Source organism: Gambusia affinis, linkage group LG08, assembly GCF_019740435.1.
Source record: "Gambusia affinis linkage group LG08, SWU_Gaff_1.0, whole genome shotgun sequence".
Taxonomy (NCBI): domain Eukaryota; kingdom Metazoa; phylum Chordata; class Actinopteri; order Cyprinodontiformes; family Poeciliidae; genus Gambusia; species Gambusia affinis.
Genome location: NC_057875.1, coordinates 9,827,606 through 9,899,694, shown reverse-complemented (window position 1 = coordinate 9,899,694; position 72,089 = coordinate 9,827,606). Strand labels below are relative to the sequence as shown.

General features: G+C 37.4%; 2 protein-coding genes across 2 annotated transcripts; one reads left to right on the top strand and one right to left on the bottom strand.

Moving 5' to 3' along the window:
* Positions 1–24,069: 24,069 nt before the first annotated feature.
* On the top strand, positions 24,070–40,322 carry rgma (repulsive guidance molecule BMP co-receptor a). The gene is made up of 4 exons (XM_044125235.1): positions 24,070–24,615; positions 32,008–32,123; positions 33,895–34,418; positions 37,648–40,322. Exons 1-4 carry the CDS (start codon positions 24,602–24,604, stop codon positions 38,341–38,343), a joined length of 1,350 nt encoding a protein of 449 aa, XP_043981170.1. The 5' UTR covers positions 24,070–24,601; the 3' UTR covers positions 38,344–40,322.
* Positions 40,323–42,047: 1,725 nt separating this feature from the next.
* On the bottom strand, positions 42,048–71,403 carry chd2 (chromodomain helicase DNA binding protein 2). Its single transcript, XM_044125234.1, has 42 exons — positions 71,179–71,403; positions 69,756–69,817; positions 69,560–69,613; positions 66,242–66,299; positions 63,192–64,992; positions 59,707–59,941; positions 58,649–58,735; positions 58,431–58,492; positions 57,887–58,009; positions 57,007–57,180; positions 56,683–56,822; positions 56,361–56,586; positions 56,155–56,255; positions 54,720–54,761; positions 54,459–54,637; positions 54,250–54,374; positions 53,955–54,171; positions 53,788–53,877; positions 53,513–53,703; positions 53,246–53,434; positions 52,996–53,158; positions 51,813–51,965; positions 51,287–51,358; positions 50,959–51,108; positions 49,947–50,095; positions 49,694–49,790; positions 49,517–49,609; positions 48,713–48,886; positions 48,340–48,509; positions 48,209–48,250; positions 47,995–48,134; positions 47,768–47,906; positions 47,517–47,667; positions 46,606–46,728; positions 46,392–46,514; positions 45,920–46,060; positions 45,665–45,781; positions 45,405–45,583; positions 45,214–45,313; positions 44,950–45,139; positions 44,598–44,844; positions 42,048–43,710 (listed from the first exon to the last, which is right to left on the bottom strand). The coding sequence occupies exons 5-42, from the start codon at positions 63,251–63,253 to the stop codon at positions 43,425–43,427; spliced, it is 5,442 nt and encodes a 1,813-aa protein (XP_043981169.1). The 5' UTR covers positions 63,254–64,992; positions 66,242–66,299; positions 69,560–69,613; positions 69,756–69,817; positions 71,179–71,403; the 3' UTR covers positions 42,048–43,424.
* Between the last annotated feature and the right edge of the window lie 686 nt (positions 71,404–72,089).

Genomic DNA, 72,089 nt, shown 5'->3' with positions numbered 1-72,089 from the left:
AATTTCTGATAAATTACTAAAAGAGAACGATGAACCAGAACACTGTTACACCTGCAATACATACAATTGGGAACAGCGACACAACATGCATGCTTCAAGCAAATGACATGACTTGATGGTCCAGAAAATACCCCGAATTTCCTCTTGTCTAGACCAAAGGAATATCTTTTTCTAATGCATCAGCCTATAAGGTAAGAAAGAAAAATGCTGTGACAAAAACTTGAGCCTCAGTCAATAATACTCAAACCATAAATCACCAGTGCCAGGAGTAGAACAGAGCTTTCTGTCTCCGTACTGTTTACATTTTGGAATAAAGTTCAAGTCTGCAAATCTAATCAGCAAGCAGTAAAACAGTTAAGTGTAAAATGGGGAAAGTCATAGTGGAGAGGAAGACAGCAAAGCTGGTTGTGTTAATCATAATGGTGATCAAATATCCAAGCAGCCTATCGTGTTCTGTGGGCAAAAGTAAAACTTTCAGGCTAAACCACATTCATCAAACTCAAGGCCCGGGCAAATCAAGTCCGCTATAACTTTTTATGTAGCCATCTAGACTCCAGTGGGACACATAAGTAGGACCTTCAAGATAATAGTTGTGTGATTAAATAGGATTTTATCAATCAAATCAAAGCATTTTTTCACAGTATAGTGAATACCTACTAAGAAGTACTTGTCGAATGCAGAAACAGACATTTATTCATATTTTAGCAGTTTATTAGTGGGTATAGGTTTAGCAAAACATTCTGCCTTTTCAGTACATTTGTGAACTTTGATGAGGTTCAAAATGAAAATTTGTTTGACGCCCCTGGTTTAAGCTGTTGAATAGCATCTAAAATATCTAAAATCACACAGAATTAATTATAAAAACATCTGACTGTGTATGACATAAACAATATGGAGACTGAAGCTGCGATGCAACGTGAAGCTTTAGCAGCAAAACATCACAATCTGTAAGAAAGGGGAGCCATAGCAAAAGCCCTGACCTTTGACTCTCCACAAAGAAGTCCCCTGACTGTGGACCCATTGAACTGAGGCTCTTCAGAGGTTTTATATAAAGAGCATTGCTAATGTGAGTGACATCCACATCCCAACACAAATGCCGATATCACCCAGGAAACTCATTCTCTGTGGAGCTGCCAATATGCTGTCATTACTCTTCAGCTGGTCCACTGCATTCGCAGGCTTATTGTCAAGCAGCGTTGTTCTCATGTAAAACATGCGCCATTATATTTCCTCACACACACACACACGCATACACGCAGACTGTCATGTGCCCATCAGAACAGTGTGTAAATCCACTTTTTGGATTCATTCCACAGAGAATTTCTGTCATTTGTTTATCATCTGTTTAACAGCAGCTGTTGGCTGGAACAGGAAATAAGCTCTATCTTTTCCAAATGTCCCAAATGTTTGCATTCAAATATGGGATTGTAAGATAATAAATGCATGTGTGTATTAACGTGGCTCCATTTGAAATGTACTGTTTTGAATTTTCCCAATACTCTAAAATATCACCAAATGAGTTCATATTTAATTGTAAAAATGTTTTTGTTGTAAGGCTCTGCAGTTTGAAATGTTGTAGAAATGTTTGTCTAAGACACGCAACACGTTTAAAAAGGTTCATCTGCTTTTTGTGTTTGCTCGGCCTGCATTCACAGCTTTGATATGGATGCTGTTTTTATGATGCTTATCAGGTGTGACAGCTCTTTGTTGTGACGATCTTCATGCTTCACATTGTCTTGAAAATAATCTACCGCAAAGTAAAAAAAAAAACAGTAATCATAAGGAAGATATCTTCAAAAAAAAAAGTACGAGGGAATGATGTTCTAGTCTCACCTCTAGTGAATGGCTCGATTATAATCTCCCAAGAACGCGTTTCCGGACTGTCAGCCCCGACTGATGTTGTTATTTCTTTGCTTGACTGGGAAGGTAGATGCAGGCTTGGTATAAACACCTTGACAGGCCTTTCTCTCTCTTTCAGCACAGGTGAGAAACAACAGTGGCCTCACTCTACAATGCACCTCTCCTCTGTGAGCCCCCGCCTCCCCACCTCCCCTAAACTGCAGCTATCTTTTCACCAGGTTCGGGGGGTCACGCTTTTCCCACCACAGAAACTCTGTTTCAGCTCATATACGTTGGATGGGTTCTGGCACTTTGAATGAGAACTACTGCTTTCAGCTTGCATTCCTCTGGGTTTCTGTTCTTGCAGATGAGCAGTGAATACAAAATCAGCATCTAAATAAAACTCTCTCTCTCTCTCTTTTTTTTTGGCATATACTTACCAACCCCTCTTTGGTCCTCTTCGCTCAAAATACCCCCAGTACCCCTCCCCCTGCTGCCAGTCTGTGAACTGAGGAATCCATAGGAGGTTTATTTGAGATGGAAGCACAAGTGTGTGAACAGTGGACTGAGGGGGGTAGAAAAAAAAAAGTCCTTTCCTTAGACATGAATGGAGGCATTTCAAAAACTGGACACTTTTTCAGGAACTCTAAGCAATAGTCTTCATCCTCTCTTGGATGAACAAAACCCTGCAGGCTCTCAAGAGAAGCCAAACTACATTAGTAGGCAGTTTGACGAAGCATCACCAGTATAAAAAGATGGCCTTCTTTAAAGCTTCCCTGCCTCCTGTTGTTTTTATTGTGACAGATCAGAATAATAACTGTAACAACCACATCATGCCATGTCTAGAGGGGAGGTCAGATGTTTCGTCCTTATACGTTCAAAGGTTAAAAACAGAAGTGGGTCACACACTGATACCTAACTCACTGAACTCTAAGTACTAAGAGTCAGAGATGAATAGCAGAGAAATATAATCAAAATAAAACAAACAGAAACACAAAAGCAAGATTTTCTTTTAAGTTTGCAACAATTTCTTTTTCATAAGGAAAGGGTAAAATGGTCAAGAATACACACTTCTTTGCATTCATTGGATTTTTTGTTTAACTGAGTGCTAAGACAGTATTTTTAATATCTAGTATATTTATCTGACAACATTTTATAGTTCTCAGCTTTTGATCAACTGAAAGTGTTTTTTCACTGCAGAAACCTTGGTGGCAGTGAGCAACAGAGCCAAATCCAGTTTCCACAGCAGGTAGATATCCCAGAAAACAGCCCTGGTAGGAAGGAAGTATTTTTTTCAAATAAACCTTAACCTGTTTATGCAGTACTTCAGGTTGTCATTGCAACCGGATCTGAGGTTTGTGCAAATGGGAATATTCATATTGTCTGTTCAAATCCTTGAGCTACAATTTTCTAACCAGAACGATGTTGCTGCTGACAGATCACCTAGCTCTGGTTCTGGGAATTGCTCTCTGCCTCTTTATGAGGTTACTGGTACAAAAATATACTTATCCATGCATATAATTCAACAATGCCTGCATCTTGCAAATAAATATGAGCAATCCATTTTGCTTCATCAAACATTTCATCGTTATCTTCTGCTGCATTCCTCTTTCAAAACATGAATATTATGCAAATTTGACTTTTTTTTAGCTTCATATCATGCTATAAACTCATTCCTTTATCAAATATATGTAAGTGTTGTTTGGAATTTTTTCAAAAATGTCTGACAAATTCTTGAATTTCACCTAGCAGCCAATTCACTAATGCAATGCGCCACCTATTTACCCAAAGCTCCACTTTGGAACCTCCAAGCTTCCACCCCACAGAGAATCCCTGCTCTGCCCGTCCCCCACTCAAAACAACCAGAGCAGCGGCAGCAGCAACTAGCAAACACCTGGTGGAACTTAACATCTGCGAAGCTCATCATACAAACTATGATGTAAACATCATCAATGGACAGCATAGAGAAACACATGCTGAAGGGGGAGTACCAGAAAGGATAGGAACCTTTTAAAGAGACAGAGGCCCAGTTTCAAGGTGTCAGACACAGCTATGATGCAAAGCCAAATTACTTTAAAAGTTGTTTTTGATATATACAGAATTTTCATAACAACTGAAGGTAGCACGTTTACTTTCATTGTGGTATAAAATGGAAGTACATGCCTGGAAAATGCATAATACTCCCTCTTTAAAATGAAAGGAAAACAAGGAGTATTCTTCTGGCCACACAGTTGTGTTTTAACTAAAGATTTAGCACAACAAAACAGATTAAAGGATGACATTTGCACAGCCATTGCTGAAGCTGCATAATGAGATGGATCCAATAATGCTTTGGTGAAACCTGTCCATAAGGTGAATTAATGCACAGACAGGAACACATGTGGGTGGTTTGATTTAACTGCATGCTCTTTTGGCTCAGCAGACTTCTTGCTGATCTTTACCTTTTCTTCTTTTTCTTTTTTTAAACTCTAAACTTATACGTTCAGGCCCTTATGGTGCAGGCATAATTTCAGTGCACCTTTTGTAAAATCTGCCAGATATTGGGTGAATTTGCAACTTTTAAATATAATCAAGTTACACATTTTAATTTGGTGCCAATTTATAAAAAAAATCTAAGTATATTGATCAGTTGTGAACCAATTAACCAATAATTACTTCAATCTTAGTTCAATTTAATTGTACACTATTTTCTAAGGCTTTTTGCATTACAGCCTAGTATAACAGATTATGGTCCTGTTTCCCTTTCTGAAAAGATAGAATGTTTATAAGTGATGTATGGTTACAATAAAAGGTCCAATGGGAGCTTGGTCTGATGCAAAATGATAATAAAGTGGTGAAGGTATTGACATAAATGTTTTCAGGTCAATTTTTTTTTAAATGCAAAACATACGCAGCATTTTGTCTTTCAACATGAATTGGGAGCACTTATTTTTGGTATAATCTAAAGATGATTTTATTTTATTTTGTTTGGACCAGCATATTATTAGATACAAATGTCTATTAGCATAAAGTTACGACTTTAATTATTTATTGGTAAAAAAAAAAAGAAGTAAAAAAATACTATCAACCTAAATGATTAGCTTAATACGCCACGCATTCCATTTTTATAATCCTTCACACTTGTCCATCTTGTTGTAATACATTACGGCTGAAAGCTGCGAGCTGATGGAACAAACAGCTTTTTGGGAGGTCTGTCACTTTAATTAACACTGAGGGTGAGCCTGACAGCTGTGATGGCAACAGACAGGCCAATCACAGGTGCTGCATGTGGCACAGAGAGCAATGTCAGCTAGTGTTTGACAGAGGAAGCCATGTGCAGAAATAAGTTGACAGGTGGCCTGATCCAACGTTCTGGTTGCCAAAATGAGTTTCCTTTTGGGATTGCTGTGGAAACAAGCCAGTGTTAATGAAAAAGGCAGCGTTTAAAAATGTTTCACCCCACAGAAACATAGCCCAAGGTTAGAGAAAGTAAAATGGATATTGGTAGCCTGAAATATTTCTGTATTCAGTAAGTATGATGTTTTAGCAAAAATGTACAACAAGCAAGTAGTTTTACTTCTGAAAATTTTACATCTTATGTTTTATCTGTTGAATAGGCTAAAGCTTGTGAAACCATCAAAAAAAAACAAACAAAAAAAAACATGTGGATCAACAATGCAGCTTTCTAACCATCACCAACAATATGAGATTCTCTTTGTGCTGTTGGGTCACAGTGAGATCTGCTCTAAATACCTCACAACCTCCAGGAAGCAGAAGCACACAGCCCCAGGTGCAACAACACAACTGTGTGACTCAGATGCCAGCGTGGAAACATGCAAGGAATTTCTTTTTTAAGGATTGGCCTTTTTTAAGCTTTCTAAGAGTCAGATGTCACACTTTGTATGCTTTTCACAACAGCATGGAAGGTAGATGCAGAGAAGTAGCTGTGCTATAAGAACTGTGTGTGCAGAAGTACAGTGTTGAAATGTAAAATCTGGGGTTTATTTTAGGGCGACAAAGACACTTGCTTTAAATTTGTGCTCAGGATTTGACCTAACGTTGACTTTTTGTTCTAAGCACTTTAAAATGATAAACAGGTGGCCAACAAAGCCTTAAGAGGAAATCCCTTTTTGAATTGCAGCAGTTATTAAGACCTATTTATTATCTGTTTATTAAAAAAAAAAATCAGGGATTCAATTATAGAGGGAGTTAGGTTAACAATATTTATTCCATTGGCAAATTTAGATTTAAAGTTTTTATTTTTTTATTTATTTTTATTTTTTCCAGTCTATTTGCAGACATCATTGAGCAAGAGGTAGAGTACATCCTGAACATATTGCCAGTCAAATCTCAGGGCAACAAAGTGACACACAACTGTACATCCACAAATTTATATCTATGAGCAACTTAGAGAGACCAATTAACCTAGCAGTCAAGTTTTTGGATTGAGGCAGGAAGCCAGAGTATCAGCAAAAAAAAACAAATCCTGAAACAAAACTTAAAATGAAAAGTTCTAAAAAAAAAAAAAAAAGAGAAAGAAAGAAAAAAAAATGTGCTGAATGCCTTTCAGATTTTAAATAACTGTTGCAGGTTTTATTGATTGACCCAAACAATGCCTTCATGATTTCATGTTGAATTAAAAGTATTACCTGTCTGTAGCATCTATGAATCAACTTTTACCTTTTTTTTCAAACTGTGGTGTCCACAGACAGGTCAAATAGAGGTTGGAAAATTTCTAAAACATGCCTCAATATACAAGCAAAACAAAAAAAAACCTATTCATACAGCCATAGAAATAAAACACACAATCCGTGTTTGCCTTGTGGGTGTGTTCTCATCCTCTCCAACATTATTCGTCCATTTCAGCACACATCTTCTAAGTGTCAGCTAAGTTTTCTACAGTTTTGCAGCTCGGTGAGCAGCACAGCATGTCAGGGCCTGCTTCCTAAGCCCGCTGTTCTGACACACATAAAGGTGCTGCACATCCAGGCTTTGTGTCAAGGATTAGAGGAGCAGATACTCTGCAGCCACAAAGAGACACACATCGAAACTTGCAGCTTCCGTTTTTCCCACATACCCTCACTGTTAAAGTGAACAGTGGATTCTTGACAGCGTGACACAGATATGCAGCGAAAGTATCAGCAGCACCCAACAGGCTTGAAGACTCCAGCAACAGAGAGCGACATAAAAAATAGAGAGTGCTTTAAAAGATAATCTGCAGTTTCAGGAAATAATTTAACTAGCTTGACATGTTAGAGTGTTTTAGCACAGTGCAGTGCAGCACAAAAGGCCTTCACTCGTTTCTAGCTGGTTTTCTGACCAAAGAACAGCACGACCCATCAGGTCCAATTAGTTTTGCACACTTATGCTGCGGCCCAGCAGTTCAGAATGCCAAACTGAGAGCAGCAGGGAAGGATTAAGGGCCTCTGAAGGAAGGCAGTATGAAGAAAAAGAAATACTCTAGTGAGTTAAAAAGTTCTTTATTCAGAATCCGACAATCTTTTGGAACTGATTAGTGCTTTAGTCCCACTCATTGTTTTCTCTGTGCTTTCATTTACTCGTTAAATAAACAGTTTTATGGAGGATACTTTATCCTCTGCTTGATCATATATCAATCTCTGATGTGTGTTTACAAGAAAAGCTTCAGAAAGACGAACTTTGAAAGGACTTAAAACGTGACATGAAAGTACTGATTAGGCAAGAGTTAAGACTATTGTCACTGCCTGCGTGACTGTCAATATAATGGATGATTTTTAATGTCTACACTAAATAAACCTTCCTCTCTGAAATGTTTGCTTTGCTTTCTTTTGTTCTATTAAAAGCAAGACTCCGAGTGCATGGATGTCATCAGGCCTGTTGGGCCTGTCTGTGCCTATCTCTGGATCCTTCAGCTCCCCTCTTTTCTCCCTTTATGCTTTCCATTTCTGTCTGTCTTCTGAGTCTGGTTTTATTTGAACCATTTGCCTCTGCAGATTCAGTTGGACGCCTGATTCTTTTTTTTTTTTTTTTTTTTTTTAATTCAGGTCATTGTGTGGGGGAAAAATGTCTGACAGCTGCTTGTGAGAAACCAAGCAGCTTCAGTTCTTTGTCAGGCTGTTCCAATGTGACAGAAGACTCTTGGGTGTAAAAAGTCGAATTAAGTTAATGAATAGAAAATACTTTGTGGAAAGTTTTTAGAGAGCAAGGAGGAAGAAAAATAATCAATTATTAAAATAAAATGAACAACTCCGCGACAGTGTGTTGTAAGAAACATACCCATCCCCTTTAACTTTGGCACACTAAAATCTTTCACTATGCTAATACTTCACTGTACTACCACAAAATATAATTTTCAAAATCTGAAATGTGTAGCAGGCATGTACATTCAGCCCTGAATAAATACTTTTTAGCATGAAGAAACCTTTCACTATGATTACTGCTGCAAGTCTTTGCACACCCAGATGAATTTTTTTTTACACATTTGGAAAGTAACTCAAGCCCATCTGGACAGAATGGAGAGACAATCTAATATATAAATACATACTTAATCTAAATATTTTAAATGTTTTTATTGTAGTTATGGCTGCATGTTTAGGATCCATGTCCTGCAAGAAGGTAATCCTATGTCCCAAGTCCCAAGTCCTTTACATAATCTGATTGGTTTTATTTCACAGTTGCTTTGTGTTTAGCTCCCATCTCTCATAAGGAAGCATCCTCTCAGCATGATGCTGCCACCACCATATTTCACAGTGTGCGTGGTGCATTCATGGCAATTGTATTTTTCCACATGGTGTTACATACAGTTCTAAGCATTAAAGTTCTGTCTCATCTGACCAGAGCACTTTCTTCCACATTTTTTTGAACGCCCTCAATGAAACTGCAAAAGGCACTTGTGCTTTCCAAAACTAAATTCTCACAGCATTGTTCTGCAACCACAGTGTTTCAGCATTGAAGTGGTTTGTTCCAGGTGTTACTGTTCTACAACACAAAACATTTGGCACTTGACCAAGACACTTGAGTTTCTTTTCCCTCATGGTCTTGGGGAATTCCTAAAAAGGGATTTGTAGGATTTGGCCAGAAGCTGGAAGGAGAGCTCAAGACTTCAGCTGGTGGCTTAATTTTTCTTTCCCCAGCAAGTGCAACATGCAGATAATGATTGTAGGGAAAATATTTACAAAAAACCTCTGTAGAAAAAACACTCCCACAGTTTTCAAAGAAATAAAACTTAACTTATGGAAAAATGTATAAGGTGTCACTGGGCCCTAGATTGTGTGATAAATACAGTCTCTCTATTAAAGGCTTTGGAAACGATCTGCTCTGGCTTGACAGAGACACATGAAGGTAAAATGGAAACAACACTGATAACCTTGATCAAGTGACCAACAGGTGATCAAAAATCATTACTGTTACTGTAGAGTACAACACAAACCAAGCATCGCCATTTTGTTTGTTGCTACTTTTGCATAAAGGCCACATTGGTGCAATGGACAACTAAAAGTTACCTTTTTAACAGATGTTCTCCCCTAAACTGAAGATTCTTTCTATTTATACTTAGATTAAACAAAACAAGAGTAGAAGTTTTTTTTTACTTATCAGGTGATTTTTAAACTCTGTGATTGGTTATTATTTAGTGGTATTGGAGGTAAAAGGGACTGGATGCAAATTCATGTCATAGATTTCAGATATTATTTCTAAATCTAGGCTGTGTATAAGTTTTGTTGCACTTTATAAGTATGCACTCCTTTGTTCTGATCTGTGACATAAAACATAATAAATACTTTTCATTTTGTGGTTGTCAGAAAAAAACCATAAGCATATGAAGATGTTTGATTTATATTAGAGCAAAGCGATGCATGTGTTTTAATTTCAAGGTGAAATAAGTGAAAGGTTTACGTTATTCAGATAGCGCCCACATGCACATGGGCAAGTTTTGACAGAATCTCCTGGCAGATTTCTTGGCTCTGTGATCTGACAGAAAATGAGTTTCTTGTCTAAAATGGCAGAGAGATGTCAGGGTTTCTCTGCTGTGTGTTCTGTAAATGTCATGATCCGAGTTCATAAACACACCATCAGGCAAGCTAAATTAAAAGGTGTTTCAATTTGAATACTTGTCAGTGTTTTCATTTATAGTAATTTTATATTTTTTTGCTTAAGATTTTTTTATATATGCCACCCAGCCTGCACTATTCAGCTCTATGTTGCATATCTCTTTAGATAAGACACACTGTGTTTTTTGGAGCTGATACCTCAAGCTCCAAAAAACTGCGAAAATGCAGCTCAGATTACAAGTCCATTTCACCTTACCATGGAGAAAAAGAGTAACACAAACTGGGAGGTAGACAAATATAATCCAACTATCTGTAAAACTCTCTCAGACTGCTATGCATTTAAATCACTATGTCAAACAAACATCTCTGCTTAACTTTCCCTTTTTATTTCTATTATAGATTAAGCTAATTATGCGAGCCCGCTTTGAACTTAAACGTAGAACCTTCATGCTGTGAAGCAATAATGCTAAAAACTGTGGCATTATGTAGAACAGAACTAAACTTAAGAAAATAAACACATAATGAAGCGTTAGACATATCATTATTATTTTTAAAACGTTGTTTTGACAGGACAGAGGCATAAAATCATTTTAAAGTAGTCACACATATATAGATATTTATTAAGGAGTAACTGGCACAAAAGAAAAAGTCAAGAGGTAAACTGGTGAGACATAGAGGATTGCAAAACAGGAATCTGATAACTGAGAGTAAATCAGAAAAATAAATAAAACACACACAGTGGGATTAGTAGAACATTGATTACACTGATATGAAACACTGAGGGAAATGGAACAATAACTAACACAAGTAACCACAAAAAAAGAGAAAAGAAACTGAGATAAATAAGACATAAGAACAACCCAAATACTGGAACTAGAAACACAGAATGTAACACAGATCATAAAAAATATTTTAAAATCTATTAATTTTACATATGTTGTAAATAATTAGGTGAAAAGTGATATTATGGCACCTTTTAAACATAAACATTTTACCGAAGAGTCTTCATTATTGTGTATTATGATTGGTGATGAAGCAGATTCTTTTTTACTTTTTCAGAAATTGTAAACCGTTTGGGGGATTTGATCGTGGATATTTCTGTTCATATTCTTTAAGTTGCTGTGAATGTTTCACTTTGAACCTTTAACACTACTTCTCTTTGTTGCGTCTGTTTTTAAGTTCTTTGGTCTTCCCATACCTCTATGAGTGCATGCACCTATCAATATGTTAAGGCTTCTGTTTACAATGCTAACGCCTGTCTTCAGTTTGCATCTGTCTGATTCCGTTGAGGGAACTGAATTAATGCTTCTTTTATTACCTCAGGCCTTTTTACAGCCTCCATTGTCCCTCAGTTGGCTCTGGCTTGGCTTGGTTCTGAATAAATTTCTTTAGTCTCTATAGTCCATGCTTGCCCTGTCAGCTTTAAACAATTGCATCTCTTGCTCATCTCTCCAAAGCAAATATTATTCACACTGCATCCATGTCACCATCTTCTGGCATAATTTTTTCTTTACCCTGTTATTGTTTCTCTCTCAGAGGTGGGCATTTGGCCACCATGGGACACTGCCAGTGACCAATGTGAGAAATATTTAATGTGAATATGCAGTCTCTTGGTCAACAGAAAATTGTTTCTTTTTTTGCTTTTTCGTTTGCAATGTTTGAGATAAATTTACTGCTCCTCATTTTGCTTACTGGTTCTCTAGATAGAATATGTTGCCAGTGTATTTTATGTGTCCATGTGGAAGAAGTCACTTGAAAATATCTTCAAATTTAAAAAGACCTTCCCTGTAAAACTACAAATGCTGCATCAATAAGTACAGTTGCAGTTCTTGCATGATGTCCCTTCTTTCTGCCACCCTCCACACAACCAAACACAAACCTTATCAAAATCCATTTGTCAGTAAAAACAGTTTTATCTTCGCAACTTCAGATATAAAATAGCTAAGCAGCCTGATAGCCAGATTCTCAACCTTTTTTATTAGAACTAAAAATCTCATTTTGTCATACAGATAATCACAAGATTCGTTTTCAAGCATCTGTAAATAATACTTAATACATCTATAGATTTTGTCCTGTCTATATAATGTTCAATTGTGTTTGCTTTAATTTAAGGTGGTCCTAATGCCAAGAAAGCAATGAAAAAGTTCCATTACAGAAGAGATTTTTCAGATTGGGTTCTAAAGAATCTCTTTTCTAAGTAGAAGAAATGTATATCTGACCATTCTAATCATAAGAGATATGGCAGATGGTCAAATTTTGTCAAGATTCTAGTAAAAATGTAGCACAGAATCCTAAGCTAGGAATTAAACTCCACCTTCAGCTTCACCAGTCACCCACAGGGTACAACCTTTACACTGTGTGCAACATTGAAGTGGAACGCAATCATGTTGACTAGCATGCAAATAAGTAATCAAAAAGCTGTTTCTGGGGAAATCAACAGTTATTTTTACATTCTAGTTGATCCAACCACTCCCCCACACCCACCACCTTCTGAATGCTGTGCCACCCTGGGCAGAAAACACAGGTTTAAGTCTGGCTTTCCCCCCCAAGACAGCACAACCGAAGCAGAAAAATTAATGCCAAGATTGGCTGTGGGCCACCAGTACAAAATGAAATCTGAAAATACAAAGTTTATGGAATGCCAAAATATTGCAAAGAGGCTATCATTATCGCACCCACCTTTATGGCAAAAACAATGAGCTTTGTAGCACTTAGCCTTTCATTTTGCATTTGCATTTCTCCTTTTGGCGACACATTTCAGTGGTCTCATTGAAATAAATGTAGAAGCTGGTGTGCTTTGCCAGGAATAATATCACAGAAGAAAAAAAAAAACAGAAGAGGTAAAATTAAGCCACTCTTCGTCTTCCTTTCACATGCAATACAGACTGACATTCAGAGAAATCTAAAAGACACTGCTTTGTCACTAGATTAGGAACTTCAGGTCTTTTCTCTCCTGTTGGCATTGTAAATTATTGGAAGCAATATAGATAAAGATACATTTATTTAGTTATTTCTCCTGGCTTGCTGACTCATAGTGGAAAAGGTTTTTGATTCAATTCATGAATAAAAACAAGGCTTTTACACCTGGACATGCAACATTTAGTTTTGCTTCTAACAAGTGCAAAAGTTAAAAAGATCTTCAAAGTTACTTCATTTAATCAGTTGTAAATAATATATTTATATAGAAAAGGTCATTATTTGGAGAAACGATAATACCGAAACAACTTTGACTACTATGAAACAAGCAAAACAACCTTCATATACTGTGTACTAGAAAATTACTTTGCAATTACTTTGCATGCAGTGAAACTAAGCCTCTCATCCTGCACCTCTTGATCTAGAAAACTCTTCTTTTAAGTGAAAAATTCTGCAAAATAATAATTAATCTGTCGCCACAGAAACCCAAGCTGTAAATTTTGCAAAATTGAAAGCTGTGTCACCTTCAAATGTGTATGACTACTTTTCTTTTTAGATATCATCATAAACATATAATCAGATTTGTGACTGCAAAACATTTTATCAGTGTTTGTGAAAACACAGAAATAGGAATGCTGAATATATTTGGTGATAATGTTGAAATTACTGTGCCATTTACTGAGAGTATTTTTTAAGCTTTCAGCCTTCGCCATTACTGAAGTGAAATTTAGAGCATTCAACCTCTTTTATGTCATTAAGCTATCATCCTTTTCCAAAACAACATTCAAATTATATAAAATTGGAGTTTTTTACAATGTAACACAGAAAATAACATAAATGCTGGTCCAAATGTATGAGAAGCTATTTTAAGATTCACCCCTGTTCCCCACTCTCTCAGTAAAGCTGAAGTGGTGGCTCAGTGTCTTTCAGGTTGTTAAGCACAGTAGCAGTATGGATGGCTACTTTCATGCTAAATAACTTTTAGTTGTTTTTAAATATACTTTTTGTATGCAGTTGGAGGGTAACTTTCACTTTTTTAAATCCAACTATTTGATGTAGCTGTGTAAGGTTTCTGATCATTAACAGTTGATCAGAAACTATTAGTGTTAGCTACTTAGATTACCTAATAGATTATTTTGTCATATGTTTGGAATTGTATTACCCAGCAGTAGCTATGTTTCCTCCTCTCCTCAGTTTGCTCTTACTAATTCAAATAAAGGAACCAGACTATTATGTAGACAGCAATTTGTTATTGTTAGTTATTAAAATGTTAATTCTGACTCTTTTGACCACATAATGATTTTACATTCAATGACTTAATGGCAGCCCTGGGGAAATAAATTGCTTTTAGTTGTAGACACATATGGAACGTTTTTAAAAAAAAAAAAAACAAATCCTTTCAATGAAGTAGAGTATCTGTTGTGAAAATAGTCAATGTTTAACAAAATCATTGGTGCCAAATGTATCCTGCCCAGCCTTCCAAAAAAAAAAGAAAAAAAAAAGTCGACAATAAATATAACTGAATTCTGTTTCTTGATTTCTATGTAAGGTAAACAGAGTTTAAACAGATTTTTGATTAGCAATTTATGGTTTTTGTTTCTTTATAATTGCTGGTAAAATTATGAAGCAACTTGGTCAACTGCTCGTTTTTCCACGTGCCATATAAATGAATTTGACACTGAGATTGGCATGCGATGAGAGAGAGCATGCAATTCAAGCAAAGCTAGTATTTTTATTACATGTTGATTTAAAGTTGAAGTTGGGGAGAAAGGAAAAAGAGAAACTAGATTTTCTAATAACCAAATCTAAAAAAGTATAAATTTCCAAATCAAATCTAAGTAATTCACTGAACCAGATTTATTTATTTTTTGTCCACTACAAAGTTTCTGGACTTTGTTTTTGTTTGTTTGTTTGTTTTTTGAATGAATAATGACCTTTTGCTCATATATACTATCAAGCATATTGACAACAGTCTAATGTATCTCTTTAAGCCTTTAATTGTAGACAATAATAATAAGAAAAAAAGAGTGTTTTCTTCACTTTTACAACTTCTGAAAACATGTAGGTATTATAATACTATTAAGATAAGGTTAGAAATGAGGAGATGTCTGAGCTTGAGTTAAAGTTACCGGTAGGAAAACCTCCATGCAAGTTAAGACAGAATAGATAGTAAATGTGGCCCAAAGGCATAAAAGATTCAATTGCCATTTTGTCAACAGTATATTGATTTTCCTTTTTTCTATTTTTGAAGTGAGCTCCCATTTTTTCTCTAAGCTGTTTAGGAGAGTTTCACTGTGTTTAAGGTGTGGTTTTAAAAAATGTCAGTAACACATTAACAAATATTCTATCATAGTGATTTTAAGCTCTGTTGCATTATATTATCCTAAATACAAAAACTATAATCTATTAGAAATCGGAGGAAAGGCTTTCCTTTAAACAATCTGTCTTATACATTCAAAGATGAATGATTTCAGCATACTTTCCATGATTAGAATTTGTTTGGAATCAATAAAATATCAATGTCACTAAAAATAATTATTTAATCAAAATAATATATATTCTCTAAGGACTAACTGAGCACAGACAGATGAAGCCCAAACAACTAAGATGTTCTACTCTACAAGTCTACTGCTAAAGGAGGAATTTAAAGACTAGGAATTAATCCTTTATGGTACCCTAATATGAACGGATTTCTTTAATGCCCAAATTCTGATTTCTAATATCTATTTTTATACAGGAGAGGGAAATGAGAGGAAAAACCCCAGATTAGGATGCAGCCTTGATCTGCGAATTCTGGTACTGAGCTTTGAATGTCCTTAAATTCCCTTTCTGGCCGACTTGCAGAGTGTACAAGTTGGACACGAATGTTAAAGGCCTTAAAGAAAGCTACTAAGTCAAACATCTATGGAGGAAAAATTCTCTGAATTCATCTTTGCTTCTTGAGCTGCATGAGCGTCTAAGGTAGGAGCCATCACCGGGGAAAAATAAACCAATCAAAACCAATGTGAAGCAAGGGCAATGTAACAGCTGGTCACATTTCTGTGTGATTAGCTGTGTTTTTCAACCCTGGTTCTCAGTGCACACCACCATGCATATCTTAGATGTTTCCCTGCTTCAGCACAAAATGATTTCAGTTGATTAACAAGCTTTTGCTGAACTGCAGTTGTCTGAATCAGGTGTGTTAAAGAGTAGGAACATCTAAATTATGCTGGACAACATGCCTTGCGGGTCAGGGTTGGGAAATGCATGAGGTGAAAAATGGACTTCACTTTTCTCCGAAACAGCTTCTTTATATGTCAGAAAAAATTGTCTAAGCTAAAGAAATGCCAATTTATCTCTCCACTCATAACCTCAGAAACCTTATGACTGGGGTTTCCCACCTTGCTAATTTTTCTTTTAAAAAAACATGCAGTAATTTCATTGAGGAAAACAAAGGGTTCTTATTTGAATTTGGACATATTGACAACAAATATTGTAATTGAAAAACTATCTGAATTTCTAACATTACCCAAATAAGATTGTGAGGAGACTTTCAGAAAATCAGCAGTGTACACCAGTCTTTACCCAACAGTCAATCAAATCTTCATCACAGGTCAGCTTCTCTTTAGTTCCACACAAATGTTTGTGACCTCATTCCTGATCCAGCTCAGTCTCAAACATGCAACACATAAATCCCCAAAACACCCTTCTTTATGTAGATCCCTTCTAAAGGTCTGATTTAATTAACCTTCCTCAGCTATGGTTGTGATAGTCACCTACAGTATTGTATCACATAACACATCCACAGTCAATAACAGCACCATTTAGCCTGGAGGTGAAACCTACTGTCTCAGAGAGATCATATTTCTCCCTGAATCTTTTCTCCTGTAATTAAAACATCCACAAGCTCTGCAATTACTCAAAACCCAGGCCACTGACATTTCCACTTCTCATTAAGAACCACAACACACTTCACTGAGGTGAAGTGGACAAGTCAACATGCAGATATGTAGTTCGGGTCACAGAACCTTTCTATCTTCACTGACAATAGAGGTATTTTGGAGGCAAAATAGCTCTTTTTTTCAGGCTGCTGAGTGGATAACATCCATCCTAATGAGCTTCAAATTAATCCGTTCCTTTAGTTAGGGCTGAATTCCACTCTTCTGCAGTTTTAAGGAGACTATAAATGTTTCAGCTTGGAAATGATCTATTTCTCAGCTTAGAATTGCAAATTAACTTTCCTCCACCGGTTAAGGATGAAATTATGCTCTTGACTAGATAGTGGCAGGATTTTACTGACCTGTGATGATGCTTTCTCACTCAAATGGGTTTGTAAATTTATGTCAAACTCAACCTCATTTCATAGATGAAGAGACAGGAAGACTATCCATCTTAACCTAAAGTTTAGGAATGGGAACACTGTCAAGATACAAAATTTGACAATGGTCATATTTTCTTTAATAATAAAGAGGAACTGGAGTAATAAAATGTGAAATAGAATAAGATGTGGGATTAGTGGGAGCTGCTATCTTGGCAGGAGAAACGTAAAGACACTGTGTGTGGTCAGAGTGAAAACAAGAAGGAGCTGCAGAGCTGCTTGGGCCAAAGGTGAGCTATGCAAAACCGTCCTGTAATAATGAACTTTTTCTGTCTTAGATGGGTTCAAATTAAGTGCTACAACTCTTCCCACTCATATTGCTTTAATTAAAATTAATTTCTGACAACTCGCAACGAAGGCAAAGTCACTCCTGGCTGCCGACAACTGGTGTCCACCTGCACTGGCTTTACCACCACAGCTTTTGTAACAGGATGTGACAAAAAGCCAGGTCCGAATGAAGCCCCTGCAGCTGTGCACACATCACAACACTGCAGGAAACTAGTAAAGTTCAACAGTCAAGCAGAAGCAGCCAAAGCATAAAAGAGATGTAAGGAATTCAGGACTGGGCTGCTTATTTTCAGAAAAAAGAATCCTCCAACAGAGTTGGTAGCTTTTATTTACGACTCCCTGTTAGGTCCACAATAAAGTGTTCATTCTCTCTGTGCACGTGTTTTAGCATTGTCTGCCTGCTTTTACAGCACTCTCTGTTGAGTTTAGATGAGAGAACTATTGGAAGCATGCTTTTCAGTAAAACACACTCTGCTCATGATGTCTCTCTTGAACATTAATAGTGTGTTGTTAGATGCAAAAAAGCCTCATCTGGATTCTTTTAAACATATTTGTCATTTTGGACACAAACGGCTCAATGTTTTACTCATCTGTCTATAAAATGTTTCCCCAGAAGGTAACAAATTTCAGTCAAGCTCAAAGGTGACAGGTTTGGAACAGTCTACTTCCAAGGCTTGCTTTCGTTGTTCATATTGATGTGAAATTTACTTCAATGTGAACCATGATGTTGGTGTTCCAACAGCTTCCAGTTCAAAGCAGGGTGGCACCTTGATGGTCCTGGATTGTTCTTAAACATCCTAAACAGTGCTTCCTTTTGATTGAGGATGCCCGCTTTGGTTAGATAGTAGAAACATGGATGTACATTGGGAGTACCTAAAGATGAATACTAAAAAACTCCATAAAAATACGAATGGGCTACTGGAAATTTTCCTGTCGCAACACACATGCCCAGTATGAGGAATTGCTACAAAGTCAATGGCACAAAGCAAACGATTGTCCACTGTTGCTAAATGTTCATCAACAGGGGTAAATTCTGCAAGTCAATGACTTGATGCAATCAGCTGGGTTTCTGTAGAAAACTATCTTAACCAATTTGGGTAATAAACTGAACTTGCCTGCATTGCTTAGTAACTCGGATCAGTTGGAATCTATGTATAATTGGATTGATATTAACCTTTTTTTTTGTCTTGAGATGATGTGTTGTAAATTGGTGCAACACAAGTAAACAGTGTTAAATTATATTGATTCTGTGAACTGTGCTTAAAGGAAACCAACCGTTTTATTTGTTTGGTTTTTTTACTTGTATCGTTAAAATTGAATCTTGTGCTATCAGCCTACTTTATAAACAGAAAGGTTAAAATATATAAAGTCAAAACTGACACAAAAACATAGTTGTGACCAACGTAAACTTTTTACTATTTGTCTTTTTTTTTTTTATATCAGTGCAGAAAAGACACAACAACAGACAAGAAGCATAAACCCAATGCTGTAAAAACAGTAGTGACAGCCAAAAGGGTAATTAAAAAGTTGACACAGCTACTTCATTTTGTCTGAATAGTCATTATGTGCCATATATTTTATAATTTTAATTTCAGCTAATCAATTGTTGATGAATTTTGCACCTATTTTCTGTGTAAAACGTAACACAAGGTAAGACAATGACTGCAATGACTAGAGAGACAAATAAAGCCAACATTTTCATTGTTTTCATAGTGAGGAGTAAAAGTTGATCTAATCTTACATTCATAGAATGAATATATAGATTATCCTTCACTTTTTCCACATAATCTTGGATGCAGGAAATTAAAAAGAGAGCTGTCTTGCTGAGATAAGCCTGTATTTTTTTTTTCTCCCAAATGCAAATCAAGTTGTGGAAGCTCTACTATATGCTTCCCCTCACCCCCTTAAATCCTGTCAGGTGGTAAATTGTGAGAATCAATCCCAAATCTGAGTCAGTCATATCTTTTCTACGACTATCTTTTCTAAAATTAAGCTTGATCAAGTGTGTATTCAATTAAGACCTAGACAGCACATGCTAATTATCTGTCAGGAGGTCTGAGCAGACTGCAATGTTTGGTTCACATATCCAGTAATTCTCCACTGGATTTCGGTCTGGTTTTAGAAAGGGGGAAAAATTGGGGCGAAGGGGAATGCATGCTTCCCCTGCTCAAAATGAAAAATAAGATTTTTTAATGAGTGTTTACACATTCAAGTCTATTCCTCAGCCTGCCTGAGCAGACAATTTACAAGCCGTCCAGCATTGTTTCTGTTGCAGACCGTGGCTGTAATTCTCAACAATATCTGGGTTAATAGAATTTTGTGGATTCATACTCACACCTTATTACCAAAGAGGGTGATGCTGGTGAACAGACATAGCTTTTCAAATGCCAGTCATGTACAAAGAAGCATAAATCTTACCATATTTCAGAGTATCAAATGGACTCTCATTTGCAATAATACCTAAATATTTTAGAAAAATTTATAAATTCTGAGATATTAATTTAATATAAACATATTCCTTGGTCATTTCTAATGCATACAAGCAGCCTAAAAGTATTTTTCATGAGCAAATACAAAACCGCTAATGCTATGTAGCTCAGCAGACATAATTTTTATGTTTCCAACATAGACTGATTTTATCCATTGTTGAAGTCCACCAGAGAGCAATGGGAGGTTTGTATCATTTTACAAAACAAATTGTAATTGGCAATATTGTTGGAGTCATTTGCGACAATAATTCAAGTTACCAAAGGAGAGCCACAAGCTTTTAAAAGCCCTGAATCATTCATTTTAAGATAATAACTGCATTTGGGTATCAGTCATATTTCTAATCAGTTCCTTCTAGTCTGCGGTTCTGTTCAATTTCTGTATAATTACTGGAGGTTTGGAGCTGCAATTAATTGTTGTTCCTCCAATGGAAACATTTTTTTTTTACTGTCTAAGCTGCTTATAAAGGGCAAGATGGAATATGTGCCCAAGTTTTTTTCAACTTTTTTTACTTTCAAGTCTGACTGGTCATGCGATGGTTATACTCATTCTTTTTATAAAATCAAAAGTGGGGTGAAAATGAAGGAAAAAAATGGAAAAAAGGCAGTGCAGCCTAATTTATAAGATATAAACATTACACTCAGGAATCAATGCATGAAACAAACACTAATGACAACAAAAGGAAAGACAGCAAATTTCCTAGTTAGAATGTGAGTTTGATTTTTATATGGGGATTTGCTCAGTATGAACTTGAAGATAAGAAGAAATATTGTTTAATAAGCACTAATGTGGAGAAGTAACAAACCAGCACCTTACCTCTGGCCTTAAAAGCCTTTTTTGGGAACCTCTTACCAGCAACCCTTTTGTTTGAGAGTGACTAGTGACAAAATCTATAATTACAAAAATAAAATTCTGACAGCAATCAGGTGAACAGGAATTCTGGTTATGACCAGCATTCTATATATGTCCATTTGAAAGATGTATTCTGAGAAGAAAATAATAATTTATTACTATAGGCAGCCCCAAGCAAGATTTCACTGACATGACTGTCAGAAAAGTACATTAAAATCACTTCTTTGATTTGACAAAGTAAATGCTGCTTTTGATCTGTTTACGGTTAAATGCTATTTTAAGTTTTCTGACTTCAACATGCAAACATGGCTATGTAGGGTTAGCAGATAATTGAGCTGCTAATCCTACAAATGTTTTAAAGGATTATTTAACAAATCATTCAGCTCTTGATCATGAGCTCTTACTCAGCTCCACATAGGAAGAGCAATTAGAGGGAATTTCTTTAAGGCGATGTGATGATCCCAGGTGGGTCAGAACACAATGCAGTGTGACACTTCTGACAAGAAAAGCACAGCACACTGTGATGGGCTAATTGTTATGCACCTGGAGCTCAAAAAGGCACAGAAAGGTCAGTCTGAGTAGATGATGTTACTGAAGCAGGAATGGATCAGAAGCACTGCAACAAAATACAACTGAGCAACATCTTCACTCGAAGCTCAACATGCAGACATTAGATCCAAGAATTTTTTAAAGAGGAATAAATCTGATAAACCTGTTTAAATACAACCAGTGATGTTTTTGATGTTTTAATGTCATCGTTCTTAACTTTTCTGAAAGGCAGCTTTAAGGTTTGTTCACGTAATCTGTCTTTCTTCAATTTACTGAACTGGGTTATGACTAATGAAGCTGCTGGAATATAGCTGAAAAATGTCAAAACTCTATGCCACCCTTGACAAAGGCAACAAGTTAGTCTTTGCGTTGGAATACAATATATGTATCTTCATATAAACAGTTGACATAATAAACTTTTCTGTAGATTCTAATCTCTGCCACACATTGTCTCCTGGATATGCTCAGATATGCAGATTTTAATCTGTTTCTAAGACAATACTGAGGCAAGTCACAGCTATATAATCAAGAACTCAGGAGCGCCCAAGGGTGTAGGCATAATTGCAAGCCTATGTTGCTATAATTGTTACAGCACATGGAAGATTGTCATTGATTCTCTATAAAACTATTCATTAACCAGAATCTGACGTATGCATACAGAAGGATCTGAACATTTTATCAGTCAAAAGGCACGTTAAGCACATCTGGTATGTTAACTTGGCTGTAATGCCTTTAGAAAGGCAGCATGTGCACCAGCTGTGTTTGAGATGGGAGCCAGCATCCTGCACCTTTAAAGCCATTCTTTTCACTCCGGGGTGTTGCTCTTTCATGTTCTGCTCTTACATCAGTGTACAATTCAGAGCCTGTCAGTGGCCATATGGGAGAGAGAAGGACATTTAGTGAAGAAGTACCGGTAGATCATTGTGGTGATTTTCTGGCTTTAAGCTCTAAGGAATGCTTTGTATTCTTGTCTAATGAAAGCTTTGTCACACTACAATCACAAACTTCAATCTATTTGATTTTTTAAAACAGGCCAGGGCAAATTAACTGTCGTTGCTCAGTAATACTCCTAAAGGAAGACCAGTGGAAACAGTTGCCCGTAGAAGTCAACTAATTATTAATATATTGTCATTTAATATCAGTATAAATAGAGATGTTCTGTGAGGAACTCAGAGGAAATAAAACCTAAAAATAAGGGTAGCTCTGGAGGATGTACAGTGATATGTGGCTCAGACAGGAGAAAAGGTTGACAACTTTGTACGTGAACTACAACATGAAAGACATTTTTCTAAGAAAGTCATATAAGATCCAATTTGAAATTTTCCACAAATAATGAAAGAGACAGAAAACACCAGGTTGAAGAAAGAGATATTGATAGAGAAGACCTAAATTAAACATTTGGGCTACATGCAATGTCTTGAGAAAACCCGTCATTGTCGACACATCACACCCACAGTCAAACATGATGGTGGCAGCATTATGCTGAGGGAGCACTTCTTTTCTGCCAGAGCTTTTGTTAGTTCACAGAAAGATGAATGGAGCTAAATACAGGGCAAATCCTTCAGGACAACCTGTTAGAGGCTAAAAACGACTTGTATCGAGTGTATGACCCCCACCGTACGATCAAAGTTTAACAAGTCCGACCCTAAATCTAATTCAGAATCTGTGGCAATAGTTGAAGATAACTGTTCACAAATCCTCTCCATCCAGCTGGACAGGAGTTAAGCTACTTAGCAAGGAAGAATAGCTGAACTCGACCGTTTTAGTCTCTTGACAAGCGAAGCTAATACACTCGCAGCTGTGAATTCAGATGGGCAGCACATAAGACTTCTATTTGTAAAAATTTCTTAAATAGTAGGAATTCTTTTTCCTTCACAAACAATGCACTACTTTGGGTGCTCCATCATAAAAAAAAAAAAAAAACCCAATGATATATATTTTCACAAAAAGCACAGGGTGTGAATACTTTTGCAACATGCATTGTAGTTTCAGGCAGATACAGCAGCAACATCACCTCTAATGGGAGCTGAAGGCATGGGCTCATTTGACAAAGTCAGGGTTTGAACAGCTCCAAGTTTGTGTTGCATCAGAGTCAGACAACCTCTGGGCGGGCTGCAAGAATCCTGACTGTTTCTGCTGCTTTATTCAGCTACAGAGGGTTAGAGGGAAACTAGAGAGAATAGGGAGAATCTGTTGAGTTGTTGAAGCTGGGAAAGCTTTTAAAGCAGGGAGGGGGAGGTTGTGGTTGCAGTCTGATCCTAAAACACAGGTGCTGCCTTCCTCCTGAGCTGCAGCCCACCTCCTCTCCCCCAGCTGCAGAGTGTTTGTCCATCTGATCCTCTGTTAAATCCTGATTATTATGGATTTGTCGTTTCCCAAACCTGTGATTTGCAAAACAAGCGTGATAGAGGTCATCCCATAAATGGATCTGACAGTCGGGGCTATTTGTTGGCAATCAAACTAAGGCATCAATTTCAACTCTGTTAAAGGTGCGAAAAGTAAATAGGGTAGAAAATATGAGGCACCAATCCTCAACGCACATCAGACGACGTGTAATTGAAGTGTCATCGGTGATAGGACTGTGTGGATTTAGTTTCAGTCGGTTTAAAGAAATATATATATATATATATATTTCTGCTAGAGACATTTTCCAGCTTCTCTTCAACAGCTGCGACCTGATCTGAAGCCCACTTCTCTCCAGTGCAAAACTACAAGAGCAGGAGGGGGAGCTGGGGGCTGGGGGGGCTTCATGTGGCGTCACGCAGAGCTCATCATTGTCTCTCTCACACTTTCTAACAAGCCATTTCACAACATCCAGACAGCGGATCGGGCTGTACGCAGCAGCGGCAGCGGCAGAGACGGCAGCAGCTTTGCCCTCGGGGCTCTTTCCCCCCTCCTCTTCCTCCTTCGTCTTCGACCATAACTAACAACCTGGATGAGGCCAATTACTTGGACTTAATCTCTCATAACGTCTCCTTTCCGATCGACTGATGCGGAGTGAGTTAAGCGATGGCTGGGGAGATCCGAGTCCGCCGGGTGCGAGAGGTGTCTGCTTGAGATTAAGAGACACTTTGATTAGGCTGCAGAGCGAATTCGGGAGAAATTGATCCGACGGACACCAGCATGCAAGGAGCAGAGGATTTTACACTCAGAGAGCCACTGACTCTGTGTGATGTAGGATTAGTGTGACAGCCTGGTGTCTGAAGAAAGATTTTTCTTTTTCATTTATTTATTTGGTCAGGAATCTGCTTTCTCTCTGTTCGCTGTACTCCGGGTTCCTGCAGAACTCCTGACTCGCGGAGAGCCCATGCAGCCGCAAAGGTTGGTCGTCCGCCGTTTGTTTTACATGCTAACCACTAAACCCCCTTTTGCATATTGATTTTTTTCTTAAAATCCGGGTTCTCAACCCAAAAAGGTGAATTTCTGCAACCTTGGATTCTTCAGTTTGAGCCAAGACACAAACGGAACTTCCAGTAAAATATAAATAATTCATTTTTACTTCTAGTAAATATCACCTAAAGCTTTTTTTTTTCTTTTAGAGTGGCAACATTTATATCAGTAACAGTCACTTTAATGGGTGACTTATTAAAGGATGATTTAGCCTGTAACAGGTTAAAATAAAATGCGCCCGCTGGTTGCAGGTTTTCTCCTTTTTAATGTCTGACAGCTCCAATTAGTACAATAACTGGGCTGTCCGTGCAGCTCAGTTAATGACAGGTTTGCTTGCCCTCGTAAAAGCCATGTGCGTTTGTGTCAAGATTTCTGCTCTCAGATCAGATCTAACAAGCGCCATCTGTTGGGAGCAAGAGGCTGTCGAGGTCGATCAGGCTTCTATTAATAAAAAATGCAACAGCTCACTAATGTTTAATTTTTATTTTAAAGTGTATCATAACGCCAAAGAGTGGGTTTTACAAAAAAAAAAAAAAGATAGTATGTGACCCTATGCATAAAACCAACAGATTTATTGAAATGCTGTTTTTTTTCTGCCCATATTTTAAAAGAGAAATGCACCCATCATGCGTTAGCTGGTCAATACTGATTGTTAAGGTTTCTATAAGGTCTGACCTGCCTCCCCCCGTCTCACGTATTCTAGTGACTATGTAACTGAAGAGCAATTAAAACGTGGTACAGGTTCACTGATATGAATTCAAATGAAAGTGAAACAAGTACAAAATCCTCTCCCCTTGTGCATTAAAGCATGTCTCTAAAAATCATTATCATTTTTATTAAATGTATTTTTTAAGCATTAGAGTACATTTATGATGGGTTCTAAGACCAGAAATGGTGGCAGTTCTTAGTTTTGTTAAATGGAAGGAATTCTTGTCTGTGTTTGTGGCATGTAATACTGATCAAGGAAATAAAAATGGGTGATTTCAATGCCAGATTAATTGATTGGTGCATCTCTATTTATATATGCAATATAAATACAGTAATGCAACAAGGTGTGAAACATCACTGTTGAAATCAAATCAATTAATCAAACTAAGATGATTAGCATGTCACCTATTTTTATTTCTTAAAGTGACAAGAGGCGTGATAAGAGACGGCAGCTGGTGTGAAGGTTTCCAACCTTCAGCTGACTGGTGGCATGACAGGAATTAGGGTTGTGCATATTGATTTAGTTTGACTAAGGTTGATTTATTGATCTTCAAAATATTCCACCACAACATTTAAAACTGCCTTTTTAAAACATTTAAACAAGAATTCCTTTAGATCGATAATATTTGGCAGTAAAATGCTCCATTTACGTAGACATTCAGCTGAGATTTGAAATGCTGGAAGCAGAAAGTGTTTAAATAAAGTTGGACTTGTGTTATTCAATAGTGCTTTCTAGATGGTATAACATTAGAGGTATGATAACCCCAACTACCACGGTTTTAATCTGATTTGTTTGAATTTAATTTGTTGCTTTTCAAAAACTGCTATTATTATTCTAACTGGTAAGTGTAATATAACATTGATGTTATTTGTGACAATATTTAACTGTTATTTTGATTTTTTTTTATGCTTAGACTTACCTTATACGTATACAATTACTCATAAAATAACTACAATTTACACCATAAAGAAATTTGAAAGGTTTTGTGTATATTTTATTTGGGTAGATATTATTCAGTATTTCTGAGTGGAAATCATTTATATTTATGATCAAATACACTTGAAAATGTGTTGCATTTTAAGATTTTTTTCATGAATATTGAAGTAAATTATTTTAATGCAAAATTATGTTTCTGAAGGACTTAACAAATCAGTTAACCTCAGCAATAGTATAGTAGTATGCATTTAAGTTTACTTGAATTCTAATTTTAATTAAAAAATTATTGAACTAAAATTCATCTTTATTCAAGTACATTTAAAACCAACAGGCTCAGCTTGAGTAATAATTTTAAAATTTAAGTTATTTTTGCACACAAATAATTTCCTTGCATCTCAACAGACATTTCTGCTTGGCCCTTTGGAGCTGAGTCATTTGGGTTGCGTTCCATTGTTAAGAACAAAACAAAAATAAAAATCTCATTGTGAAAGGAGTAAAAGAATTATTAAAATAGTAAGAAACATTGAAATCTATTTTAACAAGGTGGCATTTTCCTGACACGCTATTTATTTGCTTACTCCCTTAGCATTGAGATGTTCAGTTAACTAGAAAGTCTGACTTCAGCGTTAGTGCTGTTGCTGAACTTGTAAAAGCAAGATGCAAACCTAGATTAATTTACCCAACCACAAATCTCTCTGCAGTTCTTTATTTTTTTGAGTTGTTATTTGAACAAAGTCAAAGCTTCAAATTTAAACCAGCTTGACATGAACACTCTTCAGTAAGGTGGTTGTTTATTTCTTGTAAAACATAAGCATTGAATGACATTATCACATATTGATGGAGTTTATTTCCAAACACCTAAAGTTTTATTTTTGTAAGCAAGAGAAATGTGTAGGAACCTTCATTCAGACAGATATAGGGCAGTGTGCAGCAAATGGGCAGAGGAGGGGCCACACTGGTATATTATGCTCCATATACAGTTAATAAAAACTTTAGTCACTGCAGCATATTCCCTGGCATCTCATAAATGACTCCCATCTGCAAGGATTATGATGGAAAATATCAGTGGTTTTGAAACAGAATATCTCATACTGGTGAATCTCTGAAACTGTGATTCATCTTTAGTTAAACAACACATAATGCAAAAAATGCTCAGTTTATAAAGTAAAACTACAAAATAAAAGACTGAAAGCCAAAAATAAAATAAAATAACGTGTTTATAGTATTTGGGACTAATATTATTCAAGATAATAGAAGATATATTTAACTTTAACTTCTGTGCCTTCTCCACAACGAGAATTCCCTTTGAATCTCCTTATAATCATTTACTGACATTTTTGTCATCCATAGGAGCTTTAACAACATCATTTGTTAACTAATTATGAGTCTAAGTAATCTATATGCCAGTGGACAAAAAAAAAAGGAACACACATGATCTCTTGGTTTGCTCTGGGGCTTTTCCAGCCAGCAGTCGACCAGTAACACGTCATAAAAATATTCACATCAAAGCCTTCAGGGTGTTAGACAACAATTTAACTCCCAGGTTGTGCAGCAGCCACAGCCTTTCTGCCACTAGCCCCAAAAATCATTCCATGATACATCAAAAACATTTTCAGCGTGCTGCAGCTTAGAGCTTTCAGCTGCCCTCATTCATTTCAGATGTGAGCGCTCGGCATATTAGTGTTGGATGGAAGCCTCTGCACAGGGCCACCCTTGTTGAAAAACATGTGTAGGCTCAGACCTCATTGTATGGGAACATATCCATCACCCGCAAGAGGGGACAGCAACCACACAGACATTCTCCACTCCTGTGGAAAAATACTGTACGGCCAGCCACGGCCTGAGCGTGTATGCAGTCATCCATCAGGTGGGGTTCCAGCTTAAATGGCAATGAAAGGCAGCACCAGTGCAGTCATTTCATTTGTGAAAATGAAAGCTAATCAAGAAGATGTCTTTAATAGAAGTGGAGCTGGAAATGGTTATCTGAGGAAAGTTTTCAAAGTGATTGCGCTCTCAGTAGACAAGTTAGTTTTCCCTGCATTGATTATGTGCTGCTTCAATAGCAGTTCATCCAAATGCACTTAAATACCACTTAATACACTTAAAGCTAACATTAAAATTAAGCGGTTAATCAAAAGTTAAATGCTCTCATTGTTTCTGATTTAGCAGGGTGTTTCCCTGTGTTAGCCACATGTACGGTTTAAGTTACACGAATCAGGCTTTTCCTAGCTGATACAGATTTCCTGATTCATTTAAGATCTGAGCTGCCAATTCTAATGTTTCTTCTTTCTAATTACTATTAAAAATACATCAGGTCCTTTGTTAGAATTTGTAGTTTTGAATATTCAAAAAGAAGGAATGGCCAGATGATGTATTTCTATTACATAAAAATGTATAATCGTTTCTATATTGATAAACCCGTGTCACAGTCATTTAGTGGGAAATTGCCCACATTTGACCTTTAGTCAGCTGATTGGTGATTTACTTGTTTTTTTTTTTAAATACCTATTACACATTAGTATATGTCTTGTTGAAGTTGTTTTACCGTTCACTTTTCAACCACATTTTTAACTTGTATAGACAAAAAGTAATGCGGTATACTGGTGATCAGTACTGTTTTCTTTTATTTATTATGCTTTTTGATAAACTAAAAACCAGTTCTGGGGGTGTGAGACTCATCATAACCAAAGTGACTAATTGATAATAGAACCAGGACATTGATGTAAAATTATACATTTAGTGGGATCCATTTGTATTTTGAGTAATCTTGTGCCCACACTTCATTGAAGAACGTGTGAAACACTTGGACATGAAGATGTTTATAGATGCTTTTAATTAGGTGAAAATATCAGCTTGCACACAAACACACATGGTTCACAGATCCGGTCTGCCAGTGAGTCTTTGAGGGAAAAAAAGATTTTCATTTGTGTTGTAAAATTAAGATTGATTAACTATATCTGTGGCACAGAGCCACTGTTTGTAACCTATGGCACACAAAGTGCCGATGAGACTGTATTTTTGCAAATCACAAAAACTACTTTATTACTTTAGTAGCAAAGTAACTGTAGCAGCAGGCAATAAATATGTTCATCTTTGCTTCAAATGGAAACTACTTGAAAGAGAAGAGCAATGTAGAAAACCTTGAGAACTCACAGCACAACCTGAGGCAGACAACAGTGAACCAGGAACAAGTGATGGTAGTTGATATTTCACGTGAGATCGGATCTGAAAATGACGACTAACTCATGTTAGTCAAGTACAATAAGCTGCTTTGCTAATGTTTAGGCTCAGTGACAAAACTAGAAACTATTGGCAATGTAAGTCATTAACAATGTGTATCAAGGCATTTTGTACTTTCAACTATCCTCACATGTATTATTGTATACTTCTAAAAGATCAAGTAACTTATAAATGTTCCAAAGTACAAATAAGCCATTTCATTGGCTGCTGTCACAATGTTTGCATGCAAGGAAGTCATTTTGACTGTTAAGGTTAGGGGTTGGTGAGAAACCTCCAAATATTCCCATTTAAAATTCTTACTTCAAGCAACCTTTGTGGTAACAACAAACTAAAAAAAAGTTCAAGTCTCACTGAAATACTGTTTTCAGTATGTTGGCTGGAAATTTTTTTTTTACAAGATTGGTACTTGCTCTAAAATCTTTAAAAGTCAGTCTTAGTGGATGGAAGAAGTTAAAATTATATTTTTTCCCCACACATTGGGCTTATGTTTTACTTGTGTGGATTTAACTGCTCAACAGTAATGTGGTTATCAAAATGTTCTTGTTACGGCACCATCTGTCCTGCTACTTGAACTCTGTAAGTCCATCTACCATTAGTTTTCTCACAGTTTCATGTTTGATCCTAAAAAGTCTATTCAAACTAATGACATACATGTGGTGGATAAGAGTAAAGTCATAATATTGACATACGATGCTGTTAATTCAGCTCTGACAATGTAGAGTCAAGTCACTGCTGCAGCTAATTATTATGGGTAGAACCACACAGAGGTTATTTATCGAATATAGCAGAAATCATCAGATCTATGCCAAAGTTTAAGTAAATAAATTTTTATGACGGCTCACTCTAAGTTTTATAGGCAAAGCAGCCATATGGGGATTTCAAGGTCAGGGTTGGTGAGAAATTTCCACTTTCTAGGGACATATTTTTTGGTTTTTCCAACAATAAACTTTGATCAAGTCTGTAATACCGTACATGTTATATTTTCTTCAACCATTGATATGATTTTAATTTTTTTAATATACAAAACACAACCGAGTACACCATGGAGGAGGTACTTGGAGTGTTCACTGAGGCCATATCTACCTCAGTGATATTACCTCAGTGGAGTGTTCACTGAGGTAATATCTGCTTTGAATGCCAAAGGCATAGAACCATGGTTCTCAAACATGGGGTACTTAGGGCACCTTCACTAGTTTTTGTAGAACTCCCAGTATGAACTGAAGCGGATGGCCATGAAGGAGAAATAAGTGCATAGGAATACTTATGCTGGGTTTCATTCACTTTTGTAGTTGGAACTAGTAACATCAGTCCTAAATTAAGTGTTCGTGTTCCAAAACTGAGAAGCAGTTGGGATTTGGAAACTGACGTACTCAGTAATAGGGTTGGCCCGAGGTTGTATAGGGCCTTAAGCAGAATTTGATCTGGGGCCTCAATTCCCATTAAGAACATCTCTGCCACTAAAAGCTCTACAATACAGATTTGGTGGAATCTGGGAACTAGTGAAGGGGCCAAGTTTAATTGGGTGACTTAAAAAGGTTTTCTGTTTGTTTTTGCTGAAGCTACCCTTCTTTTTTTTAATAAGACAGACACATCAGAAAATTAGACCAGAGTAGTGAGAATCTTCTGACTTTTCACTTGTAATTTCAACTTCTACTGATCATTAATTTTCCACTTCAGTGTTTAAATATTCTGCTTCTGAGCTTAGATGTAACACACCTATATCCTTCAACCACTTATAGAGTAACAGTTTATTTACATATTTTTCACAACACAGTAAAAATGAATAACTGCAGTTGTTGCACTAGTATTTGTCACAAGAGCAACTAATATGTACTAAAATAGAACGTGTTTGGAACCTCTGGCTCAGATGGTCTGTATGAAGTGACCAAAAAGAAAATAAATGTTTGTTTATGATAGTCAGTACCTGCATGCTGGATAGTGGTTTCCCTCCATTTCAGTTGATGTCAATCAGCTTTTCACACTGAAGTTTTTTTCTTTTGGTTTTTGCTTTAAAACAAAGGTGTCTTGCTCACGCCGTTGCGGGCTGCAGCTCCGTGGGTCGTTAAAAGTCGAACAAGTCTGCACATTGAGGTGTAACATGAGACCCTCATGCAGAAGGAGGGTTGAGTGCTGTGCGGACCGTCGTGATTGGCTGAGTGTGTCCGCTGGTCTCCGGAGGGAGGTTGTACCTTCTCCGCTCTTTAGAGTAAAGCCCTGCAGCCCGCCGCGCTTTAGAGACTTCTGTACCGCATACTTGTTAGTTGAAGGAGCCGCTGTGTGTTAACTGGGACACAGAAAAAAAGCAGCTTCTGCTAACTTGGCAGTGATGAGAGAAGGACTGCGCCCGGCTTCAGACCTGTTTTGTGGACTGTCTTCTCAGTGGGAACGCTGCAGCGCTGCAGCTAACTTTTCTCCCCTGTTTAATCCCATGTGACCAGGGAGAGGAGCGAAGCGCGACCCCGAGCTGGATGGATGGTTATGGGGGAAAGAGGAAGACCCTCGGCGCTTGACGTGTGCAGAGTCTTCGCTGTGTTTTTCGCTCTTTTCCCCTCCGGTAAGAAACTCAGTGTAGGATGTTAAGACTTTACGTGCACGCCTCACACCAGCATAGATATGTGTCCATAAACATTGTTGTTCATTTTCATCGGGTGATAAAAACTTTTTGCACTTTTTAAAAAAAAATCTGTTTCAGTGTATTTGCATTGCATTTTTTTACTGAGTTGAAGATAGTCTCTGATTTCAGTGTCAGTTTGCATAGATTTAGATCTGCTACTGTCTATGGATTAGATTAAGGATTCTTCTCTCTCTTTTTTTCAAATTCTCACAGCTTTCCAGGCTGAAATGTCTAGTTTTTTTTTCCCTTTTTTGTTTTGTTCTACGCTTTTGCTCCTACAAAATATCTTAGACATTTGTGTACAAAATGTTCAACAACGCTGAAACTAACTCTTTTTTTGTAGCTGGACTCACTTCAGATTAATCACCTCTATTTTCTAAATTATGTTGGATTTGTCAATGGTTTATCCTACACTGAATGTAAATTCTGTGAAGTTCACTTTGTGGTGTTTGTTACTTTTATTCACTTTGTAAAAATTACTAATAGTTACAGTGTTTGTGCTTTGTTTGTCATCTTAAGTATACCCATTTTATGATCTGCATGTCCCATTCAACCTAAACTTAAAGTTGTCGAGAGTCCACAAAAGTAGTGTAATGGCTGTTTTAACTTTCGAATGAGTATATTTAGTCACAGAATTTCACAAAACTGACTAAATATACTCAGCTTAGTATTTTTAGTCACTTTACCTTTCCTTCAGGGAAAGGCAGAATGCGTGAAGTAGAAGTAGACGTTAAAGCATGCATTTAAATATAAACTCACGTAAGAGTCAGAATCAGTATGTCAGTGCTCAATTTCTTTTTTCATATGTTATCTTGACCTGGAAATGATTTAATTCACCTAGTCTAACCTAGCTTCAGTTAGAGTCACAGCTTTTACCATCTATAATGATTCTTTAGATAATGAGAGTTACTACAACCTCCGAGTGTAGTAACTGGATGGAACTGATAAAGAGTTAATAAATTAGGATCACATTGAACTGAATGAATGAAACTGAACTACTCTGGAAATACCTCTATCAGTTTACTTTACAAGTTTCTTAGTATTATCAACTTCCCACCTAAATCACTTACGATTTAGCAACAATGGTGATAAGGAATGCAGTGAGGAAAGCGATAATGGCTGAAATCGAGATTGTTGTATAATATCAGATGGTTGTTAAGTGCTGAGTGAGGAGCTATGGCAAAGCTTTCCCACAAATGTTTAAATTGTGCCTTTGAAAATTTTGCTGTGACTTTTGCTTTGTAACATTTGGTGAAACAGCCTTATACATAAATGCTTTATTAACCCAAGGCGTTGCAAAAAGGCTTCCTGAGATATGTTTGAACAGTGAAACAGTTCAACAATCTCTGGGACAGGAGTGATTAATCATCAGTAAACCTGGAGATTAGAACCAAAAGAAGGGTTTTAACTTAAAACTTTTAAGGTAAGAAAATCCAGTCTTTTACTGTAGCAAGAGACTCGAATCTATTTTTGCAGTAGGTAGATGGTCAAAAATGTGAAAACGCTGTTTTTAATTTTCAGCATGTAAGTGTTGGCCAAAAAAACTTCTTTTCTTCTAAGTGTATAGAAAGTAATGTTTCATTTGTTGTCTGAGGATTATGGAGTAGTTTTAGTGAAAAAAAAAACTACTCACTTTTAATTTACAGCTTAGTGTGTCAGCGTCATATTTCTAGACTGCATACCTTTCTGATTCCGTTTATCTTCCTGACAGCGAGTCTGCAGTGCAAGGTAATCAAGTGCACCACTGAATATCTGGCGATCACCTCAAACTCTGGACTCGGGGAGGAGGAGTACTGCACGGCTCTGCGGGTGTACAAAAGCTGCGTGGGCCGACTGGCGCGGAGCTGCAGGGGCGACCTGGCCTATCACTCCGTCCAGCATGGTATAGAGGACCTAATGAACCAAAAGAACTGCTCCAAGGAGGGGCCGACGTTCCAGCCGCGAGCCAGAACCCCGCCTCCTCCTCCTCCACCTCCCCCAGTCGTGACTGACAGCCAGGAGCGTTCCGACGGGCCGGAGGTGTGCCACTATGAGCGCAGTCTGACACGTAACTCTGCCCCACCTAACTACACCCACTGTGGCTTCTTCGGAGACCCTCACCTCAGGACCTTCGGCGATGACTTTCAGACGTGCAAGGTGGAAGGAGCCTGGCCCCTCATCCATAACAAATTCCTGTCGGTCCAGGTGACCAACTCGCCTGTGCTTCCAGGATCTATGGCAACCGCCACAAGCAAGGTGAGGATTAAATGTATGGCTGAGTACAGACTAGTTTATGTGGGTTAATACAGCTTTTGATTAACTTTTATGCAGAAAAAATGTTTTACAAATAGACATAAACAATGTATGGAGATTTCATGTCATAGTCAGAGATTTCTTTTTGGCAATTTTTTGATATTACTTTTTGATGTCATAATTTCTTCCATCTTTTGGCACAAAAACACCTAGGTCAAACATACAGAAGTGTCATGTTCCAGATTTTAATGTTAATTTGACTGTTTTTGATCTGGCCTTTTTTCGTCTGGAATTCACGTTATTCTAATCAAATGTGCTATTTTTATTCAGATATTACAAATGGCTAAAATGGTATTATGTGTTGTGTATTTGGTGCCAGTTAATGCTTGATGAGCTGTACAGAAGGTAACTGGGTTCATGGTCTCGGAAAAAGTTTGAAATTTGATTTTAGCAATGTTAAAATTCTTGGTGGGCAACAGAAACACAACCGAGGATAAACGTTTCCAGATTTTATTGCCCATTCCATTATCAGAATTAAAAAGACAAATTTCAGAAAAAGTTTTGGGCCTCTAGACCTGTTTAGATCAGGGTTTTAAAACTGAGTCAAATTGAGATTTCAAACATATCATGATATTTTTTTACTAAAACGATCAATTGTTTTAGTAAGTATTACAAGCTGTTCTTAAAAAATATATTTAGTCTACTCTACAATAATGCATTTTAGGTTTGACAAGTCTGAGTATTAAAAATAATTAAACAAAGTTGGCCTAGATGCCAAAAAAACTGCAACACAACCAACCCTTCATGACGATGGAAATAAATACAGCTTTGTGGTTTATGCATAACAAACCCAACTAGGTAAACAATCTTAACTCCAAATGATAAAAAATAATTGTAGACATCCATTGCAGTTGTTTTTGGCAATAGATCATATGGCTGTGATTGCAGATTACTCCAGATAAAGACTGACAAAATTATATAATTTAAAAAACAGACAGCCCCTGAAAGAACAACATAACAATTATTGTACAGACTCTTTTACAACACTAAAGTAGTCTGAGTAGTGCAATTGTATCAATAAGAAGCACTGAATACCTTCATTCAATCACGGTTTTAAAGGCCGAGCTGAACCAAAGGTCTGGGAAGTTGTTGGTGTATTGATTTTTGCATGTGTCTGCTGTTTGATGCGGTCTGACTGTTAGCGCTGTGGAGCGGCTTCTCCTCTGTCAAACTGTGGCGTCTGGTTAGTATTTGGAATTAGCTCCATAGTAACACATCGAGATGTCCAAGCCTGGTTTGCAATCGCTGAAATCTTGATAAGCCCCCTAAATGACATGTTGCAGCAGAGCAGAAATCAGATGTTAACACAAGGATTTATTTTCACTTCAGCTCCGTCTGATGTTTCTGCTGCTCGGGGTGGAGTTAGCTATTGTGTGCATACTTGGTTTTTCTCATATCTTTATCTGCTGAACACCCATGATTATTAGTTTGCTTAAAGGCACAGTGGATAATTTGGATAGCTGCTGCTAAATTGTCTTCTAGCATCATGATGGAGTTGGCCCAGATTTCTTAGAGCCTTAGGAGCAATTGTAATTGAGGCCCAAAACTGAAGTACTTAGATGGAGGAATAGAAGGGCTCACATTTGTAGGAACTGTAATTTTCTGTAATCAGGGCTTCTTAATGACACTTATTAAGCATTTGTGGCTTATTTAGCTTTTAAGTGAATTACATTTTTGTCCTGCTATTCTTGGAAGTAAACGGAGACAGCTTTTTAAGAGTGCTTGATTCTGGATAAAAGGGGAAACAAAGCAGCAGCAAGTGCCACCTGTGCAAACAAGAGCCTTCTGGTGAAAGATCTGCTTTAAATAGAAGAGCACCATGTTGGTAGTAACACTGTTCACACAGCAGCAAATAAAACGGTCTTCATTCAGAGGGAGCACGGATAGAGGCTTATGTCTTTTGATTGCTTCAGAGAAACGTTTAAGAAATGAGCCATAGGATGGTGGGTGCAGGGCGGCCGCAGCACATTAATTGTTAGGCTAATAGAGTGTTGTGTAGACCCCCTGTCAGAAACAGACAACAGAGCATTTGGCTGTCCTCGTACCATTGCTCAGACAATGGCCCATTGGTGTCCCATGAAACGGAGCCTGGAGAGTTCTGACCGGCCTCGCTTAATTAGCTGCAGAGTCTATCGCCGTGTCCTGGCCCGACGCCACTCCCCGGAGCATAGTTCTGGGGGTTCACAGGCAGGTTTTTCAGCGCTATGAATAGATCGTCTTTGTGTCTGCAAACTGAGGCCTGATTTTTACATGGCCAGGAACTTGTGTTTTTGGAGGGCGTTTACCTTGGCCTCCCCCCTTGTTGAGCCAGCACTGAAATGTGACACTTTGCTGGAGTAGAAGGAAGTTGATGTAGTACAAACCTATCCTCAGTGCAAAATTATAAACCTTTCCACTTTTAATTGTGATATTCACAACCTCAGGGATAAAAGAGGAATAAAAGCATTTATTCCTCTTGAACATTTCCTCATGCACATTACAACCACAGACATTGTGATACGTTGCAAATAATTTTATTTATTAGACTGTATTTTATGTGTTGTACCAGCACAAAAAGTATGTAGATCAAAACTGAAGCTTTTGATCTACATACAAATGAAAAGGGTATATCATTTATGATGAAAAACAAATGATATACCCTTTGCTCACTGTCCACACTGTAAATCATGGATGTGACACTATCATTTTGTAGGGATGCATTTCTTCAGCATTGAAAAGTGATTGAAATTAAATGCAAGGCAATCCTGGGAAAGAAACCGTTTAGATCTCAAAAGAATTAGAACCAGGTTGTAGGTTCAACTTTGAAGCAAAACACGAACTCTAAACATAGAGGTAGTGCTACTGAGTCAGAGAGGCTAGATATAGATCCATGCCACACTTTTCAGATTTACAAATGAAAGAAAACTGGAAACCATGTATGTGTCACTTTCCACAGTTACTTTCTATTTTACTGTTAGTCAATGACTTAAAATCTCAATAAAAACCTTAAATTTTAAAATTATAATATGACATAATCTAAAAATGGGAAGGGTGTAAAAAGTTTTCAATGCGCTATACATTTATCACAGATTGTTATGACTGAGTATACAAACTGCTACTAAAAACAATTACTTTCACCAACTTCAAACAGAATATTTCTTTTTTTTACTGACAATGACTTTTTTTCTTGCAGCTGACAATCATCTTCAGAAATTACCAGGAATGCATTGAGCAGAAGATGTACCACGCAGAAACGGACGACTTGCCGGCAGCGTTCGCCGACGGCTCTAAGAATGGCGGCGACCGCTACGGGGCCAATACTCTGCGCGTGGTGGAGAAGGTTCCAGGGCAGCACGTGGAGATCCAGGCCAAGTACATCGGAACAACCATCGTGGTCCGGCAGGTGGGCCGCTACCTGACCTTTGCCGTGCGCATGCCTGAGGAGGTTGCTCACTCAGTGGAGGAAGGCGACACCCAGGACCTGTATTTGTGTCTCCACGGTTGTCCGGCCAACCAGCGCATTGACTTCCGGAATTTCAAAGCCCGGGTGGCGGAGGCGACTCAGGGTGCCAGTAGGACGAGGGGCAGCGCCGGGACACACGGCTTCACCTACAAGTCAGCAAAGATCAAGTGCAAAGAGCGGCTTCCAGTGGAAGATCTGTACTTTCAATCCTGCGTGTTTGACCTCCTCTCCTCCGGAGACATTAACTTCACCATGGCGGCATACTATGCTTTTGAGGATGTAAAAATGCTCCACTCAAACAGCAACAGATATCACATCTATGAAAAGGATGCTCTAAACAGCGCGACACGGCGGGGCAAAAATGTACTTTTGGCTTCAGTCCTCAATCTGCTGGCCGTCTTACTGTGGAGTGCAGCTCTTCTGTAGTTTGTTTGACATGCTCGTCTCATGTCGTGTCTGTCAGTGAATGTGGAAGTACAATCGCTGTCTCGTATATATCTGCGTCTCCAGCAGCTCATTTTGGAGGTTCTGACATCTGCCTGATGACAGGATGACGCTCACCACTCCCTCGCCCGCCTGTCATCTCGTGCATTTAGCTGCTTTTACTCTTTGAAGAGAGCCCAGATCTCAGGATGTCCACCTGGGATTAAAATGTATGACTAACCCCCAAGATGATCTTCTGCAGAAAGAGGGGTCTGCTGATCCTCCCTCCTCCCATCCACACATCGGTGCTAGGTCCAGCCATGGCTCATGTGGCTGAGTAGGGGATTGGAGTGGGTGGGGATTGGGACCTGACAGGGGCTTTTGTTAACCTAAGGCCAGAGGCAGCTCCACGTTTGATTAGTTTCCAGCTTTGGGAAAAGCTGAGATTTTCGAAGGAAGCTCCCAGCCAAAAGGATGTCAGAGCAACGTCTCCAGTTGTCTGCTGTGGAGATTAATGAGTCATATTGTTAGGTTTTGTACGTATGTGTGTGTGTGTGTGTGTGCATTAGTACAATGTGTGTGAAGAATTCAGCATCTGTGGTTAATTTGGTGTGTTTGTAAGAGCAAGATTTTCCAGATATATATATATATATAAATATAAAAGGAAAAAAATTTCCAGTGGGAAATCTTTCTCATGTCTTTGTGTGGCTCCCAGAATATTTTGGAGAAGTAAAAGACAAAATAGTCTCCTTCTGCCAAATCACCAACTGGAATCAATAGAAACGCGTAATTTGACAGTGACATACTGGCGTCCCCGCTGTTGTTTAAGCTGACATACTGTTCGCTTTTTGAGCCTGTTGTGTGAACGCGGCAGAAAGAAGCAACTTTACTGGCGCTTTGGAGGATGTCGATCAACCGATCGGACTGTGACAGCTCCGTTTTAACGACAATAAAGATGGCGGCTGTTCGGCACAGGAGACGTCACCTCTGTTTGGTTTAAAGCATTTACAGACCGAGACTTGACTGAGTCACACCGGCTAAACAATAAGCACATCCTGTAAGGGAAAAAAAAAAAAGGTGATCTCATGGCTGAAGTTGTTGCCAAAGAACGCCTTCCTGTGCCAACGTTTGCCTCCTAACTGAATTTTCATCTCAACCTCAAGCTCTTTAAATTACGGGAACCTTCGTTGTATATAACTCGTATTTACCATAAAGTGAGAGAATACAGTTGCTTTTTTTTTGTGTGTGTGTTCATGTCAATACATGCTTCTCGCTGGAGGACATCTTTCAGCTGCAGCATCTGCTTCATGCTCTTACTATCTTTTCGGCTTTACGGTCGTTTATCGTTAACTCCAAAAGTGTGCGGCAGGCCTTTTTCACTGCTGCTCTGAAAATGCGTTCTAAATACACTTCAACAACAAAATAGTAGTGGTGTTAAACCTTGTGTTAATGGATGTAACTGTGTGTTTTACAGTATCTGGTTCGACTTGTATTCTGTGAGAATTGTACATAGGTTTTGTGCATTGTTGTTTAGATTTGTATATCACCTGTTGTGTTTTTGAATTTATGCCTTCAGATTTATACACAATGTTTTTGGTGAATGTGAGCCTCTAATTCTTTAAAAAAAAAAAAGGAGGATTTTTTAATTATTTTTCAGCAACACGAACGCCATAGAACAGTTTTCAAGACAGTACACATGTTGACAGAATGAGAATAATGTTACCGTAGATGTTTTAAGGCAGCCCACCTTTCTGAAAAAGAGAATGTAGGAAAATGTTCTGTGGCGTTTGTGTGTTTGAGTTTGATGCACTTTATGTTTGGTTTTTCTTTTCATTCTGATGCTTAAAATGGATCGTACAAACTAGCTGACTGGGAAAGGCCAGAAAGATCAAACTGTGTTCTAATGTAAATCTTATGTGGTCCCACATGCCAGCTGTTGATAATGTAAGTTATTTATTGAATAAAAGACAAAGTCTTGTCAATGAGCTGTCTTCCTTTGTCTCAGTTCTGTTCCAGTTTGAAAAATGTTTTTAAATCACCTTCTGCTAATTATTTCTAGTGTTTGACTGCCCCCTCCTGTTCAAACGTGGAACTGCTAGATGTCTTAACACCAATCTCTTAGCACCTATTTTTTTTTTTTTTTGTAAAACCTCTGACTAGCTTTGCAAAATAAGCATGCACATTACTGCTGCAGTAGGAAATTATGTCACTCAAAAACTTTATGACTTCACCTTTTTTTTTACCTGAAAACAGAGTATTGGAGTATGGAGAAATGTTTTACAGTTTCACATTACTATTATCTAAATTTGATGTCCTTCCCATCCTTTCTTTGTCATTCTTGTCCTTTTTCCCTTCTTGCTCCACTTATCTTTCTTTTATTTAGTCACTCATAGCTACTTTTGATCATTCCTTATCTTTTTGTGTCCCACATTTTGTCCTCCTTCACTTTTTTCCTTAAATTAGGTTTACTTAATGAAATTTGATCCCGAACTGAGTCCAGGTTTAATCACAATTAGCCGTTTGTTGAACAAGGCACAGAAGAAGCTCATTTGAGATCATTTTCGTGGAAAACTGACTCAAAGAACAGTATTAATAATTCGGAATCACTTATGGCATTTGAACTAATCAACAGCTGGTTTAAGCATCTCAACAAAAACAAAGTTCAAGATATTTGGTTTGAAACATGATAGCATAGGTAGAGGATGCAAAGGAACAAACATCAGTTTCTAAACCAAAAGGGAAAAACTGAGTCCCTCTGAGAGGTTATCTCTAAAGATTCAAACTAAAGCTGCGAAATGTGAACATAAGAATCCACGGTGCCTAAAGTAGCATAACTTGAGGCAAGACAAATGTGAAAATTAATGACAAACTTAAGTACTCTTTTAACTGTTTCCCCTTGCTAATACCAGCTTACTACATAATATTTTTGCTTTTATTTTACAAAAGAAACCAAGCAAATATTTTAGTTCTACAAACCAATAAGCGTGAAACCAGCAACTTTCTTTAAAAGTAAAATATAAAAAAATGTGAAGATGAAATTTTTTCACAATGAAATATAACCTCAAATAAATGTTACATTTTGGATACAAGTTAGAAAAAGTCTTTTTCCAAACCTTTTCAAGAAGTACTAGTAAACATAGTCACAGATGCATGCATGCATTCTGATGGACACGCAAAATGGAGGTAAGTTTCAATCTTCCTAAAAATAGAAATTAAGTAGAAAACAAAGAATTTGGCTTCATGTAGACTATGAAGCCCTTTGAATTGTCTTTGGCTGAAAGGAGCTATATAAATAAAGTTGCCTTGCCTTTTGCTGGTAAATAGGACCACAAACATCAACACCTTTATTCAGCATTAGACCACTCATTAAACTTGGCTAAACACAACAATGCATCAAGTGTTTTGAAAGAAAGATTTGCCATTTTCTTGTTCATGTCAGTAAAAATGAACTAAAACATTTTCTAGACCCAGAAAATAGAAAAAGAAACAAATATTCCTTTCTTTTGTATAAGGCAACGGTGCAAAACTACTGTTTAGTTAGTGTTCAGCTGGTGAAATAAATAAATCTGAATAAAATTGTGAATTTTTAATTTTGTCCACTACTTAAGTAAAAACAAAAAAGAAACTATGAAACAATTAAGGAGCATCAAAAACATTGTTGTTCCAATTGTGATTTTAGATTGAGCCTGGTGTCAACAATAGACATATTTTGTGTAACAAAGTTTATTACATATGTCCAAACATATGTACAGCAATTTTTTTCATGAAGGGTGGTTTTGTCACAAATATAAATTATTTAAACTCTCTTACAGAACATAATACAGGAACTGTAGTTTGTTTTGAGTGGGAGAAAAACAACAGCTGGTTGTTCACTGTAAGAAATTAACTGTAAGCCCCCCCAAAAAAAAATAAAAAAATAAAAAAACTTTTCATACCATAGTTTTTACACTTTGCCCCTAAAAACATTCCATTCTACCAAAAAGCTACGCGAATTACCAGAATATGTTATCCTTTTTTGAGCTTTTAATCAATTTATAATTTAGCTAAGTGCAGCCCTTTCATATTCTGTCAGCACTATTCATCAACCGTTCTGCAGTTTGATCCTGGAAACAGAAATGGTACTTAAAGAAGCTTAAAGAGACCAGAATAAAGGTGGGATGAAAGAACATTTGGCACAGGAGGAGTAACAAAGAACAGCAGTGCACAACCATCTGTGGGTAGAAACATAACGCCTGATTAGGGAAGAAAAGGTGAATCACTTAAAGAAGCAAAGTACCATTTCTAATACTGCAAGGCATAATAAACGATTGTTTGGATTTATAGTGTTATGAACTACTGGAAAAGTCATAATAAATACTGCTTTGATAGCTTCAATATTGGCGAGGAAAGACTTTAAAGTGAACAGAGCGGAAGGGATGGCAATGACTGGAATAGATACATAGTTACATAAATGGTACATAACGGTACACATGAGAAAGGTGAATGGGATTTTTTTTTTTTTTAAATAATCAAAAGTTCTCCTGAGTGATGCCGGCTTGTTTAATCAAATTTCCGGCAACCTCAGATGAAATTCTCTCCATCTGCACAGTGAAAACTCCGTGATTTTCTTCAGCTACATGGTCAACATGTTTCCAAGGTGCAAATGATTAACACATTCAATTTCTGATGACATCTTTTTGCAATACTTAAAGCTAAGCACAGGAAAAAAACAAACAAAAAACCCCCCAAAAAAAAACAAGTGTCCATGGTTGCTCCGGGAACATTCCCGTACATTTACCCTTCAGAAGGCCAACACTTTCAGGCACTTTTAGGATTGAGATCACTCATCAGTTCATGGATCCAAATCTCCCTTCTAATAGTCCATAGGACTAAGCTTCCACAGTCATTCCACTCAGTTGCTTCATGATCAACTGAGGAGGCAGTTCATTTAAATAAAGATGCACAGTTCAGTTCTGTTCAGTTCATTTCCTTCCATCTTACAATCACAAACACTGGGAGAAAGTTTGCTGGTAAAGACAGTACATGTTGATTCCCTTTCTCAACAGTCAGCTTATAAACGGAGAGTCCTCATGGCCCTGGGGGCTCTATGTTTTCCTGCTGTTCCAGTTTGGATCCGGCATAAGGCCGGGATCCATGGGGCGTTCCAGCGGGGAGCGGGAGTCCTGCGGAGACTTCTGAGCCTGCGGGGAGCGGGGGTCCATCAGCGGGAGGGGTTTGTCTGGGTGGAAGGGCCGGTTGTAATGCTCCGGCCCCGGCGGACCCTGTGCTCTGTGATCCGGCATCCTCCTGAAGTCCTGCGGAGGGCCGTCCCTGCCCTGGTGGTAACTGGGGTGGAACTCATCGGAACGTCTCCGTTTGGGGTCCGGGTGCCTGAAAGACATTATTCAGGATTCAGTTTTTTTTTTAAAGATTTAAAGATTGCATGATTGCTGAATACCAAAAAAAAGGAATATTTTCCAAGTCCAGGTGTTTAAAATATCATAGGGAGTTACAATTAGTTATTAGAATTATTGGTGAGATATTTAAAGATGTTAATCGCCTTCATATTGATCCAAATGGCTTATAGCAAATAAAAACCAAAATTCTGTCTTCATAAAATTTGAGTATTACATAAGACCAATAAAATGTTCTAATATTTAAATGTTTTTCTACCACACTTTTACATGGAGGAAAAATATTATAGTTCTTCCACTCATCTCTAATATTGTTGGATAGAACATTCTGAACAGAAAGTTCCTTCAGCATTGACCTTTTCTGGCCTCTGACGGCCACTAGAAGCCATGTTTTAGAAAGCCAACTAAACAACTTTTCAGATGGTTCTTGAGGAAAAAAAAAAGGCTTTCCTGTCCTTGTTGACCAGTTAAATAGGGCGGAAATTTTAAATGATGATGAACGTTGATGATTTTGGAAGCACTTCCTACCAAATTTGGACATTTCCATTTTAAGTTTTTCCAAGCCTCTAAATTTAATCAAAAAAATGTTCCTTGGTTTTGTTTAGTCGAATGTTTTCCTTTATTTTCCTTATAAGTCCCTGTATGAGCCCCTCTTTTTTTGTACACATGTAGTTTTTTGTTCTTATAAACAAAATATGTTTTGACTTTCAGAAATAAAAAAGTGTTTTAAACAACCAGATCAGTATGTAATGTTTTAGTTCACATGTAAGCTACCTCTAATTTTTTTCATGCTATATTTTTATAAATATATTTCATTCATCATGTAGTATGTAGTAAAAATGAGATGAAAAGGTCTCATCTCACCTGTCATAATAGGGCCGATGTCCCCTGTGGTCCCTGTCGTTGCCATACTGCTCATACGGCCTTTTTCGAGGAGAGGTGTTGTTACGGTAACCTCCTGAGTTCCGATACGTATCTCCGTGGGGACGTCTATCTCCGTAGTGATCCTTGTAACGATGAGGGTCGTATGGATGGTGGCGGTCTCCCTGCCAAGGCTGATTGCTGTTTCCTTGGTAACCGTATTTACGGTCCCTCGGCCAGTCACCTCGATCTGTGAAAAAAAAACATTAAAGAATTGAATAGCGACGGTTTTGCTTGTTTGGAATTTAAAAAGAATTGTTTGGGGTTTGAAGTAAGGCAGCTGGTCCACACGCACCATTGTTGCCAAAGTGTCGTTTGTTAGCAGCGTTGTACGGTTCCCTGTGGTGTCCGTGTGTTCCTGATTGGCTCGGGAGAGGCCCGGATTTGGAGGACGGTGTCCCTGTGGAGTCTCGACTGGACCCCGAAGGTTCCGGTCTGAAGGATTTTGTCCTCCCTGAAGAATCGTCCTTCTTCTTGTGCTCCTTCTGGAAACGTCACGATGTATTTAGTGGCGATAGCACACGGCAGCTCGTGTTCCCACCAATATACTCCAGCTTACCTCTTCATCATGTGATCGCTTCTTTTGAGCCATTTTGTAAAGCTTGTGGAGCTTTCTGGCACTGAATTCTGTAAACTTTGACACAAAAATCCAGAGATTCCTAAACAACAAATGACAGAAAATAATTAGAAGTGCTGACCAGAGGAGTTTGATGTTTAATTCAACCAAGATATCCCTTTTTTTTTTTATACCTGCGCCATATCTTGACATGTTCGGGGTCGCTGTACGCTTTAAGGCACTCTGTGATTCGGTCTCCGATCTTCAGCAGGCATGTGCGTGTGTGCTGGAGCTGCTCCTGGTCGGACAGTCCTTCATCAGGTTTGTCCAGCTGCTTGAGGGCCTTCTTCACCGGCCGCATGCGCTCCTTACACTGCAAACGAGAACGTCATACACTAATGCCTATGCAGGGAAGCAAAACAAACTCGTCTCACTGAATCGTTGCTCAACTCACAATGCTAAAGGTTTCCTGGTCGAGCTCATCGTCCTCCTTTCCTTCGATGGGAACGGGCTCGGAACCGGCCGTGATGTGAACTGGACCTTGAGTCTTCTTCCCTTTGGCTCCCTTAGCCTGGTGAACAAAAATATACAACAGCAAGAGATTATGCTGACAAGCCACTTAGGATGTTTCTAAATGATTTATCTGGGATGTATATGTAGACTTATTACATAAAAGTCAATGAATTCTAGAGGTAAAGTTCTGAGATACCTTCTCCTTTCTGGGCTTGGCAGTTTTCTTTTCCTTGTCTCCATCTTTCTCTTTTTTAGGTGTTCCCTGTTTTTCTTTATTTTCCTTGTTATCTTTTTTCTTTTGCCTCTTCTTCACAGGAGACTTCTCTGCTCCCTCTTCCTGCTCAAAACACAAAAGCATGAGGAAAACAATGAGTGGAAGGTCAAGCAATGCAAATATTATTAAGAACTGCTGACACAGACATTAAGTGAAAAGGTTTATGTTTATAACGCATCATAAAACTATCAATGCAGTTGTAATCACTCAGCAATTTAGATATAAAGATGAGTTATTGTCATTGCACAAATAAAAGACAGTTTATTAAAATTCACATGTAGTATGACTCTTAAAAAAATCAAATTTTAACCCAAAAGAAAATTTATTTAAATATCTACTCCAGATGTGGGAAAAATTAAAATCAGTTAGTTGAGCCTCTGAGGAGTTGACTGACCTTGACCTCTCCTTCCTCTGACGGGTTATCGGACTGCCGGGGGGACGAGATCTCGTTGCCCTGCTCGTCTTTGAGAACCTTGGCTTCTTTCTTAGCTCGGGGCTTCCTCTTCTTCACCTTAACCTTGGAAGAAGAGACCAGAAAAGCAAAGTGGTGTAAACGGAAATGTAAATCACACTCAGGAGAAACTGCTATTTGACGACCAGTAGCTCACCTCCTGTCCGGATTTAGACAGAATCGCGTTGTCTTGCTCTTTCTTAAGCAGTTTGAGCAGATACTCGGCTCTCGCCTGCAACTGCTTGCCCTGAGGCTTCTTGTTTGGGTCGTCTGGAAGAATCTGTGCAGGAGCACAAGAAATGTTACATTTTGCAATTCTTGTTTGTTTTTAAAAGAGCTACTGACCAAAAAGGTCAGATGTCAATGTTTTAAATTAGAGCAGGGAGGTTATGAGTAGAGAGCAGAGTGCAGGGGTGGGAACGGAAAACAACTAATTATCAGCTAATTATATTCTCAGTGTTACTCTGCAAACAGGAGAACAGCACATTTGCTTGAAAACTAATAAAAAAATGTTTATTTCTTTAAAAAAATTTGTTTAGATCTAAAAATAAAACCATCTACCATATTCTCTGGACTACAATTCACATGTTGTCTTTCATTTCTATAGAACATTAACGCTGGAACTGGAAAGCATTTTGAATATCTAAAATAAACAAACAAAAGAACGAATAAAAAGAATTATAGAGTCTATATAACCAAAATTGTATTTAAAAAAATAATAATCATTCAGTTTTGACATGGAAAACGTAAAAACTGGCAGGTAGTGCAAACTACTTAGTACTAAGACTCAAAATGTCGACTTTTCAATGATATTAATCTCTTTAACAACAGTTAAAATTAACTACTGCCTTGGCAGTTAACGTCAACTGCTATCGCAATTTATCATTAAATTGATTTATTGCTTATTGTGATAGGCTTAATTATGACTGTAATAATTCATTTTCCATTATTTTAGTCGGAGTAGGAGACAATTTCAGTTTTTAAATATTAAGAAGCTAATTAATCACTGAATAAAACTCTTCATGAAGGTTCTGGAACTTTAAAGCGGTGGGAGATAATTAAACTTGCCTTATCAGCCAGTTGCAGATCAGGATCTGTCTTTATCAAATCCCAGTTTCCAAAGCCGTGCTCGTAGATACCCAGTAGAAGCTGAGTGTCGTCCTGCAGATCCCACTCCACATCGAAGTGGGCGACTTTAACCCTGCAAGTCAGCTTGAACCTAAAGGAAGCGGGCGCATTTACTTAAAACTGAACAACAAAGATAAACTTTTCAGAAACACTACAAAGTGGCAGAGCAGATAAAGATAGAAGTTTCTCACTTGTTCCTCTCAGCGGGGTTAAGGGGCACGACTTTGTGAAGCGGCTCAAACTCCTCCTCATGCTGGATGATTGACTTGGCATTGACCTGAACTCCTGAAATCTTAATGTTGATTCCTCTGCGTTTCCCAGGACCTTTGGCTGAAAGAAAAACATTCTTTTTGTAATTCTTTAGGCTAATAAGTGGGAAAATCTAGTTTTATTTTCAAAGTAAACACAAGTTACAAACCTTCAACTGGGTTCTCTTTGAGCTGTTCCTCGTGCTCCTGCACGGCCGTCACACAGCTGGAGTGAATCAGTTCGCCCAGCCTCTTCAGGTCTGCGATGGATTTGTCCACCAACTCAGAGTCTCGGGCGATGGCTTCCAGCCTGGAAACAGGAAGTGTGTTTGTCAAATCTAAAGCTGGTGAGGCTCCAGCTGAGTGATTTCTCATTAAATTTACCTCTCCAGTGGAGATCCAAACTTCTTATAGGCTTTAATGAATCTGTTAAAGGGATATGGAATAGATTTATATCATCCTACTAAATGCATCTGATTCTGTTTGATTTCATGTAAGACAACTAAATACTGCACCTGCGGATTTCTGCATCGGTGAAGCCCTCCACGTTGTTTTTGCGAGCTCGAGGTCTGCCTCTTTTCTTTGGCTTCTTGTCGTCGTCGCTGTCATCCGTCTCGCTGTCTGAGCCAGACGAGCGTTGCTTCAGCTTTGAGCCCACATCGCTGTCGCTGTCATTGGCTTGTGCCTGAAAAAAACAAAAAAAAACAAAGAAAAAGCAGCTTTGTTAAGAGTCAAACTGGCTTTGAGCCAAATAAGATATCTGCAGGAGATCTTTATGACTATGCACAATTTTTCTTATTTCTGAAAGGATTGAGTGAAAATAGTTTAACTTCTTGATTCCAAAAACACAAGATCCCAACTCAAGACTAAATTGTCTCTAAACCCTACCCTCTTGTTGGAGCTCCTGCTCCTGGGCAGCATGAAGATGTCTTCCATCTCCCGCTGCTTCTCCTCCTCCTCAATTTTACGCCGCTGCTCCTCAGGAATGATGTCGTCCCATTCCCGTATGGGCTTCTCCTCAAACTCCGGAGTGGTGTCTTCCATACTGGAGAAGTTGGCGACCTGGAAGGAAGGAGGAGAGTTGAACAAATATATTTTAGGACTCCAAGTAATGATTATTCTAGTCATTGATTATCTTATTATCTTATCTTATTATTCTGTTTTGTTAATTAAACAACAAAATTTCCATTTAAACACTCAAGCCTTTTTTTACACAATATTAGTTACAGATTTTGACATGTAAATATGCAAATAATTCAATTACATGTTTTCAAATCATTTGTAGCAAAAGATTAATCTGCAGCTACAAAAAATCTACTAATTCTGTTGATTAGTTTTTGACTAACCAATTAATATTTGGATAGCAAACGTTATTTAAACTAAATTTTATAACATCATTTGAACCAGGTGAAACAAAAATGCCACTTGAGGAGTTCTGGGTAGAACAGATTTACAGACAATGAATATTTTTTCATCTTAAATGGAAAATGTTCATATTTTTTGCACAGTTTTGGCCTAATTAAATCTGACTGTGCCGTTCTTCCACCAAATAGCCTTGTTTGGAGTTTGTGTACTCAAGTTAATAATTGATTTCTGAATTAGTTGAGTTGATTAAAAACTATTTATAATTTCAGCCCTAATACATTTTAGCTTTATGCAACAAAAAAAATTAAAAACAGCCAATGCAGGCACCTTAAACTGTGATAGAAGCTCATCTGTAGCGCTGGAGCCTTGATCCGTTTCTCTTGTTTCTGCCAACCTCAAGATCTCATCTATATCCATCTCCTGAAAATGAGAAAATGTGTTTAGCAGTCAAAAAAATAGAAAAACATTCCAGTCTAAATCATAGTAACCCTTTTATTGTACTACCTGTGGTTCGGACTCCTCTCCCTCTGCCTCTTTGAACAGATCCTCAGCACCAAACTTGAGAATAGCGGTCAGTTCTTCTTTATTGAAAGGGTTTGAACTATTAAAAACAACAAGAAAATTTTTTTTTAAATAAACATTATATAAAACAAGAGCTGGTTTGTTTATATAAAACAAACAAGAGCTTGTTGTATATGTAAAACAAGCTCTTGTTTTATATGTAATTAATACAAGCTGTAATTAGTGCAAGTCTCACTTTGAGTTTCCTGAGTTGTTATCCAGAACCGTTCGACCCGTCGTGTCCATTCTCTGAATGACCAGATGGTCCAAAACCATCTTCTTCTTTGCCCTCTCGATGATGTCCTCTTCCACTGTTCCTTTAGTGACGAGCCGATATATATTCACCTGCGAGGAAACACAATGTTAAAATAAAATAATCCTATTAGCTCCTCTTGGTATGACACTTTCAGAAGGTTAAATTTAATACCTTTATCATTTAGCAAGGCATGAATTTCAGACAAACCAACTTGTGCAAACTTTACCCATTTAAAACCTATATTCACTACATAAAACGTAGTAATTCATAAATATCATGTGCTAGGGAGGTACAAGGCTTAAAATGCACATACTTATTTTGCAAGAAACAATTTGGGATTAAACGATCTGGCATTTGATTTATGTGAATCTTTTGCCACAGGTTTTAAACTCTTAAAATGTGTGATTTTCAACCGGGATTTTGAAAAACAAATTCTCCTGAAGAACCCAAGATAACAAAAATTATTTTAATTTGAAAAAATATTTATTTTGAAATTTTCAGGGAAAGGTTGAATCCGTGGACTGTCTGCCGCCCTGCATCACATCCAGAGATTCACAATCAATCAAAGGATTAGAATATCAGGACGTTCCCTCCATTACCTTTTAGCTGTCTTAGATTCCGCCACCAAAACCATTTATTTTAGTCCACATTTTGTGAATTTATTAAATCAAAGAAAAGGTTGGGAGGATTTATGTTTTAATGCAAATATGGAGATAATCACCCCACAATCTTTACTCAGGAGTCTTACAGTTTTCTCACAGCGTGAAGCACGCTAACGTGCTAGCATCAACTCCAAACCACAAAACAAATGACTGCAGCTGTTGTATTGACAAAATATGAATATATACAGTCAAAAGGAATAAAACTAGCCAATACAAGAAAATTTATTATGACATAATGAAATTTAAGACCAATGAGGGAAAGGCTGGATAAATTTAGGACTTTAAATTACCTGCTTCTTCTGTCCGATCCTGTGGGCTCTGGCCTGGGCCTGCAGGTCGTTCTGAGGGTTCCAGTCTGAGTCGAATATGACCACAGTGTCTGCCGAGGCCAAGTTAATACCCAAACCTCCAGCTCTGGTGGATAACAGGAAGCAAAAGTCCTGCAAAACAAAGGCAACACAACAAAAAAACATCAGTGTTTCTGGACAAGACATTCAGGGTCAGACTCCCTTCCAGGTAATGGTGTTATTAGAGCCTAAAGTCAAGGAAAATGCAAAAAAACGGAATATTATGAGAGAAATTGCAACTTTCATCAACAACAATTCAAAGTAGGCATACCTCTGATCCCTCTGCATTAAAGTGGTCTAGTGCCTGCTTTCGGATTTCTCCCTTTATGGAACCGTCCAGGCGCTGCAAACAGTGAGGTTCACATTTTAAATAAGCTCCAGTTATTTTCTGCAGTCCAACCGCAACAGAGTAACACATCGACCGAGTCAGAGGAAACAATATAAGTCGAGTGACTTGCAGAACCTCCTGCTGGTCTGCAGCAGCAAATAACTTGCTGATATAAATATACCCAAGCCCATGTCCAACAACGCTGACATCTGAGACTAATCCTACTGAGTGCAACCTCTAAAGGACCCTTCAGTGTAAACATGAATACAAGCAAGAGTCAAAAACCGAAATCTGTTTTCAGAGAGAAGCTATTTCCTTTTGTTTAAGGACACTAAAAGAACCTTTACTTTAAACAGGACAGAGAGACAGCAACGTTTCAAATTCAGTATCTTCTGTTTTTGCATCCCACTGATTGAATAGATGTTCCGTTGTTGTGTCAAAGTATATGGACGAAACGTTCAAATCTCACCTGAAAAGGGTATCGCTTCTTTGTGAGATATTCGGCCAGTATGTCCAGCATCCTGACCATCTGGGAGAAGATCAGGACTCTGTTGCCTCGTTCGCGGAGTCGGGTCAGCAGCTTGTCCAGCAGGACCAGCTTTCCACTGCCCCTCACCAAAGCCTGGAAGAAAAGAAATGAGGAAAAAAAACACATGAAGAACATTTCTTCTATAGAGTTCTGAAAGAATTTATGTCTAAATTCAACACTTTTCTGTAACAATTAAATTTACAGATTTTAATCAATTTTTGAGGATAAATATAAAAGCTATTTAGTGATATTCTTACAAAGGTTAAGCTTTAAATCTTAGAGGATCTGCAGAAAACAAGGCTTGAAAAGGGATGAGAGACTGAAGGAAGAAGGACTAAAGAACAGGTTGGAGAAAAAGGATTGAAGGAAGACTGAAACAAGAAGGGACTGAAAGGAAGTGTAAAACCACTGGAGGAAGTAGAATGGAGGAGAGGAAGGCTTGCGGGAAAGAAAAACCAGCAACGATCAAATAACTTTCATTAACAGCAAATCAGAGTAGGCGAACCTCTGATCAGAAAGGAAGACAGAAAGGAATTAACAAAAAATGCTGAAGGGAGACAGAGAAGTTTAAAAAAACAGAGAAGGAAAGAAAAGAAAAATCTGATTCAAGAAAAGACAGATTTGATAAAGAAGGGATTGATTGAATGAAAGGAAGCTTAGGGGAAGAATTTAACGTTTTAAAGAATGGACAAATGGATTTAACAATTAGATGTTGAGGCAGGTATTAGAAAGGAAAAAATATTATTTTTCAATGTTCGCCCCAATCTGCAAAACACTTCAGACTTTTCCATGCTTTCTGACTGTGTATTATAGATCAGTGTTTCTCAATTCCAGTCCTCGGGGGCCCCCCTGCTCTGCATGTTTTAGATGTGCCTCTACACCAGAACAGCTGATTCAAATGATTGCATGACATCTTCTGCAGCCGCCAAGTACTGCAGGAGCCTGTTAATCACCCGAAGCTTCAATCCAGGTGTGTGGCAGAAGGAAACACCTAAAACATGCAGGGCAGGGGGCCCCTGAGGACTGGAATTGAGAAACACTGTTACAGATGACACCCAGCATCTGTAGCAGAGGCGTTCTGAGGAGACGCCTGGAGCTGAAGGAAGCTCAGGATGAAACAAACCTGCAGGGTTTCCAGCTGCGTTTCTCCGTCTCCCTCCTCAGGCTGCTTAATGAGAAAACTATGGTTGCAGCACTTTTTAAGCTCCATCACAATGTTTAGGAAGCCACTGGAGCTGCCGCGGGTGCCTTTGGAAAGGGCTTTGTAATTCCTTGTTAAAATCCACCTGGAGAACAAGGAGGGTGCATTAAGTAAGACGTGATTTATAAAAATTATTCATGCAATTAGGGTTAGAGGAAAAAGAAAATCCTACTTGTAGAACTGTTTCTGCTGTGCCGACATGTCAACGCGGAGGATTTGCTCCACCTTGGCAGGCAGAGATTTCTCTACGTCTTTCTTGACCCTTCGGAGCAGGAATGGCTCCAGGACTTTGTGGAGACTCTGATAACCGTTGTCCCTTCCTTTTCCGTGTACATCCTCAAAATCCTCCCAGGAGTCAAACCTGCAGTGATAACAGATATTAAACAAGTCTCCCCCCGTCTGACTCAGTTTATTTTAAGGTGCGTGAAGCAGGACGTACTTGTCGGGCATTAGGAAGTGTAACAGAGACCAGAGCTCCTTGAGGGAGTTCTGTAGCGGAGTGCCGGTAATGAGGAGTCTATGGTTGGATCTGAACTCCATTAAGGATTTGTAGAGCAGGGAGTCATCATTCTTCAGCCTGTGAGCTTCATCCACACCCAGGAAGGCCCAGTTAATATTCCCCAGGACGCCCTGTAGTCAAAGATTGTCACATTTTAAGAATCTTTAAAATGTTACAAAACCAGAGCAGAGACCCATCAAAAATAATGTCCCAACCTTATCTTTAAGCAGAATCTCATAGGTCGTTAAGAGGGCGTTGAAACGGATTCTTTTGGTTTGATGGTTCACCCACTCGTAGTCACGGATCTAAACACAAACCAACATGTGAGCCACGAGATGTTCAAGAAAAAAAAACAAACAGTTGGAGTCAAAATCAAACGAACCGTTTTCCTGCTCATGACATCGCCCAAGTAGACCACCACGTTCATGTCCGGAGCCCAGGTGTCAAACTCCCTCTGCCAAGAGGTCAACGTGGACAGAGGCACCACCACCAGAAAGGGTCCATAGAGCTGATGCTGGTGGAACAGGTAGGACAGGAAGGAGATGGTCTGGATGGTCTTCCCAAGCCCCATCTCATCGGCCAGGATGACGCTGTTGCACCTGCGAGTGGAGAGCGTATTCTTTACGGGGATCAGAACTTATGTTAAACATAAAACCATCAATCTGTTTGCAAACTACCTGCACCAGGAGTGAGCCAGCCAATTCAACCCGTCCAGCTGGTAATCTCTTAGCTGAAGGTTCTCATCACCAATATATGATGGCTGTTTCTTTAACGCGACAAACCTCGGCCTTTGCTTTAATACCTGAGATTGAAAAATAAAAATCATGACTAAAAATTGTACTTCCGAGACGAAGCCACGTTTTGTTAGCTTTGCTTAACCTCCTACCTTGCAGTCCTTAGACGGGATGGTTTTACTGGAGTTTCTGCTCATGAAGCCGTCGATGCAGTGCTGAAACTTCTTGCTGACCAAGGCGCCGTCCTCCCAGCTGCACTCGGAATATGGCAAGCCCATCCACTTGCACAGGTACTCCGGCTCGTTCGAGGATGGAGTCTTGTGACTGTGGGCTGTTTGAAAACAAACATTAACAAGTTCACAACCTTTCTAAAGTTAATTTAGTTAAAAGTCAGAATGCAAGGCGGTACGTACAGGGAAAATCAGAGGAACCTGCAGTCTTTCCTGTTTTTGTTGCTGTTGGTAAGAAAAAAAGAAGAAAAAAATTCAAAAATGTACTAGTTGAACAAGGAATAGATAGTGATGGATTGAGCAATGATGCTGAACTACTGGTTCTGAACTTGAGGCTACAGATGAAAAACATCTCCAGAATCAAGTGTTTTCATTAAACTGGGAAACTTTGAGTTAGAGAGGAACTTCAAACATAATCTCAATCAGTTCATAACATCAGGAGTGGACTAAGTAAATGTACCAAGCTTCACCTGATTGGTTAAGTTTTCTCAGATTACCCATCGTACTGTTCCTACAGTACTGAGTGGTTTCTGTTAAGTGTCAGACTTGCCAGAGTTTCCACCAGCTGGATGGAGCTAAGAGCAAATCAGTGCTGCCCCTCCCCCACATGTTGCTTGCTAGTCGAGAGAGACTTAGCCAAGAAGCGTAGTTCATTCACTTAATACCATTAGGGCCTTTGTAAACAAATATCTTAGTAAATCGAATACTCGGAAAAGTCTCTCTGAAAAATTTTCCATGAGGAATTTTATTAATCAAGATACTCAAATCACTCGAGGATTCGTTGCAGCCCTGAATGTAGTTAATTTTATATAAAAGCAATTTGAATTTTGACTTTTTTTTTTTATTTACCATGAACCATGGTACTTTAACTCAAGCCTGTGCCTAGCTTCTGTGTAACCTGACCCAAAACCTTCAATCAACTCCCAAAACTCTTAAAGACTATTTCTATAAAGGAGCTCCTGTTGCTGCTAACACCTACATAGCTGCCTCTCATCTCTGCCACTGGTGACATTTACAGCTTAAACATATAAACACCCTTGTCAAGTCATACAAGGTGCTACCTTTGCCCTAAGTATTGAACCTACAGTTGATAAATCATGAACAGAAGCAGCTTTAAACTGCAGAGTAAACCGATATGAAGCAGGAGTTCACCCAGATAACAGGATTGTAGACAACTGGTAAAAAGATTTGCAGACTTTAAAGACATTATTATGTGTTAAAATGTACTGCTGGTAGATACCTTGCTTTTGGGGCACATTTAGAGCAACCCCACTGCTAAAAAAAATGTCTGCATTCTTGCACCTCCAGCAGTCCCTGAGTTTATGCAGATAAGTCTTTAAATTACTTTGAAATTATCACTAGCATTGGCCTCATAACAGTAATAACTTATTTTAAAAAGAAAATGAGAAACAACAGATAATGTAATCGCTCTTATTTTCATTTATTAATATCTTGTCAAGTATTTCTCATGTCTGTAAGACAGGATTCCAACACATTCTACTAAGTAAATAATGGATGTTGAATTTGTCTTTTCAGATTATACGGGATCTGTGCTAATACTAAATTTAAATCAGGAAAAAGCAGTACCCATCCTTAGGAACTGTTGTTAACTTCTTACCAATGACTCGCTCCACAATTTGAAACTGTTTCGTCAAGTCAGATGTGAGCTCCTGCTGGCAGTTATGAAACTCCACATCCTCTGGAGACGCTTTACTTAACCTGAAAGCAGATTCAATTAGGTTTAAGTGGTAGGTCTAAGTGACAGGGAAGGATGATTTGCTAAGAAAAAAAAAACAACAGTAACATAAAGACAAACACTCTCACCAAGCATTCAACTCATCACTTTTCTTCTTAAAGTTGTCCAGCTTCTTCAGCCCCTTGACCTTCTGCTGCGTTAGCGAGTCAATGCTCTCCCAGGTGTTGTGGATGTAGGACCAGCCTTTCCACTTGATCAGATACTGAGTCTCTCCTTCATCTTTCTCAGGATCGAAACCTTCACAGGGGTCCCCGTTTTCCTCCACTGCGTACCCAGTGGTGGAAGCTCCAGTGGCTGAAAACGCCCAAACATGGAGCTTGAAAACTGATCCAGAGCTTTTTTTATTATTTTACTTTAACTTTGTTTAGGAAGCAAGCAAAAGGGAATCACCTCCTTTGCTGCCGGTCCTGCAATCGAGAACCCTCTCGATGGTCTCGCTGTCGTCGTCCTGCTGCTCCTCACCAGCATCTCCGGTCATTTCGATCAGGTCATCAGAGTCAGTTTCAAAGTCATGCTGATCCTCTTTATAGCTAAATAACACAGCAGGAAGGGAGATTTCAGTTCATCTTAAATTTCTCGCAACTAAAATCAATAAGTGTGAAGGAAAGAAAAATACAGATTGTTTATATTTTAAAATTAGTTTAGGTGTGCTGGTTGTGAAATGTCTAAAATCTCTGACTGAACTTTGTCTTTAGGAAAAAAAGAAAAAGTCACCTCTTAATTTTTGTGGCCCCTCTTCTTCTAGTCTGTCTTTTTGGAGTATCTTCTTCATCGTCGTCGTCATCGTCGTCGTCATCGTCATCATCGTCGTCTTCAGCTGATGATTCCTGTTTTCTCAACTTCCTTCCTTTTTGAGGCTGCTGCTTTTTTGATGATTTGGTCTGAGGCCTATGGGGAAAAAATAAGCATAGAAACAGAAGCCTTAGGAAACACACAACAAGCCAATCAAGGTGCCTTTAAAAAGTATTCAGACCCCTCTAGCTTTCCTTTTCTTTTCAGTTAAGATTAACTTTGACCCAATTTTCTGGGATTTGATGAATAATTGTGACAAGGAAGGAAAAAATACAGAGTTGACAAATGTTTTTATATATATAAATTGAAGATTTTTGGTTCATTTATCTACTAACTTTGCACAGTAAGACTTTTTACCCAAACTTTAGAAAATACATCAAAATCAGTCAGATTGGATGATGCAAATAATTTTAAACTCTTGTAGCAAATGTTGAATTGGATTTAGGTCTGAATGACTATGTTTTACCAATTATGTAACCAATTTGGTTCCAATATTGTTTTTTAAACTAAGGGGTATTAGAGTAAAAGGTGCTGAATGTGAGATTAAAAACATAAAATAAAAACCTACATTTTCCCTGCCCTTTCAAAATAACAGTGTTGATCTTTCCCTTAAAGTCTCTATACAATACACCGTCGTTTGTGGTTGGGATATGAACACTTTTTCAAGGCACAATACATCAAGATGCAGCAGTCTGATTGTTGTTATTATTTTTCAAATCAAAGAATGAATAGTAAATGATTAAGTGATTTTGGGATAACCATTGGGTAGCTGTCTGATGGCCAGGCTTTTTTACACTCTTACCTTCTAGCAGGAAGTCGTCTGGATCTAACTTTTTTCTCTTCCTGCTCACTGTCTGAACTGCCGGATGTCTCCTCCTCCTCCTCTTCCTCTTCATCAATTGAGTCATCATCTTTCCAGATATTTCTTATAACAAAGAAATGCCACAAGTTCACCCTCAAGGCCCGTCATAGCTGTTTATCCTCGCAGACCAAATTATGTTTAAATGGCGGCCACAACGTGCTCAGTGTGACCAAATTCAATCAGGGATGAGTCGTTGATTTAGACCAATCAAATTTGACTTAAATGTAGAACATAACCTGGCTGATAGGCACAAACTGAGCCCATTCTGAGACAAACAGATACCCATTTATAAAGTAAGCATTTACGTGACACGCATCACAATATGGAGTCAAATTGACTGGGGAATGACACAGACGTGAAAACAAAAGAGTACTGTAAGGATGAAATGCTTAAAAAACCTCACTGGCAAAATATATGTTAAAATAATATGACTATGGCAGAATGTTAAAGAAACAGAAACCATATTCCAGACCTTCCTACTTACTCCTTTTTCTTCGTTCGAGAAGATTTTCTTTTAGGGCTCTCGCTCTCCGAGTCACTGCTGTCCTGTAGAGGAAGCCAACATGTCAGTAAGCAATCCATCTAAAATGAGTTATTGCACAAAATGTTCACTAGATGGCACAATTGACCGATGATGAGTAGAGGAAGTATTACATTTCAGGATCCATTGTTCTTCCTTTAGTGTCTTTCACATTTGTTTACCTCGGCTCCGATGTTGAGACGAGCCGGCTCCTGTCTGCTGCGATTCGACCTCCTGACGCCATACATATCTGGGTGTTCTTCCCACATCTATAAACAAATCTGATGCTTGAAGGCAGAAATGATAATGGAAAATAAAAATGCTTTAAATCTACACTTCTCATTTAGTACTGACTGGATGTCTGTCTGACTAATACTTAAAGTTTTTGACAGGATATAACATATCTGGCATTTGTGGAAAGTACGACTAATTCCCAAAGATTGGCAACACTTCTGTCATGTTTCGTGTCATACTTCTACACCTGCACAAATTAATAAATATGACCAGATGCAAATATTTGGATGTTCTTTCATTAAAACTTTAACATTATTAAAAGTTGTTTATATCTACCATTATCTGTTGTATGTATAATTTTTTGCAGCTTATTATTAAAAAGGTTATGAGGTTTATTATCAACAATACCAATGAACTTTGAAGTGTTTTCAGGTGAAAGCTGGATATATGTATTCCTAAATCCCAAATTAAATTATGAAGCAACATTTGTGAACTTCAACCATTTTCTTTTGCTGCTGTAAAATGACATCTTGATCAGAGGCCAATAAACATTAAGAAATGACTATTTGCATGCCTTTAAAACAACTGGACCTTTTATTCTGTACTAAGGTGAGAGAATCCTAAAAAGGGAGATGCTAATGTCTTATCCTGTTTGTGAGGCATAAACTTAAGTGTCCTGTGGATCCCTACTTTTGGCCTTTAACTATTCAGTCTTCCAACATATTCAAGACTAATCTGGGACGGTCAGCTTCAGAGACAGCACAGTTTTGTGAGGCCAAAACTCACAAAACTGTCTTGCAATAAAGGAAACTGTTCCTGTTAAAGAGTTCAACCATACGAGTCTTGCAAATCCAACCTTGATTGTATTAAGAGCCCAACTACCTAATCCAAGAGAGGTCAACCTTCACTTCCTGAAAACTGGACCTGTAATCTGATTCAGAAACACTGATCCTCCCTTCCTATCATCCTCACCCGTCACCAGGAGTCCTAATCAAATGACCTTTACCTTCTTCACATCAGCCAGGCGCTCCTTCTTCCTGACTGGTTTGTCTTTGGCCTCGGAAGTGGCTTGCTGCGATTTGGACCCGACGGATTCGCTCTCTGACTCAGAGCGGCTCTCTGACTCAGAGGAGCTGTTTGATTCAGAGTTGTGCGATCGCCTCCTCACACTGCCATGCTCGCTTTCTGACTGACTTCCAGACTCAGATGCCGAACGGTTGGACTCCTCTGAAGCTGAATTGCTATAGAAAAACAAAATATGTTGATTCTTTGATTGTATGATGCAAGTGTGTTTTATATTTCCCACACTGTAACATATCCAACCAGGTGGATCAAATGCATGCATTCTCACAAACTTTGTGCAAACTGATCATCTGAGCAAGTAGTGCCCCTCTTCTTATATTTCTTACAATTGCCAACATCAATTTTTCTACATAAACTAAAGATCATACACCCTAATAATGATCCAGATTTTAGTTCCTCAATGTTCCATTTAACCATTCTGGTTTTAGGGTGAACTCATAATACAACACATTTTAGCAAAACATGACTAGATGATATTTACATCTCCATTCAAAACTAGCTTTTGAATTAATAAGGCAATTACAAAGTTTCTGCAATGGCCCTGCACTTAGTCCTATTAAAAATATATGAATTATTCTTAAAATGGAAGTCAATAAGAGGAAGTCATTCAATTTAAATAAACAACTATTTCTCATAAGTGGACTGGTCAAACATACAGTGAAAAATTAATCCAGAAGCCTATAAAATATATGTGACTTCTCTGTAATTTATTGAGAGATGCCATCGCAAATATTAGTAAATATTAGAGTCTTTATTTAAATTTTTGACAGCTGAATTGATAAAATCCACATTAAATTCGAACTTGTGCAGTCGATGACTGTGGGAAAAAAAAAAAAAAAAACTAGATTAAATGGCTCAAAGTGTACTAGTCCTCCATAAGCAGTTCAGCTTGTGCTCTTGGTAAGCCTGATGCCTTTTTTTTTTTTACAGGAGCAGTTGTAGAAATGATCCTGAAAAATTCTGAAGTAGAGCCATTAACCAATTAGTCTTTCTTAAACCTGTTATCTTGTCACTCTTTAAACCGACACACTTATGACACTTTATCACATGACTTCCAAGTTGTCCTTAGTTGGGAGGAGAGTAACTTAAGCCTTTTTGTTTAGGTTTAGAGATACATTAATACATCTTTGTATTCAGTATCAACAGGAAAACTGTACACAAAACGTCTTAGGAATTATCTCATGATTATTTTGGGTCTCCTTAAATTTCTCAACAGTGGACATAAGAGAGTAAGAGTCGTACAAAGAAGGTATAGCTCCATTTAGCATTTGCCCGTATCTTTCTCTGCAATTCCTCTTTTGTACACATGGAGTCACTATCGGCCACAGTGAATAAATTTAAGTATCTTTAACAGAATGTCTGAGCATAAATAAAATAAACATATTCGGCTACTTAAATTAGCATATAAGCATACATAATTCTAACATTTAAAATATAGTTTGTATTGTAAATTGTACAAAATATAGTTTGTATTGTAAAAGAATGCATGCCTTCTATATGCGTTGCACTTTCATAAAAAATGTTGTAATCTTTTCCCTTCATAAAATTATAAGAGGGTATCAACAATAAAAAAAACAACAACTACGAAATAGTACGATAGAAGATACAATAATGTGGCGGTAGTCAAGCCATTGCCTCAATTCTTACTGCCCCTTTAAGGGCTAGATGAAGAGGGAGGGACATAGCTTTCTTCTTCAATTACTATTGGCTATTGAGCTGTTGTGTGACGTCAAGCCAATCACAAACCTGAACGCAGGCTCCTTTAAGCAATGGTACTTCCTGTTCCTCCTGTGTAGTTCTGAACCCAGTTTTAATAGACAAGCGAGCAAACTAGCCACAGAAACTAAGGGCCATTTTGTGGCCTGAGTATTTGTAAGCTGTGCTTTCTATGTTATATAAAACACAAATCCATTCAACCTTGTTTTGCTACCTCAACTGATCTGATTGCACATTGCTCTGATCTGTAATTGTGTAAAGATGCAGAGCTGAAATCACAGGACACCATTTTACTCTCATCTTAAAAATACTAAAATGGCTGCCTGAAGATCACGCAGAAGACTACAAGGGTGATGTAACTTGCTGCAGTGCATAGTCAATGAAAGGCTGAGAGGAGAATTAGCTGCATTTAGCTTGCAAATGTGTGGTGTCTTCATTTACAGTGGAATATAAATATTCTTTATTGCCCCTCCATGGGGAAAAAAAATTTAAATAATTTTTTAAAAATCAGTAGCAAAGTGACAGGCATGCCAAATCAAGCAAATTCTAAAGGCAAGTATATAGTTATTTGTGGGGGGGAAATGGCTGATCAGGTCTGACACACTGTTACTGCATTGTCCTGACACCATGGGATGATCAAACAAAAACTTTATTGATTAAAGTATGTTTCCACTTCTTTTGAAATTTCTAATAACTTGAAATATCTAGTCACGATATCTAGACATCAAGAATTTTACAGTAAGAAAAACAAATCTCATATAAAGTGTACAGTTTGATATGATGGTAAATATTTAATAAAGAACAAAACATTTTTGGCTACAGAGCTGAAAAAATAACATTTGCAGAAAAGTCTTCAACTAAAACGTTACCCTCAAAATATCCAAGACAGAATATTACAGCAAAGGTTGCAGATAACCTTGTATGCAAAATTGTCTTCCTTGTTAAATTTCTTGACAATTTCTTTTAGCACAATAAACATAAATGACCACTACATGAGAGGAAAAAGTTGGATTAAAAAAAAATTACATATATAAATTACATCTGACTGGACACAGATGTAAAGCTGAAACTTAATGGCAAATATTGCAAACAATAGCATGTATTTAAAACAGTAGAGAAATTAAAATAATTAAAATATGTACTGTTCAGTAAAGCTTCTAATCCATACAAAAATAGATTTAATAATCAGACATATCTGAAGCTTATATATTTGTTGAAATACACTTAAAATAAAAAAGTACCTTGTAAAAACAACCAGTACAACATCCACAATACTGGATTTAAAAAAAAAATTGTTCACAGGTAATGCAAGGTTTGAAAAGTCAAAGTAATCTAAATATTTATAAATTGGTGCATTGCAGTACCGACTTTTAAGACAAGGTCATGTTACATGTTAAATTACATAATTTCATTTGCAACATAGTACAGGATATATAAGATTTCCTGTGGTCAAACATCAACATCTTGTAGGCAATGATGCCTGAACACAGGCCTAAAAACCTCAGTACTGAGAGCAAGAAATGGCAGGAAAAATCAGGGTGTGGCTATTAAACAATAGCAAGGTCATTCATGACACTAGTGATCTTTAAAAAGCAAAGTTGCAAATGTAACACAGGTGATCAACCATGCTTGAAAAGGTAAACAAACCAGATTTGGGGGGACAAATGTAGTGTAAAGTATAATGGATCATACCTTGAAGCATTACTCTGGGTCGATCCTTCGTCCTCTTGTTTTTTATTTTTATTCTTCATCATGATAATATCCTTAAGACTCGATAGTGATGATTTGTCCTTGTATTTACTGTCAAAAAGTTGAAGGTAGCATAAACTATCACAGAAGTCCCATCAGACTGCCTTTTCTCAGGTGGCAGATAAAGCCCAGACGGTGCGACACGAAATGAGAAAATAATAAATCGACTGATTTGAAAATCATAATTTACATTACTAATTTAAATTAAAGGTAACAATAATGATAGATACTGTTATAACAAATCAAGTATTATGCGTATATTCTCCAAAATAGTCCACAGATACAGCCGCATGCCGTGAATTTTAACTGCGTCATCGCATGAAGAATTACAAAAAGAATATATACAAACTACAAAATCTTTCAATTATTCCTTACAAAATGTAAACAAATCAAATCAATGAGAAAACGTGCTAACCAACAAGACATCTAATAGTTTCTTTTTTTCCGCCTGGTCGCAGATTAAATATTTATCCGACTCGGATAAAAATAAGCAGTATAAATGATAACTTTACAAATAACAAAAACGAGTTTGTTTCAAAAAGCTTTCAGGCCTCTAAAGTCTTCATTGCCTGTCAGCGCGACAGAGGCGAAGAGCAGCAGCACTCTAAAAATGGAGGCGCGCCATGGCTGCCGGAGCTCAGTATGGAAAACAACGACAAGCACACGGCCAGAACAGACGGCTCCTCCAGCTCTCAAAATCAGCCAAAAAAAGACACAAAACGCACAAAATCCACCTAAAAAGCGACCGCGTGAACACAGAGCACAGATTTATATGAAAACTAGCCGGCATCGACCGAAGACGAGCAAGAGAATCGGTCTGACAAAACCCAGGGTAGCCTTCCCAAGGATCAGCCGCCATCTACAGCTCCTTCCCTGCTCTGAAAGCTTTGCTCTTGATTGACGTTATTTCCATTTACCCCACACTCAGGTGATGCCTAAGTCCCACCCCTTTTATTATGTTTAAATTTTACTTTATATAAACTAACAGATAACTTAAAACTTAGCAAACAAGCCCCAAAATGAAACCCTTTATTCACAATTATCAAAAGGTTATACTAGACTGTAAAACTATATATTTTTGCAGCAATTACATCACTTCCTGTTCTGCCAGGAAGAAGGACAAGCAGTAGCCATTTTATAACGCATTTCACTATGTGCTTAGGAAACCATATGAATTGCGAACAAAGCTCTTTGATTAATTATATACGTTTATTAATGAGAAACCTTTTAAAATAAACAGCACCATAACATAATTTACCAATTAAACATCAAAACTTGGAAAGACGAAGTTATAATAATCCACCAACACTGGACACAAAAGAAAGGCAAACCACCTTAATTGCATTTAAAAACCAACACTATAATCTGCTTCTGGGTTTTATGCGATGTCAGAATCAAAACAAGCGGGTAAACTTTTGATTTTCCAACTGTTCAACTAATAAAACAAGGCCATTGATGTATATACATACGAGTACACACTTTATTTAAAAACAACATTTGAATATTAAATGTACAAAGATTTTTGAAACAATTCCGATTTCCTCCTAGCATCGGTGATCCATAGTGTCCATGTTGTGGTACAAAAATGATAATAATAAAAAATTAGAAGAAAAAAAATCCACTTAGTCCATTTAGAAAAAAGGTTTCATCTTGACAATATTTGGCTAACTGCCAAATCGCTTGCCATCTTCGCGTTAAACAACGCTGTCTCCACTGCAGCAATATCCAGTTGACCGATTGGTGTCTTGATAGGATAAAAAAAACAACAGAAGAATTGTAAGCCCACAGTGGAACTAAAAAGATATGATTGACTGACTTACTAACAGTGCAGCATGACAAAACTACACTAAAAACAAATGAACTACTTGGCTAAGTTTCAGTTGTGTTGGCAAGAGCTATACGAGCACAAAATATATGAAAATGTTAGTGTTTTGTAATAAAATATAAATGTACAAAGTAAAATGTCAAGTAAAAAATTGTTGTCATTTTCCGTAATTAACAGTCAGTATGACAATGTACTGGATAAAAACAATTTGGTATTGTGGAGCTTGTAGTAACTTATTCTGATTCATATGCGTATACATTTTAGCAGCTGTTCAAATTCCAGTACAACACAGAACTAACAAATTAAGACTTGCACATGGGATTCGATAAAATTATGTTAAAGTATAATGCAACAATATGCATGTCTCACTGTTTACTTTGCTACATTTGGTGGGCCATGAAAACTATGAATAGTTTCCATTAAGTAAATGCCGAAAAAAGCAAAATAATAATAAAAAAAAAAGTCATTAACTGGCCACTAGGGGCAAATGCATCAAAGCATGTTACACCAAAAACATTTTTATTTTGTGGGAATAGTTGATTAAGCAACAGTTGTAACCAAACTACAATTACACAAAATATAAACTCAGCAGATTAGCAAACAACAATAAAACCAAACTAAAATCTACTGTTTTAATAGATTAGGTTAACTTTCAAACAATCATGTTCGGACCACAAACACATTAGCATGCTCACAACTTGATAAGGATGTTATTCTGAGTGTGGAAACCTAATGTATGTCTTAACATCGGAACAAGTGCGTTGTTGTTTTGGAAGACATTTTAAGAAACAACAAATTTATGCATTCAAGCTTTGCTTAAGATACAACTAACTACTTGACTATTCAGCAAAAATAATGGAAGCTCAAGAAAAAAATTAACTTTTTCTTACAAGTGCCACGAGGGGGCAATCCAAACAATATCTAAGAAAAAAGACTGAATTAACCTTTATCAAAAGTTAAACCAGTTAGGGTAACTGCATTTTGCAAGTACCACTGATTAAATAAACAAACACATGGTTTGAGAATGTCCCCACCAGCTCATATGTACTGCTTGGTCAAGCCTTTATAACTAAAACTCAATGTGACCAAGACATTAATATAAAATAACCGAGCCAGATTTCCTACATCTATTAAAAGTAATTTCAATATTGAAATGGGAGGAACTTACAAAGTTGTCTTCTTTCTATTTGGATTTGGCACATCTTCTTGCAAGTCTCCTATGTCTGCTGTGGAATAGAAAAAAAACCAATTAATGATAACCACTAACCTACATAAGGTCTGCAACATTTCCCTTTTTAGGTTCACAATAAAAAACAATTAAAAAGGGTTCAGGTCAATGTGATAAATATATAGATAAAGAATATGTCAGATACATTTTGAACCAATATTGTAGCTTCAGATAAAAATATTTCATCCTAAGGCATAAACAATTATGAGGATTCCTGTTGGACTGTCTTGAGTCTCCAGTTTACATTAAAAAAAAATGCACCTAACAGCCAACAATCATTTAAAACTAGTTCCATTTGTTCTTTTTGCCTATACTCTGCATTACAAGGTCATCAAAATTTCTGAACAATTTAAAGAAACCATGGTGAAGAAATTTTGAGTCAAGGGGCATGCTGAGATTACTTCTTGTAAAAATGACCACTTAAGATAAAACAAAAAATACAAGCAAACCAAAACTCCTTTAAACAAAGTTCTGTATGTCTTGACATTTTGACTTAATTGGCTAGAAAAGACTTGATCAGTATATATTGTGTTTTATCATCATATGTATCAGTTTCCCACATTGTTAATAATTTTTTATAACTTTATGACAAACATTATACCATTTCTGTCCAAAAGATGGATGGACTGGGTGGGTCTACATAATACATTGCAAATTTCTTGTTGTCGCAATGTTACAGTATGCATTATACCTATTGCAAAGAACTGCTTGAAGTCAATGTTATTTAATTAAGTAGCATGAATTCAGACTTTTCCTTGTTTGCAATGTATCCACTGACATCAGGTATTTTAGAGGTTGATAGTTGCTTAATTGCCAAAATATCAGAAGTCAACAAGAAACAACTTCTTCAACAAAACTTAAATTTTTGGTAGAAATCATTTGCGACTCTACTTGACTGCATACTGAGGAGGAAATTCAGACATTTAATTCAGGTGTGTTGGACCAAGGACACATCTAAAATGACAGGACACCAGTCCTTGAGGAATGGAGTTGAAGGCCCCTGATGTATGGCTTGAGTTCAAAGTAGAAAGACATAAACATTGTTTACTTATTTTTCATTTATCCTAAGAGATTTTGTGACAACGATGTAAACACAAAATCACATACTGCATGTTTTCCCAAACACCATGCAGTCGCAATGTTACTGTTTGGGTAAATTTAATTCCAATGACAAGCATTAACATTTTATGTTTGATCCACTTTTGATAGGTGTTCCAGGAGTTTAATCAGCACAAAAACATACTCTTGCACACAAATAGTTGGAGTAAGATGTTAAAAGTTAAAAAAGCATTTGGATATTCGAAACCATGCAAGTATGGCATGGGCTTCCAGAAGGAGTGTCATTTTGTTAGAAAAATTGTAACCACTGTACTTAAAGACTTTGACTCAACGGTACTGACAACAAATGGAACTCATCCATGATCAACTGAAGTAAATTGGTTACTGAATTAATTACAAACTATTAATGCAGTAGGAAAACCTTTTTTTTAAACGCTAGTAAAACAATTTTCATGGAAAGCAGAATTTATAGCTTGGTGGTCATTTGATATTGTATTCATTTTAAGTGGAAAACTATTGTTACCGAATTGTAACTAACCCATTTATGAATAAAAGTTTTTACGTAACAGGTGAACTGAAGAAAACACTACACAGAGGCATAATTAGCATATTAATAAGAAGTTGCTAAAACACCACACACAAGTGTTACCATGTGAAAAGTGACGCTAGACTTGCATTTTAGGATGGAAGTTCATTATGATTGGAAAATGATCAACAACTATCATTTCTACTGCATTACAAATATGAATATGAGTTGAGGAGAAAAACAAAATTGGGTGCATAAGTTGTTGGGACTTTAAAGCCACCACTAGGGGGGCAATCAAAGTTAAACACTTTTTAAGCCAGGGCTAACCATAATTTTTTCTACCTTAATGTAATGTGTGAATTGACTATAACGGATTTAGGTCAAGTATTGCTAAGCCTTTAAGTTGGTGAAGGAAGTAGTCACAGAGCAGAGTTGGTGAATAGGTGTGACTGGGGTTTGGGATGTTATAGTCAATAAAGCTACAGTAGCTGCTTTGAATCAGTCACAATAACTTCATTCATAGTAAGCAGACGGGTTGGCTTTTTTAGTTCAATTATTTTGATAAACTGGTTGTCATATTTTTGTAGGGATAATTGAATAATGGGCAAGTGAAATTTGTCTATGTAAAGGGTCTGTTAAACTAACTTGCTAATTGAAAGCATATTACGTCATTTTGTAAAAGCAACAGTTAGGTGAAAATAAATAGCCGAAGTGGTCATTTGTAGTAGAGTGGGGGTCCAAATTAACAAATACAAATTGTGTTAAAAGGGTTTTGTGTAATATAGCGGTTTATGTATTTTAAGACGAGATCATTCATAAACTGAAAAAATTGCCCAGTTAAATAAAGCCCCGCCCCACTACTTTTGGTTTGGCCATAGTTAGCTTGGATTTATTATAGCAACAAACATCTTACTTGAGTGTCACTTTGTGTTGTGAAATGTGTTAAATGTAATTAAGTGTTGAACAGTTTATCAGTAATGTAAATTTGAGTTAAAATATGTAGGCTTGATTTTAATGGATATATGTGCATGACATGCTAGCTATTTATAATATATTTTCAATAAATTGATATGAGATCAGATGTTGTTTTTTGACATGGAATAGGGTGCTGAAGTTGACTCTTCGTTGTTATGTCTTGGAACTGCCAAAGGAGGCAGTCCCAGTTAAGGTTGCCTGAAATCGTGAAGTGAGGGGCATCAATACATTATAATAAATGGTAGTTCAGTCATTCATTGGCTACGCAACTTTAGTTGCAAATTGTTTCGCGAAATGCCAAGTGGTTCACCACGAGTTATCGATAGTTGTAAAAGTTTGTTTAAATTCGCAAATTTATCGTGAAACTGTATTTTGACAAGGGGCTACTGATATGATGTTTCCGTTTGTATGGCCGGAACCATGCAAAACATATGTTTTGTAATACAAATACTTATACTAAAAAAAAGACGTAGTCAGGGTAACCTAGTTTTAAGCTAGCCAGTAGGTGAGCCTGCCAGAAATACATAGTTTGTCATCACACATAAAACCACTAAGTACCGTACTCGTTGGCTAGAGCTTACTTTTCTTTAAGATAATACGAAAGATAAATCAGGAGATGTTATTCAACATACAACACAAATAACATACATTTGGTCATCTAACAACATTTTTCAATTTGTGTCAAGAATAATACTTACAGATTTCCATTGCAGAATGAATCCGTCAAAGTTCTTCAATTCACGGTGCCTAACCTTTAAAACAGAAACATAACGATTCAGAAAAGACAAGACAAAACAGCACACCCTACTGGTTACACATATATATGTATTGTAGTAAAGACAAAGAAAATTGTAACTGCAGAGTGCAGCTTGAATTACATAAAATAAAACATACCATTCTACATCTCTGAAGCAATCTTCAATTTGACACTCTCTGCAAAACATCAATCGGAATTTCTGTAAAAAAAAAAAAAACAAAGCATAATTTCGATTAGTTATGCCAAACAAATTTGCAAATTCCTGTTGCCAATAAAACCAGTAACTGATTTTCATGCCCACCATACATAAATTTGAACTGGTAAATGGTTCATTAAATAGTGATAAAGTATTTGTATATTTAGTCAATGAAAGATTAGATTTTTGAGGGACTTAGTGGTTCAAAATCCCATGTAAATCTGTCTTAAATCGTGGCATCCATTTCAGAACAGCTTTCAGTCGACATTTTGTCTATGTGCTGGCTGATACTAATCCTTTGGATTTTAAAGTAGTGCCTGATTCAAATAACTAATTTAAGACTTGATATCATCAATTTCACTGTTTGACTTTAAAAGCAAATGACTCACTATCCCTCTTTGCGAGACAGAAAAATTAAGAGAAATTAATTTATTTATTTATTATACATCAAATAGATTTTCTTCATATTAACAAGTTTGCTAAGAATTTTTGACTTAAAGTTCTTTACTGACATAAACTAAAGCAGGAATGTCCCAAAAAAAGAAAGACTTATTGTAAATATCCATATTACTTCTCTATTCAGTACCTCAAAGGGTTAAAAGCCAACACCCTATTTTGTATTTCGACATATATCTAAGCTTTTATAACATAAAGAACCTTTAGTTAGCAATCAGGTCAAACATAGTAATGTGTGGGGTCCAAATGTACAGAATTATTGTCAAAAGTTATATTTTTGATGTTTTAACAAGTTCTCACTATCTGTTACTATTGTTTAAAATGACTAAGCATTTTGAAAAACCCTTTTCCAGAAAATCTGCTACAAACTACATTTGCAACCTTTATGAAATGATTATACCGAAAAAAGAAAGATTTTATTTATGTTTTTTGTTATTTCCAATCCGATGAAAAAGCTCAAAAACTGAATAAACTGAAAATAAACAAAAATGTGCTTAAGGCTGTTGTGTTGTTGTCAAGTGATGTCAATAAAACGTTTAAAAAACGAAAGATGAAGGTAATGGTCCTGTTTTTATCGAGTAAAACCAAAGAGTAGTTTGCCCTCTCAAGGACAAAGCAAATTTTAAATGCGTAGGTTAAAATAACTCCAAATATATCAAGAATAAATACACTTCTCTACATATGAACCGAGTTATCTCAAAACACAGATGGGAAACATGCAAAATTTGTAAACTAAAACATAACTGTAAGCTTTTTACAGTATGTTAAAGGTTTTCTCTATTCTTCGCGGACAACACCATGGCCATTTTTACAACACTGCGCCTAACTGTCGTTCTTTCCACCATATTGCCATGCGCGCCTGATTCATATTCACGGCTAATAATACAGGATTTCTCGCAGTTTCTTACCAATTTCATCAGCCGTGGCTACCCCCCATCGTCTACCACCGTCACTGTTGCATTTAGGAGAGATTTTCGTCGTTTTGGTGGGTTTTTGAGCTGCGCCGTCCCCGACTTCATCTTGCCCGTCCTTCGCACGTCGCTTCTCTGCTGTGTCTGCCCTCCTCTCCGCCTCTCACTGCGATCATACCCTTCAACGGCTCTGCCCACTTTCCTCAACGTAAGCCAAACTTCACTTCCTCTACAGCCCCATCCAGACAGCTGGGGCAACCCAAGTAACCGGAGAAAGGCAAAAAAAATAGCATTAAATGACTATGGACAAGTTTAATCTTTTCTTTAGAAATATTCTTACTAACATGAAAACCTATAGCAACGAATGTGGGTTTTATTTTTTGTTTGTTTGATTTTTTTTTGTCGAAAAATCTCTTCGCACCCAAACTGTAGAAAGAAAATTAAGCTTAACTGGGTTTGAGTAAATTGATTTTCTCATCAGAGGCCAATAAAGAAAAGATAAACCAAAAATAAGAGTATTGAATTAAAGTGCAACTAAGTTTTGTTTTCTGGTCATAACCAGATTATAATAAATTGGAATTTGGTGTAACTTTCTTTTCACATTGTGTAAATATAAAATCTGCAAAAAATTGGCCCATTTTCAGATATTCTGAGACCTTCCATATCTGAATTTGTACTATAGCAAATGACATCACTGCTCATTTGTGGCTGGACTGGTGCTTACTGATTCTCTGAGCACATGCCATAAAAAAGACTTTACTTACCTTAATATTTAATATTTTTGTTTTATCTGGTATGGTTTTGTGGTTTAAAAAAATGTGTGAACGACAATATTTTAAATACGTTTTTTAATGTAGGACCAGTACAATAATTTGACTGATGAATTAAAAAAAGTCAGAAATGCAGTG

What these genes read in the sequence shown, in the direction of transcription:
- chd2 (XM_044125234.1), bottom strand. Translation starts at nt 63,253, where the DNA reads ATGATGAAGAATAAAAATAAAAAACAAGAGGACGAAGGATCGACCCAG. An exon ending in CAGCAGAAACAGTTCTACAA is followed by an intron (nt 53,159 to 53,245) that starts GTAGGATTTTCT and finishes CTTGTTCTCCAG; the next exon opens with GTGGATTTTAACAAGGAATT. An exon ending in CATGTCAAGATATGGCGCAG is followed by an intron (nt 45,314 to 45,404) that starts GTATAAAAAAAA and finishes TTTGTTGTTTAG; the next exon opens with GAATCTCTGGATTTTTGTGT.
- rgma (XM_044125235.1), top strand. An exon ending in TTTCGCTCTTTTCCCCTCCG is followed by an intron (nt 32,124 to 33,894) that starts GTAAGAAACTCA and finishes TCTTCCTGACAG; the next exon opens with CGAGTCTGCAGTGCAAGGTA. An exon ending in TGGCAACCGCCACAAGCAAG is followed by an intron (nt 34,419 to 37,647) that starts GTGAGGATTAAA and finishes TTTTTCTTGCAG; the next exon opens with CTGACAATCATCTTCAGAAA.